The following is a 72,089-nucleotide window of genomic DNA, read 5'->3' as shown; positions in this document are numbered from 1 at the left end:
GAGAAAGACATTTGAGCGGGGGGGGGAAAAGTGTGAAGGCTTTGGCTTTTCAGTGAGTCCTATAAAAGAGCACCTTGTCACGTTTAAAGGTCACATTGAAGATACCAAAACTTTACCTGTGCAATTTTTACACCAGATACTATCATTGACCAGTTTGAATTTCTCTGAGGATAAGGGTGACATCTTGCATAATGAACAGTGACATAAACAATTAGTCACTTTCCCTACTGAACAAGGAAAATATATCAATTCAAAACTAAATTTCAAAAAACAAATATACTGCAGTTGAATACTTTAAAATGTTGAGGTGGCAATGTAATTGCATTCTCATGTTCTACATAACAAATCTGCAACTGCTTGTTATCTGGCTATCTTATGTAAGTTTTAAATTTAGCTGTTTAATTTCCATTTTTCATTTATAGAAGTATGTTTTTTGTGGGTTTTTTCCAAATGGGCCAATTGACGTAATAACAGTACTGAGAATTTTAATACATGGCGGCAGCTTATTGCTATTGCCTAATTCTCCACTTCTGCTCTGTCTTATCTGAATTCTCTCTCTGCTGAATATGTTGCAATTTTCTGCAATGATTACTTTTGCTTTCAAAAAATCCCCCAGGAACATGAAAGTTTGCTGCTATTGTGGCAGAACAGAAATATGGAAAACCTAATTGAGCTGCACAACAAGGTGCCTGTTTGGAATGATGACACACAGTCTTATGTGCTGAATTTCCATGGAAGAGTCACACAGGCATCTGTCAAGAACTTTCAGATTGTTCATGACAATGATCGTAAGTATCTAACCTCAAAATCATACTTGTGAATCTCAGCTGTGATTGACAGTTCCTTGAGTGATATCTGAAGGTGAAATATCCCTTCACCTTTGGCTTCCGTGTGTATGATGAGATAATTTCATAATTACATCCCTCTGCTGCTCTTTCAGAGTGTCACTTTGCTTCAAAATGAGATGAGAATGGTACACTGAGTCCATACTGGGTCGGTGCTGAACTAAAATTAATTTTTATTGCAAAAATATAAACTGCCTTGCTTAGACGGAACTGTCTATTCCCAAGTTAAAACTGGGCAATTAAAAGGGCTGGAGAGATGCCAATCCAACGTTGTTCAATGCGGCCTCTCTTGATATTACTGAGCAGCTACATGCAGAGTATGCAGCGGTCTGGAAGGAGACAAACACCAGTGAGATTTTTTCCCACTGCCATGATGGACTGCTTTTTATTGAAATTACTTCACCTACACTTACAGATTCTCCTAATCAATCCTCTTCAGATTGTATTTCCTTACTGTGTGTTCTCTGTCTTACTCCTGGCGTTGATTTTTTTCTGCCTCCTTCGCTTGTTCTCTGTGCCTCTGTCATACGGCCCATCTCTCTAGAGATCAGCTGCCCTCGGCTCACTTTTCACATTCTTTCTTTGATTCTCACATCCTCTTCTATTGAAGAAGCATTAGACTTAATTAGTAGGAGCTGCATCTTGTATTTTTCCTGTTATGTATGAAATGCATTGAATCAACTACCGTCAGGTGCAGGAACCAGCACCCAGCTCCCTGGATCAATGTAACCACATCTGGGGAGAGAGAAATTTCTCAAGGCTGTGTGTCACTTTTTCTGTCGATGATGTAAGACGCATAATGTGGTTCAGTGAGGTTTATGTTGCTGTGTTTTATAAACAATCAAAAAATGTTTGGCAAAAGTTGCCCTGATGGTGACATCCTGTCTTTTAAATGGTTTGTAAATGGAGGATACCCTGCGGCTGCCGGTATGATGTTTCTCATAACACCAGTGTGTCTGACAGCATAACATGGATGTAATGAAGTCACATGGGTATCAGTAACTCTCTAGAATGTCAGTAACATGTACTGATAAAAAAGTAGTGGAAAGAAATCGAAGGGTGACATCACAGCCAAGGGGGTAAGTGATTGGCTGGTGATTGTCAGTAATTTTTCTTTTTATTTATCAGTAGGTAACCTTTAGCATTGTTGTTGCCAAATTAAGTTAATCTAAGGGTTAAGTTATGGCAGGAGAGCTCTGACATGTGTCATGCTCCTCCTGTGCTATGTGGGAACTCAGGGACGCTTCCAGTATCCCTGATGACTACATGTGCAGAAAGTGCATCCGCCTGCAGCACCTGACGGACCGCATTGCGGCACTAGAGCTGCGGGTAGATTTACTCTGGAGCATTCGCGATGCTGGGGATGTTGTGAATAGCATGTTTAATGAGTTGGCCACACCACGGGTAAAGGGTACACAGCCAGATAGGGGATGGGTGATCAACAGGAAGAGCAGTGGAAGGAAGGTAGTGCAGGGGTCCCCTGCGGTCGTCCCCCTGCAAAACAGATACACCGCTTTCGGTACTGTTGAGGGGGATGACTCATCAGGGGAGAGCAGCAGCAGCCAAGTTCATGGTACCGTGGGTGGCTCTGCTGCACAGGAGGGCAGGAAAAAGAGTGGGAGAGCTATAGTGGTAGGGGATTCTATTGTAAGGGGAATAGATAGACGTTTCTGCGGCCGCAATCGTGACCCCAAGATGGTATGTTGCCTCCCTAGTGCAAGGGTCAAGGATGTCTCGGAGCGGCTGCAGCACATTTTGAAGGGGGAGGGTGAACAGCCAGTTGTCGTGGTGCATATAGGTACCAACGATATAGGTAAAAAACGGGATGAAGTCTTACAAGATGAATTAAGGGAGCTTAGGAGCTAAATTAAAAATGAGGACCTCAAAAGTAGTAATCTCAGAATTGCTACCAGTGCCACGTGCTAGTCAGAGTAGGAATCGCAGGACAGCTCAGATGAATTCGTGGCTTGAGGAGTGGTGCAGAAGGGAGGGATTCAAATTCCTGAGACATTGGAAATGGTTCTGGGGGAGGTGGGACCAGTACAAACCGGACGGTCTGCACCTGGGCAGGACCGGAACCAATATCCTAGGGGAAGTGCTGTTGGGGAGGGGTTAAACTAATATGGCAGGGGGATGGGAGCCTATGCAGGGAGACAGAGCGAAGTAGAATGAGGGCAGAAACAGAAAGAAGAAAAGTAAAAATGGAGGGCAGAGAAACCCAAGGCATAAAGCAAAGAGGGCCACATTACAGCAACATTCTAAAGGGGCAAAGTGTGTTAAAAAGACAAGCCTGAAGGCTCTGTGCCCCAATACGAGGAGTATTCGTAATAAGGTGGACGAATTAACTGCGCAGATAGCAGTTAACGGATATGATGTAATTGGCATCACGGAGACATGGCTCCAGGGTGACCAAGGCTGGGAACTCAACATCCAGGGGTATTCAACATTCAGGAAGGATAGACAGAAAGGAAAAGGAGGTGTGGTGGCGTTGCTGGTTAAAGAGGAAATTAATGCAATAGTAAGGAAGGACATTAGCTTGGATGAGGTGGAATCGGTATGGGTGGAGCTATGGAATACCAAAGGGCAGAAAACACTAGTGGGAGTTGTGTACAGACCACCAAACAGTAGTAGTGAGGTTGTGGACAGCATCAAACAAGAAATTAGGGATGTGTGCAATAAAGGTACAGCAATTATCATAGGCGACTTTAATCTACATATTGATTAGGCTAACCAAACTGGTAGCAATGTGGTGGAGGAGGATTTCCTGGAGTGTATTTGGGATGGTTTTCGAGATCAATATGTCGAGGAACCAACTAGAGGGCTGGCCATCCTAGACTGGGTGATGTGTAATGAGAAAGGACTAATTAACAATCTTGTTGTGCGAGGCCTCTTGGGGAAGAGTGGCCATAAAATGGTAGAATTCTTTTAAGATGGAGAGCGGCACAGTTAATTCAGAGACTAGGGTCCTGAACCTAAGGAAAGGTAACTTCGATGGTATGAGACGTGAATTGGCTAGAATAGACTGGCGAGTGATACTTAAAGGGTTGACGGTGGATAGGCAATGGCAAACATTTAAAGATCACATGGATGAACTTCAACAATTGTACATCCCTGTCTGGAGTTAAAATAAAATGGGGAAGGTGGCTCAACCGTGGCTAACAAGGGAAATTAAGGATAGTATTAAATCCAAGGAAGAGGCATATAAATTGGCCAGAAAAAGCAGCAAACCTGAGGACTGGGAGAATTTTATAATTCAGCAGAGGAGGACAGTATTTAATTAGGAGGAGAAAATAGAGTATGAGAGGAAGCTTGCTGGGAACATAAAAACTGACTGCAAAAGCTTCTGTAGATATGTGAAGAGAAAAGGATTAGTGAAAACAAACGTAGGTCCCTTGCAGTCAGATTCAGGTGAATTTATAATGGGGAACAAAGAAATGGCGGACCAGTTAAACAATTACTTTGGTTTTATCTTCACGAAGGAAGACACAAATAACCTTCCGGAAATACTAGAGGACCGAGGGTCTAATGAGAAGGAGGAATTGAAGGAAATCCTTATTAGGCGGGAAATTGTGTTAGGGAAATTGATGGGATTGAAGGCCGATAACTCCCCGGGGCCTGATAGTCTGCATCCCATAGTACTTAAGGAAGTAGCCCGAGAAATAGTGGATGCATTTGTGATCATTTTCCAACAGTCTATTGACTCTGGATCAGTTCCTATGGACTGGAGGGTAGCTAATGTAACACCAATTTTAAAAAAGGAGGGAGAGAGAAATGGGTAATTATAGACCGGTTAGCCTGACATCAGTAGTGGGGAAAATGTTGGAATCAATTATTAAAGATGAAATAGCAGCACATTTAGAAAGCAATGATGAGATCGGTCCAAGTCAGCATGGATTTATGAAAGGGAAATCCTGCTTGACAAATCTTCTAGAATCTTTTGAGGATGTAACTGGTAGAGTGGATAAGGGAGAACCAGTGGATGTGGTGTATTTGGACTTTCAAAAGGCTTTTTACAAGGTCCCACACAAGAGATTGATGTGCAAAATTAAAGCACATGGTATTGGGGGTAATGTACTGATGTGGATATAGAATTGGTTGGCAGACAGGAAGCAGATAGTCGGGATAAACGAGTCCTTTTCAGAATGGCAGGCAGTGAGTAGTGGGGTACCACAGGGCTCAGTGCTGGGACCCCAGCTATTTACAATATACATCAATGATTTAGCTGAAGGAATTGAGTGTAATATCTCTAAGTTTGCAAATAACACTAATCTGGGTGGCGGTGTGAGCTGTGAGGAGGACGCTAAGTAGCTGCTGGGTTATTTGGACAGATTAGATGACTGGGCAAACGTATGGCAAATGCAGTATGTGGATAAATGTAGACAAAAACACGAAGGCAGAATATTATCTGAATGGTGGCAGATTAGGAAAAGGGGAGGTGCAACGAGACCTGGGTGTCATGGTACATCAGTCATTGAAAGTTGGCATGCAGGTACAGCAGGTGGTGAAGAAGGAAAATGGTATGTTGGCCTTCATAGCTAAGGGATTTGAGTATAGGAGCAGGGAGGTCTTACTGCAGTTGTACAGGGCCTGAGTGAGGCCTCACCTGGAATATTGTGTTCAGTTTTGATCTAATCTGAGGAAGGACGTTCTTGCTATTGAGGGAGTGCAGCGAAGGTTCAGCAGACTGATTCCCGGGATGGCAGGACTGACATATGAGGAGAGACTGGATCGACTGGGCCTGTATTCACTGGAGTTTAGAAGGATGAGAGGGGATCTCATAGAAACATATCAAATTCTGACGGGACTGGACAGGTTAGATGCAGGAAGAATGTTCCCGATGTTGGGGAAGTCCAGAACCAGGGGACATAGTCTAAGGATAAGTGGTAAGCCATTTAGGACTGGGATGAGGAAAAACTTCTTCACTCAGAGAGTTGTTAACCGCTGGAATTCCCTACCGCAGAGAGTTGTTGATGCCAGTTCATTGGATATATTCAAGAGGGAGTTAGATATAGCCCTTACGGCTAAAGGGATCAAGGGGTATGGAGAGAAAGCAGGAAAGGGGTACTGAGGTGAACGATCAGCCATGATCTTATTGAATGGTGGTGCAGACTCGAAGGGCCGAATGGCCTACTCCTGCACCTATTTTCTATGTTTCTATAGGTATGCAGATTTTCACACCTAAACTTAACAGTAGTCTGCAAAATCAATATTGTTGCTTGCCTTTTGCCTGGAGAGAGAACTATGTAATACAAGGATAATGTACTGGTGATTACAGGTCTGCCACTAGTGATGGTAGCAATTTCAGTTGATGAACAGAGGATTGCACAACGAGTGTATTGCTGAATGCTCTGATGGCTCAGTAAAGCTAACGTGCCACTGAGCCAATCAAAACAAAAGGTCTCGCATTCCATTGGCGGTTTGTGTTGACGGTTAATCTCCGTTGAAGTAGCACTGGCGAATCTGCAATTTGTCTTAGTGCCAAGGAGAGGAAAATCAACAAGGGTTCCCATTCCTTTTGCTATCCAGTTACCAGCCACACCCCCCCCCCCCCCCCAATTACCTTAATTACCTCTGGTGGTTTCTTTGGAGGGCCTCGGCACAAACCCTGCGTGCCAGCTTTCTTGCAGTGCCCCTCCGTTTGGGTGCCCCACAGAAGCAGTCAGAAGATTGGGAGGTGGAAAGGCCTAAACACCCTCTCCCAGCTCATCTTCATTGTTAAGTTGAGCCTGCACCTACTGCAAATGTCCTGGGCATTTTGAGAACCTCTGGAAATCCTCGGGCAGTGTTGCGGAGTGGACACCTGATGCAGTAAGTCTCCACTCCCAATTATTCTTTGCTGCACCCAGAAATGGAACGTTTCCCAGGTGCAATGAAGAGGAGAATATACCCAGATGTGTTTTTGCTTCTATTTTTAGACTTCCTTGCTCTTGTACTCCAACACCCTTGCAATAAAGACCAACATGCCATTTGCCGCCTTAATTGTTTGCTGTACCTGTATGCTAACTTTGTTTCCTGTACGAGGACACCTAAATCTCTCTGAACACCAACATTTATTAGTCTCGACATTTAAAAGTTCAGTACAGTTTTCGAGCATTGTAAATTCTATAACATACTAAGATTCTTTGTCTTAGTTTGGGACATTTCTTTCAATCTCTAACTTATTTTTATTCAGACTAACTCACAGACCATTAAGATGCTGTTAGGGTAGTTAGCACATTACTTAACAGTCGCCTTGAAAATTTGTGTGCACTTCTTTGGATAGTTCTGCTTAAGTTGGTCAATTTAGCTCTGCTATTCTAGCTATTGCACTTAGAATTGTAATAGGAAATATAGAAAGGATAGGTGTCTCTCAAACAATAATGTTTTTCCTCCTTTCCTCACCAGCTGACTACATTGTAATGCAGTTTGGACGAGTGGCAGAAGATGTTTTCACAATGGACTACAATTATCCAATGTGTGCACTGCAAGCCTTTGCAATAGGATTGTCCAGTTTCGACAGTAAATTAGCATGTGAATGAGGACAACAGTGGGTGCAGGCCTCCACTTTTTTTTAGAAGAAGACAAAAGGGACATATTTATTGTACTGTGATGGTTTTATTGTAATCATGCAAACAGATCTATTATGGAATTGGTTTGAAACAAAAAAAGAAATCGAAATAAAAATTCTCCAAATGTCAGAAGTAGATTCCCAAGTGGGCGAGCAATCATGGCAAGCTGATCATGCATTTAAATCGACCATATTCTACACTGTTGTACTTGAATAAGATGTTCTGCCAAATTGCAGTGTGGATCAAGTGATCACTGTTCACATTTGCCGACAGAGACAAAAGGGGAACTATCAAAAACTAGGATGCAAATTAAATAATAGGTGGAACAAGAGGTGCCTCTTTAAATTATGTCACAAATGAATGACTGAAATAATGGCAAATTTGAAACCTGTATTTTAATCTACATAATGTTGTATTCTCCATTTTTTTTTTCTCTCGCCTTTCTTGAAGGCAGTGACTCGTGCTATAGGCACAGTTCCAAAGATTGGAGTGGGCTCCAGTGGTCATTTTTCAAGTTGCACCTAGTATAGTGAATGTCAGCAAATTGAGCCAAGCCAAGTCGGTTCTTATCCAATATCCACAGAAAAGCACTTGCAGCAGGGGTGCCGGATAGTCTGCAAGACGAGGAGTCCTGGCTGAAAGCAACCGTAGCACCCCACTGGTGTGTTAGCCGAGATCAGCTAACCTAGGAGGCCAGGGTTTTTTCCCTCTTGCAACTCTGAAGTGTCTTGGAATTTTTTCCACATTAAATGCAAGTTGTTGTTGAACCGAAGACCTTATGTGGCTGTGGCACAGTAGGTGGTGCATTTCCTCACTGAGACATAAACTGGCTACACAGAATATGATGTTTATTCAGATATGTTTTGACCTTGGGCTTTCAAACAGAGGCTATGTTCAATAAGTTTGAGGTTCAAAGAGCCATAACTTCATGAAGGATTATTATTGATTTAAAAGTGTTTAAATATTTAGATAGGAGAAATATATGAATACAATATCCTGTTTATGTAAAGCTTAAAATATTAATTTGAGAGCACCCAGATTGCCAGGTAATCCTAAATATCGTAAATGTAATTTCTATATTTACTGCTGCCTTTTTAATTCATTCCTTATATGTTTTATCTTTCAAAACTGCTGATCGGGGGAATCAGGATGGGGAAATTTTGTGTGGAAACCTGGACTGACATGAAATTCTTCTTCTGGGACAATGTATACTATGGGCAGAGAGAGGCACTCTCTATTCTTATCACAACTTTGTAGTGATTCCACTGGGGCTGTTGTGCACAGAATATCTGCTCATTCCTTGCCTCTGACCAGCAATTCTCAACACACAACACAGGAGCAAGGAAGTATTTAGAGATGTCACCCCATTAAACATACAGCCATCACACAAAATGAAATGAAGCTGATTTCAGTTCGATTCATGTAATTAGATCATGGGTCCTGATGTGCAATACTGTCTGTCTTGTTACCTTCCGCCAGCTGAAAAAAAAATGATTAACATGAACCGCTCAAATAGATAGGAGTGTTTTTCAAGGGCAGAATGTATCTAAATAGTCATGTGACATCAGTGAATTGCCCACTCTGCTCTCTATATAATTTAAGTCCCTCAAAGTATTCCTGCATTTTTGCCTTTTGTGGCAAACTCCAGCTTAAGTGTTCTTGCTGTAACACACTCTGGTTTGTGTGTTGTCTTGTGTAGCATGCTTCAGCCTATGTGTTTTTCTTATGACTTGCTACAACTCATATATTTTCCCTATATGATGAGCTCCAATCTGTGCTTTTGTGTGATATAACCTTCAGCCTGTGTTCCAACGTGACATGCTCCAGTTTATGTTGTTTCTCTGACACACTCCAACTTATGTGTTGTATCTATCTGACACACTGTGACGTGCTCCAGTCTGTGTGTTGTCACTATATGGCACACTCCAGCATGTGTATGCTTAATATTATTTAGGATTTTGTGGCAATTAAAGCGAATGCAGTTCTCTACATCTTATAAATGCAGGATTTTATTTTTTAAATCCTAGTTATTCCTATAAATATTTAAGCTTTGATTCTTAGCCAAATATTAGCTGCAGCAAAATGTCTAAACCTATTTTGCCACAATGATGGATATTTTTTATTGCCTTTATGATGTCTACAGCACACCCATACTTGCACACCTCAATATGCCAGCTGTGATGGTGGTTTACAGTGCTTTGTATCTGTATCATAAAGGAAGCCATCCTGTGATGTTCTGATATACACCGACTGTGGAAAGTGTGATTGATAAATTAAGCAAAAACAAATCAAAACGTCTGTGTTTTTATTTTGGATTTGAAGAGCAATTGATTTTCCACTTGGTGTAAAGTCAAACCCTTCTCATTAACAAGTGCGATTATTGTCATTTAGTCTTGCGTTAATATTTTCAGTCAAGATGCTATAATCTTTTGAACTAGTTCATTAATGATATTGTACAACAATGCTTTTAAATTTGCTTGAGAAGGGATTTTTCAATTGTACAGCACATAAAAAGGGGGAAATATATATTTTATATACATATACACAGAGGGTTAAAATTTAGCGAATTCTACAACAGACGGGTAAGCCACTCCGCCAGGTTTCCGTCCATGTAGCGCAGCTGAAAATCACCCTTGTGATTCCTCACACATCAAATCCCCAGTAATCAGGCAAGCTATCTGGGAAGGAAGAGAGAAGACAATGAGGCCGAAATTCACCCTTGCCCGAAACGGGTTGCACCTTCCGCTCCTGAAGTGTTTTTTCTGCCGCGTTGGATGAGGTCGCCTCTCAGTAAATTCAGCTCTTTGTCTTTTTTTTTCAGGCGGACCGGAAGTCGGTCTTAATGGGGGCAGAAGTGGATGCGGGACAGAGTCATCGCTGCTGTCAATCATCAGCGAAGCGGTGATGATGTCATGATGCGTGTGCGTCACCACACTCTCCCCTTATAGGGGAGAGCCTTCGGCATTTTTAAACTTTGGTCCACTGAGCCACCAGGGAGGGTTTCGGCCGGGCCAGTGGCCTGGCACCCAAGAGGGGGTGACAGGCTGCCTGTTGGGGGGCCCGGCCGAACCCGGGAGCATAAATGTCGGCCCGAACTGGCAGTCGGCCGACAAAAAAAAACATGACGGCCGCGGCAGTGTGCCCTCCCCTTGAAGGGCCACTGCGCTGCCATGGGTCACACTGAAAGCAAGGTGCACTCACAGAAAAAGCTGTCGGAGACACCGCTAGGCGGATCAAAGATTTTTGGAGCTAAATCTCGCCGGCGGTGCGGGAGATCGGCAGTGCACTCTTTGATGACTCACTTAGAACGGGTCGGCAGCAGCGAGGCGGAAGTGGGGACTGCCGGAAAGAGCCCTCGAGGTGAATTTCGTTGGCGACGGCCACTGGACACTGCCGCTTTCTGACGATATGAGGCCTTTTCGGGAGGCTGAATTTCGGCTCCAATGATTCCATGCCTGGCACCCTTGCTAATTCTTTGGTAGCTTGTCAGAGGTCAAGGAGCTAATCTGCTTTGTCGTCTTGGTCAGATAATATTGAATTGTACAGATGGATTAAAGGATAGTAGAGAAAAAAAATAACCTTTTAAAAAGGAAAGAGACAAACAAGAATTTAGAAGTTCACTGTCTTATTTTACGAGTAGCCATTTTAACATCCCTAGACTACATGCCACCAGAGAATTGCACTTAATTGGACACTTCAGCAGAGAAATGTTCAGTCGTAAAATGAAGAACTGCAATAAATTCGTAATAAAAACAGGCATTTGGTTTACGTGCCTCTCAGTTATGGCATTGATTGAAGGTTAAAGCAAGCTGTAAATTTATTGATGTTGTGATGTTTCCCCATCCATCACAATGCTTCATATCAGCATGTTTCAAGCATTTTTGTATGTGTTTCTTAAAATCTGTCAGCTTTGCTTACAGAATATCAATTTACAGGAAATCTAGCAGCTATCCGGGATACATCTCCAAATGGCACAAAGTGCACACATGTATCAGCACAGTGGCAGATAAAAAGGTACTGCTCTTTTTTTTAAAGTAATTTTTAGATGTATTGTGTATGTAGGCACTGTGTTAATGACTCCACAAGGCAGGGGTATGGCACTTGAACTGTACAGACTGTAGTCCTTTATTGCAGCTTCTCGAGTGAGGACACCAAGAGGTGAGCTCCCTTTTATACTGGGTTACCTGCAGAGTACAGATGACCTTTAGGTCTCCAGCAGCAGCACCCTCTGGTGAACAGGTAAGGTATATACAGGGTGAAGGTACATTCAGGTCTAGTGTTACAGTACATCAGTATATCATTGGCATGCATATATAACAACACTCCCCTCTAAGACTTTCCCAAGTCCTTATTGCCAAGACATGGGGAGGTGATCAGTAGTAGGCTGTGGGAGGTTGTGGTGAGGGTTGTGTGGGTGCCAGGTGTGATTTCCCCCCCCACACACAGACCATGTGGGTGTCACTGTTGGAGGATTCCTCAGTGGTGGAGCCAGTGCAATGGTTAAGGTACATACACTGTAGAGTGGTGGTGGACCGGGCCACAGGGCTGTGTGGTTCCTTGTCCTCCATTGGTGGTGGAAGTCTGGTCATCCCAGGGTCTGCCAGGAAAGCTGGAGGGTACTGGCCTTTCGCTCCCGGTGGTGGCCAGGGAGTGTAGGGCCGATCTGGGGCAGGTTGCCAGTGGTGGTGGCTGTGCTGCCCATTGACTGCTGTCACTGCAGTGGGTCTGCTCCCACTGGGTGTGTGAGCCCTTCCTGAGGCATCATATTTGTCCCAAAAGCCCAGGCTACATGGTCAGGTAGCTCGCTGGACCTGGGGGTCTCCCACAGGGGGATACCTCTGGCATTTACATTGTACCTGTAGAATCCGGTGTCCTTTAACAGTCTACTTTCTGCATGCATGACACATTGGCTCCAATCACAAATAGTCGATTCTACACTGTTATCTCTCTTCACATTATCACATTTAGCACTTACAACACTTTCTTGAGTATCACTGTCTCCATACAGGGTTACATGTATCATATTAAAATTTCTAGCATCATCATTGAACAGTACAAACTTGTTGCTAACATCACTTTCACAAGCATTCATTAAATCTTTTTCATTAGTTAATCCGGCTTAACAATTTAACGTTACATTTGCATACCTGCATTCGCTTACTGCACTTTTAACTTTAATGTCCTTGGCATCGCTGTGCCTAGAGTGAAACTGTCCCTTTAATTTCCTTGGGTTACCGGTCTCCTTTAAGGGGGCCTTCCAATCCGGTTCGCCGCTCGGTGTTGCTCCTCCAAAGCTGCCCTTCGTGGTCTGGTCGTGGCCATTTTGATTCTAGGTTCTGAACCTCATGATGCGGCCGCCATCTTCTCGCTCTCCTTGAGGTAACCTTTTTCTTCTCAGGTTCGGCCACAGACGTCGGGAATCCACCTTTTTCACCGATCATCTTTCCTTGGAGTCCTGCCACAGCCCGGAAGTTGAGGTCTGGATGTTCAGGCTGGATGATCTCGCCACGGTGTTTGCGCGGAGATGACTGCACATCAGGCTGGACGGTAGGATTTCTAGGTGCTGCGATGGATCCAAGTTCGGGGCTGCATGGGATGTCGATCGCTGGGGCCTGGAGAACGTCATCGCTCCGACCGATTTGGACCTGCTTCATCCAACTTCTTCCCAGCAGTGTTGGACCATCGGCAGCAACAATCCACAAAGGGAGCTTGTTCTTCGCGTCGTCCTGGGAGACCTGGACGTCCATGCTGCCAACGACTGGGATGGTGCCTTCGGTGTCGGTGAGCAGCTTTGCCTGGATAAGAGACAATTTTGGTTGTTCTGCGGGATTGTTCCAAAGTTTTTCGAAGGTCATCTGGCTCATCAAAGACTGGCTTGCCCCTGTGTCGATCTGCATCAAAACTGGAATTCCGTTGATGTCCACTTCTGTCTTCCAAGGGGAGCTCTCGGTGGAGCAGGTATAAATTCCTTACTCTTCTTCCAGGGGTTGAGCAGCTTCTTCATCAGTGTCGGAGTCCAGGTGATCAGCCAACTCTTCAGCGACGCAGTGAGTAAAGCTTTTTCTGCACCTTCTCTGAAGGTGACCTTTCATGTTGCAGCCTTTGCAGATATAGTCTTTGTAGCGATATTGGTGGGCCCTTTTGTTTCCTCCACAGCGCCAGCACGGGGCTAGCCGGTTGGCCCCATGTGGCGAACTCAGGGTTGCAGGACTTGGGGCAGCATTTCTGTCTTTGAAAGTCGCCTTTCTGTTCACTGCGCTCATCGGTTTAAGAGTCCTGGGTGTGCATCATCATTCGTTTGGAGTCACAGACCGAAATCATGAAGGCCTGGCTCACTTTGATTGCCTTCTGCAGGGTGACTGTGATGTCTGCAGAGAGCAATTTGTGGAGGAGGCCCTCGTGGCCGATTCCAATAACAAAAATGTCCCATAGTGCTTTGGTGAGGTGGTCGCCAAAATCACACAGTGCAGCCAACCTTAAATCTGCAGCATACTTAGCAATTTCTTGACCTTCGGGTCGTTGGTGAGTGTAAAACCGGTGCCTAGCTGTGAGGATGCTCTCTTTGGGTTTCAGTTGCTCTTGTATTAAGGTTACAAGCTCTTCATAGCTCTTGGTTGTTGTCTTCGCTAGGGCTAGCAGGTCCCTGACGAGGCCGTGGATAGTTGGTCCACAACTACTAAGCAGGATGGCCCTGTGCTTGTTCGCCAGTGTGGCCGGTGCGTCCCCATCCAGGTCGTTGGCGATGAAGAAGTGTTCTAACCTTTCCATGAAGGCATCCTAATCTTCCCCATCGGTGAATTGTTGGAAGTTGCTGAGATTAGACATGTGCGTGGAATTCGTAACCTCGTCGGCAGTTATTGTGTATGTAGGCACTGTGTTAATGACTCCACAAGGCAGGGGTATGGCACTTGAACTGTACAGACTGTAGTCCTTTATTGCAGCTCCTCGAGTGAGGACACCAAGAGGTGAGCTCCCTTTTATACTGGGTTACCTGCAGTGTACAGGTGACCCTTAGGTCTCCAGCAGCAGCACCCTCTGGTGTACAGGTAAGGTATATACAGGGTGAAGGTACATTCGGGTCTAGTGTTACAGTACATCAGTACATCATTGACATGCATACATAAGATGAATTCTATTTTGTAATCATTTTAGATTCATATACTTGGACACCAGAAATAGATTGTTTCAGTAACATTTCCTAATGCTTATGCCCTGTCGATCTTTCTTGTGCTTCAGCACATGGCAGTCGCATTGATTCAAGTGATGACAGGAGTAGAAAAGAAAGAAAGACTTGCATTTAAATAGCACCTTTCATGACCACTGGATGTCTCGAAGTGCTTTACAGCCAATGAAGTACTTTTGGAGTGTAGTCACTGTTGTAATGTAGGAGGGAAAAATTAGGATGGCAGATGAGATGTTGGGGAGGGAGGGAGGGCAGGAGGAGAAGGAAGTAGTCGGACACAAAATTCTGATTGGGCCTGATGCCAGAGAGAGTGGAGAATGCAAACGAGACCCAGAATGTTATGAGGAACCTGGTTTCACTGGGATTATCCCATTCCAGTTGTAAATTTTGCTGGATGGGAATGAGCATGACCTCTGCTCTCTCTCCCTCCTCCTCACTCCTGTCTTGGCTACCTCAGGACGTTTTTCCAATTGCATTCTTTGTGGGTCTCAGCAGATCTCTTGCCAGTTGAGACCTGCAAGAATTCAGGAAAGGACTCAGATTTTACACAGGCAAAGCTATTCAATCCAGGAGGTGTTTTATTACCTTATAAATCACAGCTACTTGTTCCTTTGGGACCTGGACATTTTTCCAGTACTTTAAGCAGCGAAGGAGCTTTAGCATAGCAGCTGTGGATATGTGCCTCCAAACCATCCTGACAGGCAATAGTGGCATGCCCTTACCATACAAATTGCCCTGTCTCTCATTTAAAACGAGGATTGTGGTTATATGTTGGCAATCAGTAACTAGTGGGGTGCTGCAGCGATCAGTACTGGGACCCCAACTATTTACAATCTATATTAACGACTTGGTTGAAGGGACCGAGTGTAACGTAGCCAAGTTTGCTGATGATACAAAGATGGGAGGAAAAGCAATGTGTGAGGAGGACACAAAAAACCTGAAAAAGGACATAGACAGGCTAAGTGAGTGGGCAAAAATTTGGCAGATGGAGTATAATGTTGGAAAGTGTGAGATTATGCACTTTGGCAGAAAAAAATCAAAGAGCAAGTTGTTATTTAAATGGAGAAAAATTGCAAAGTACAGCAAGACCTGGGGTCCTGGTGCATGAAACAGAGGGGGTTAGTATGCAGGTACAGCAAGTGATCAGGAAGGCCAATGGAATCTTGGCCTTTATTGCAATGGGAATGGAGTATAAAAGCAGGGAAGTTATACAGCATATTGGTGAGGCCACACCTGGAATACTGCGTACAGTTTTGGCTTCCATATTTAAGAAAGGATATACTTGCTTTGGAGGTAGATCAGAGAATGTTCACTAGGTTGATTCCTGGGATGAGAAATTTGACTTATGAGGAAAGGTTGAGTGGGTTGGGTTTCTACTCATTGGAATTCAGAAGAATGAGAGGTGATCTTATTGAAATGTATAAGATTATGAGGGGGCTTGACAAGGTGGATGCAGAGAGGTGATAGGGGAGACTAGAACTAGGGGGCATAATCTTAGAATAAGGGGCTGCCCATTTAAAACTGAGATGAGGAGGAATTTCTTCTGAGGGTTGTAAATCTGTGGAATTTGCTGCCTCAGAGAGCTGTGGAAGCTGGGTCATTGAATATATTTAAGACAGCGATAGACTGTTTCTTAACCGATAAGGGAATAAGGGGTTATGGGGAGCGGGCAGGGAAGTGGACCTGAGTCCATGATCTAATCAGCCATGATCGTATTAAATGGCGGAGCAGGCTTGAGGGGCCATATGGCTTACTCGTGCTTCTATTTCTCATGTTATGTTTGGGTGGCAGCAAGATCTCCTCTACCTCAGTGGAGCAGACCCATTGGAGTTTTGGCCCCATCCTGTCCTGAGGTGAACTGGGGGACAGTAAGCTGGGCTGTCAGGCAATCGGGAATTCATAGTCAAAGCAGCATGGTTCCCATCACACTACCGACATCTTCAATGCTATGACTGTTTCTAGGCTAAAGCCTGCAGTCAGCCTCTTGTATGGTATTTATCTATTTTTGGTCAGTATGTAGCCTGCAGGCATTGTGTTAATTTTTCCTCACAGAAGGGTAAAAGATCCCATGGCACCATTTCGAAGATGAGCAGAGGCGTGCTCTCTGGTGTCCTGGCCACTATTTATCCCTCAACCAATATCACTGAAATAGATTATTTGGTCATTATCACATTGCTGTTTATGGGACCTTACTGTGTGCAATATGGCTGCTGTGTTTCTGACATTACAACAGTGGATACACTTCTAAAAAACTTAATTGGCTGTAAAGTGCATATGGACATCCAGAGGTCGTGAAAGGGGTCATCTTTCTGCCTTTCTCCTATGAGAGGTGCCTGTCACCAATGGCATTGGAGATTGAAAGATTGGTGTGTAGGGACTGTGACAAGTAAACTCTACCTGATACCACTTCATAACATAACTTGTTACATTACTGGTGATGACTGCCTGAAATTTTACTGAATTCTTTATGTAAATACAACCAATCTTGCTAAGTGTTTACATGTGAAACCACGTGATTTTTGGTTTAAAAACATAAGAAATGGGAGCAGGAGTAGGCCATTTGGCCCCTCGAGCCTGCTCCGCCATTCAATGAGATCATGGCTGATCTTCTACCTCAACGCCACATGCCTGCACTATCCCCATATCCCTTGATTCCCTTAATATCCAACAATCTATCAATCTCTGTCTTGAACATACTCAATGACTGAGCTTCCACAGCCCTCTGGGGTAGAGAATTCCAAAGATTCACAACCCTCTAAGTGAAGAAATTACTCCTCACCTCTGTCCTAAATGGCCGACCCCTTATTCTGAGTCTGTGACCTCTGGTTCTAGAATCTCCAGCCAGGGGAAACATTCTCCCTGCATCCAACCTGTCAAGCCCTGTAAGAATTTTGTATGTTTCAATGAGATCACCACTCATTCTTCTAAACTCAAGAGAATATAGGCCTAGATTACTCAATCTCTCCTTATAGGGCAATCCCCTCATCCCAGGAATCAGTCTGGTGAACATTTGTTGCATTCCCTCTATGGAAAGTATATCCTTGCTTGGGTAAGGAGACCAAAACTGTACACAATACTCCATGTGTGGTCTCACCAAGGCCCTATATAATTGCAGTAAGACGTCTTTACTCTTGTACTAAATATACTGATTTAGAAAACTATCTTATATACATTCCATGAATTTGTCCTCTAAATTATTACTGCAAATTTGGTTTGCTCAGTCTATATGTTGATTGAAGTACCCCATGATTACTGTACAGTGTTACCATTATTACATGCATTTCTAATTTCCTGATTTATACTCGTGTCCTACATTACAACTACTGTTTGGGGGCCTATAAACAACTCCCACCAACCAATCCAAACTGATTCTACTTCTTGATTTTTGGAGCTAAGATCCTTTCTCTCTACTGTCTTTAATTCTATCCTTTATTATCAGGGCTACCCCTCGTCCTTTTCCATTCTGCCTGACTCTTCTAAAAGTAAAGTCTCCTGGAATATTTAGTTCCCAACCTTGGCCACTTTGCTACCATGTCTCCGTAATGCTATTAGATCAAACCTATTAATTTCTATCTATGCTATAATTCAGATATAGTGCCTTTAGCTTTGATTTGTTTCTGTTCTTCCCTGAAGTCACCTTAGTCACTGATGCCTTATTACCGTTGTTACTTTCTCTGCCCCTTCCTGACCCTCTCTGCTTATTTTTAACAAAAACGTACTCTGCTCTAGAGCCTTGACATTTCTCTTGCTGCTTTTAAATGTACTCTTTCCTGAAACTTCCCCTCCCCCCCCCCCCCCCCCACCTCACTTCATTAGTTTAAACCTTGTCTACTGCCCTAGTTGTTTGGTTCACGCGAACACTGGTCTCAGCCCAGATTAAGTGGAGCCCATCCCAACGGAACAGTTCCCTCTTTCCCCAGTACTGGTGCCAGTACCCCATGAACTGAAACCTTTCCTCCCACACTTTGAGCCACGCATTTAAACCTCTAATCTGTTTGTCCCTATGTAAATTTGCGCGTGGCTCAGGTAATAATCCAGAAATTATTACCTTTGAGAAGCTGCTTTTTAAAATTTGGATCCGAGCTCTTCAAACTCCCTCAACAGAACCTCATTCCTGGTTCTACCTATATCATTGGTTCCTCCGTGGACCACGACAACTAGATTCTTCCCCTTCCACTCTAAGTTCTTCTCCAGCCGTGAGGAGATATCCTTAATCCTGGCACCAGGTAGGTAACACAACCTCTAAAACTCCCTGTCATGGCTGCAGAGAACAGCATCGATCCCCCTGACTATACTGTGTCCTACCACTGCCACATTCCTTTTTATTCCCCGCACTTGAATGGTCTCCTATACCACAATGCTGTGGTCAGTTTGCACATCCTCCCTGACGTCCTTTTCCTCATCCATAAAGGCAGCAAGTACTTCACACCTGTTGGACAAGGGTTGAGGCTCCTCCGTCATTACGTCCTGGATCCCCATACCTGCCTCACTTGCAGTCACACCCTCCTGTCCCTGACCAGTGACTAACTCTAAGGTACTATTTAACCTAAGGGATGTGACTGCTTCCTGGAACAAAGTATTCAGGTAACTCTCCCCCTCCCTGATGCCCCGCAATGTCTGCATCTTGTACTCCAGCTCAACACTCAGACGAATTTCCTTGAGCTGCAGACACTTACTGCAGATGTGTTTGTTTGGGATCGCGATGCTCTCCACAAATTCCCACATGCTGCAGTTACGGTACACCACCTGCCATGTCTATCTAAACTTTTCCTTATTTGATTTGTTAATAAATTATTTTTTAATCATTATTTTAGTTTTATTACTTAATTGATTTATCTTGTTTACTAATTCAAGAAAATAAAGTTCTAGCAATTTAAAGTTATAGCAATTTACCTTTTCTTAGCTAGTTTAGAGACTAAAAAAAACTACAGTACTCACCAACCAATCACCTACCTGCAGTCCCTGTGACATCTCTCCTTGCTTTTGCTATTCTTTTAGAACTTGAATATATCGCCACTCCTCTTAACGCCACTCTGGTCTGCTCTGCACGAGGCCTTCTCTCCTGCTATACCTGTACCGCCGCTCCTCTTATCGCCATTCTGGTCCGCTCTCCTCGAGGCCTTCTCTCCAGCTATATCTGTACTGCTGCTCCTCCTCTTACCGCCACTCAGGTTGCCTTACACTTTTTTTCCCTTTCAGTTTTGTGCCTATGATTAAGGAAAATATTATATGGGCTGAATTTGCATCAGTGCAACTAATGTTATACTGCTAAGTGTAGGGTCAAGATTCCAGCACAGCTCCTGTATGATATCTTTTTCCTTTGGATTCTGCTGGTAGCCTTTATTTGTGGAGTGGGCAGAAGAAATTGAGAATGATGCTTTGTGGATATAAACACATTTTCCTGTGCTATCAGGATCTCTGAATGAGAGAGAATTATTTGGAAAAAATGGGGGCTCGTGTTGAAGTGCTTTATCAAGAGATATTGGACTTTTGACTGACAACTGATTATTTCATCTAGACTTTTGGCCATATTTACATTTGACTGTTTTCAAAGATTTCATTTCCAGTAGCTACTTTAATGCATTTTGACAGCCCATTTCTGATCATGTGTTTGCTTTCACTTTAGTGCTGATCTAGTTCCTTTGAAATTAATCCTGTAAGATATTTTATCTGGCAATTCCTTATTTTTTTATTCTTAACTCAATTCTGTGGGAGTGGAATACATTTTTATGGATGAAATGTCACCTGATTGTGAAATGTATATGCTTTGATCATAGAAACATAGAAACATAGAAAATAGGTGCAGAAGCAGGCCATTCAGCCCTTCTAGCCTGCACCGCCATTCAATGAGTTCATGGCTGAACATGAAACTTTAGTACCCCCTTCCTGCTTTCTCGCCATACCCCTTGATCCCCCAAGTAGTAAGGACTTCATCTAACTCTCTTTTGAATATATTTAGTGAATTGGCCTCAACTACTTTCTGTGGTACAGAATTCCACAGGTTCACCACTCTCTGGGTGAAGAAGTTTCTTCTCCTCTCGGTCCTAAATGGCTTACCCCTTATCCTTAGACTGTGACCCCTGGTTCTGGATTTCCCCAACATTGGGAACATTCTTCCTGCATCCAACCTGTCCAAACCCGTCAGAATTTTAAACGTTTCTATGAGGTCCCCTCTCACTCTTCTGAACTCCAGTGAATACAAGCCCAGTTGATCCAGTCTTTCTTGATATGTCAGTCCCATCATCCCGGGAATCAGTCTGGTGAATCATCGCTGCACTCCCTCAATAGCAAGAATGTCCTTCCTCAAGTTAGGAGACCAAAACTGTACACAATACTCCAGGTGTGGCCTCACCAAGGCCCTGTACAACTGTAGCAACACCTCCCTGCCCCTGTACTCAAATCCCCGCGCTATGAAGGCCATTATGTCATTTGCTTTCTTAACCGCCTGCTGTACCTGCATGCCAACAACCTTCAATGACTGATGTACCATGACACCCAGGTCTCGTTGCACCTCCCCTTTTCCTAATCTGTCACCATTCAGATAATAGTCTGTCTCTCTGTTTTTACCACCAAAGTGGATAACCTCACATTTATCCACATTATACTTCATCTGCCATGCATTTGCCCACTCACCTAACCTATCCAAGTCACTCTTCAGCCTCATAGCATCCTCCTCGCAGCTCACACTGCCACCCAACTTAGTGTCATCCGCAAATTTGGCGATACTACATTTAATCCCTTCGTCTAAATCATTAATGTACAATGTAAACAGCTGGGGCCCCAGCACAGAACCTTGCGGTACCCCACTAGTCACTGCCTGCCATTCTGAAAAGTACCCATTTACTCCTACTCTTTGCTTCCTGTCTGACAACCAGTTCTCAATCCACGTCAGCACACTACCCCCAATTCCATGTGCTTTAACTTTGCACATTAATCTCTTGTGTGGGACCTTGTCGAAAGCCTTCTGAAAGTCCAAATACACCACATCAACTGGTTCTCCTTTGTCCACTTTACTGGAAACCTCCTCAAAAAATTCCAGAAGATTTGTCAAGCATGATTTCCCTTTCACAAATCCATGCTGACTTGGACCTATCATGTCACCATTTTCCAAATGCGCTGCTATGACATTCTTAATAATTGATTCCATCATTTTACCCACTACTGAGGTCAGGCTGACCGGTCTATAATTCCCTGCTTTTTCTCTCCCTCCTTTTTTAAAAAGTGGGGTTACATTGGCTACCCTCCACTCGATAGGAACTGATCCAGAGTCAATGGAATGTTGGAAAATGACTGTCGATGCATCCGCTATTTCCAAGGCCACCTCCTTAAGTACTCTGGGATGCAGTCCATCAGGCCCTGGGGATTTATCGGCCTTCAATCCCATCAATTTCCCCAACACAATTTCCCGACTAATAAAGATTTCCCTCAGTTCCTCCTCCTTACTAGACCCTCTGACCACTTTTATATCCGGAAGGTTGTTTGTGTCCTCCTTAGTGAATACTGAACCAAAGTACTTGTTCAATTGGTCTGCCATTTCTTTGTTCCCCGTTATGACTTCCCCTGATTCTGACTGCAGGGGACCTACGTTTGTCTTTACTAACCTTTTTCTCTTTACATACCTATAGAAACTTTTGCAATCCGCCTTAATGTTCCCTGCAAGCTTCTTCTCGTACTCCATTTTCCCTGCCCTAATCAAACCCTTTGTCCTCCTGCTGAGTTCTAAATTTCTCCCAGTCCCCGGGTTCGCTGCTATTTCTGGCCAATTTGTATGCCACTTCCTTGGCTTTAATACTATCCCTGATTTCCCTAGATAGCCACGGTTGAGCCACCTTCCCTTTTTTATCATTTCCCCCCCCCCCCCCCCCCCCCCCCCCCAAAAACAATAGTGGCACAGCCTGAAATATAGTTCCAATGGTGTTTTGTTCAAACTTAAGTGTGGTTTTATAGGAGCAGCAGCTAAAAATACTCTCTGGTCCTCTTTAAAAATTATTTCACCCTACCTCAGCTGTACAATCACAGTATAATATCACAAACTATCGAATGTCTGCAGTGGAGACTGCCTGACGCAATTTCCCTGGTCCATCTCCTGCTTTGTTTTCATTGAATCAGAATTTTACAACACACAGGACAGGCAATCCAGCCCACTCTGCCGGTGCCAGCCTTCTGGAAGAACTATGCATATAGTCTTATTCCTTGCATTGTCTCTCTTTTCTCAGAGATTTGACTCTTACATACAAGTTTTGACTGAACTTAAACTTTTGAATTCTCTCTCAACAGTTCTTGGCTTTCTAAACTTGTTACATAAGCTATTCTGAACTCCCTGGTTTCTCCCAAATTTTTGGATTTCTCTTTGCTTCTCGTAACCTCTCATAGTTTCCATGAAAAACCCAATCTTTTATAAACTTATTTTTATGCAGGACCCCTTTTCCCCACCTATTTGTTTGGTTCACTTTTTAATTGTCACTTATTTTTGTCAGACACCCGTCAGGAATATTCGATGCTCATGTTTTAATCAGCCAACTAATGTCAATCTGATCATACGATTTTTCATAGTGATTGTGATTTAATACTTTTCCTACTATCTTCTCCTCTTGATTTCTGGTTCCCGTCACCATATACATTTATAAAATCTAAGTGGCAAAGTATTCATTTAGTATTTACACCATTCCTTCATCCACCATAGGAAGATTTTCTTTTGCATTTCTCATACCTATCTATTAATTCTTTTACTTTTTATGCATTTGTAAAATCCTTTACTATTTCCATTTCTGTTATCTAATCATTTTTCTTATATATACCCTTACAATCCCTATTTTATTTGCTTCCTTTCTATATTTTCTACATTCTGCTTGATTTTTCTATTGTATTTGTCATATGCTCCTTTTACGACTCAATTTAATTTACATTTTTCTTTTCATCCAAAGAACTCCAGCTTTAGCTGCACCACCACCAAATGGAAAAATGTTTAGTCTGCATCCTACTTGTCGCTTGTCTGTACATTTCACATTGCCTGTGCATTGCCCTACCTGCCAATTCCATTTTTATCTAATTAAAATTGGCTTTTTTCCTGGTCAAGTTCATTCAACTTGATCACTCTTCACTTTGATTACCCTTTTAAAAAATGTTTTATATTGATCCTAATTATGTTATGGTTGCTATTTCCTAGCCATTTGCCCAGTTCATTTCCTAGAACTGCTTCTTTCCTTGTTGGACTAAAAACAGACTGATCTAGAAGGTAATCCTTTCCTTTCCTTTGTCACTTGTATTACCTTTACTCCAGTCTATCTTTGGCTAATTAAAATCACCCATTATTATGGCCCTGTTGTTCCTGCACTTTTCTCTAATTTGTCTGTATATCCATCCCTCTCCTTACTCCTTTCAACAGCTCAGCAGTGCAAAGGTAGAGAAGCCCATCGGTGGTACAATAGGAACCCCACTGGAACTCCTGAAGTTCCAACAAGAAGCCTTAAAAGGGCTGACGCACCTTGAAAACTATTGGAGATGTTCCACTGCATGCCTTAGCGGAGACCAGGGTCTTCAACAGATAATTGTTAGGAGTGGAATAGAAAAAAAGGAGGCCACTACAAGTTCATCTCCCTCCATGTGGCCACTTCCCAGGGCCCCTTGCCATATTCCCTCGTGGCAGCCCTGGAAAGTAACACTGGCGGAAAGAAAAATAATCCACTGGCCCTGCTCCCACTGCTATTTACGTACAGTAGGTGGGGAAGGCGTGGGCAACAGCATTCCCGGCGAGGGAAGGGAAATCATACTCTGGGATCTGATGCGGTGGTAAATCTCAATCCCCATCCCATTTCCCTGTTGTTTCCATCGTGACCCTCCCTGATTTCAGGTGGGATTGGGGATCGTGGAGGAAAATCCTCCTCTCTTTTTCCCCCCCTGCCCCCCCCCCCCCCCCCCCCAATCATGTTTGTTTGCAAATAATAAGCAAAAAACATGCATATGCTGGAAAACAGAAATAATACATACTGGAAACACTTGCCCAGGTCAGTCAGCATCCGTGGAGAGAACAGACAAGTTTAATGTTTTGGGTGTAGCCTTTCTTCAGAACTGGAAAAATGGATAATGAACAAGTATTTCAACATGACCAGATACAAGGGGTGGGAATGGATAATCAAGAGAGAGGAACTATCAATGGAATGACCTTGACCTGCTAAAATAAAAGCAGGACATACCGAGGGTGCCTGAATGTTTATATCAGGCGATGGGAAGCATTAAATACATGAGAAACACAGAACAAGTGGGTAGCTGAGGCAATGGGAGGTAAATAAGTCTAAAATTGAAACCCTAGCAACTAGTAAAAGCCTGAGGAAAAGACAAAAAGCAAGGCTGCATCAAGGGTGTAAACTCCTGTGAGCTATCGGAGCCAGATATCTGGTCAGCTATCGTAACAATCTACTAGTTTTTTTTCTGTACACTCCCAATACACAGCAATAGCCAAAGGTGGTCCCACTGGTGAGGCTCTCACTTTAATATTTCCCAGCCAGAGTATTTTAAACCGTCACTGCCATACAGCTTAAAGTCTCTTATTAACTCTGGGTTCTGAAACAAATTTTCCATTTACAAAATTTGTTTCTCACATACACTGTCAAAATAATTTTATGTATATTTCTGATGCATTAATATCAAAGAACTAGAGAATAAATTCAATATCAATTAGTTTTTGTTTAACTGCACTGTAGACAAAATGTGGAATTGTCTTAATTTGTTTTTCCTGTTTAATTTTGGTGATACTGAAATTGTGGAAGGGTTGAGCTGCCCTGAATTTATGACAATTGATATTACTCTATTGTACCCTCACTGTGTATCATGTTGGTGACTGCATACTGACACTGGAAACCTTGTCTTCTGAAAAGGTAAAACAATGTAGAATAAGTCACATTCTGTGGCAGTTTCTGGGATGCAAACGTGCCCACAAACAAACTATATTCTCAACAAACATTCATGCATTGTACATATAGCGCGTGTGCATTGTCGATACACATACTATATATTCATAGTACTTGCATCCTGTAAACAAACAGTATTCACAGTGTATACCTATATTACCTACACATAGATTGTACCACTCTATACACATGTGTATCGCTCACAAAGTCAACTCTAGTATACCTATAATATGCATTGGTTAAAGAGGAACTGTTCCCTCACATCTAGTACTTTTAAACTTATGGGTGCCACAGTGACTGATCCTGTAGATGTAGAATACACACTGGTTAAAAAGGAACAAAACACTCCAATGTGTTACTGTAAAGTTTATGTGCATCCGTGTTGGCTCCTATGCAGCTACACAAGTTTAAAAACACAGCACAATTAATTTTATTTTATTACTAAAGTAAACATACATTAAAAGGAGTAGGTGATTAATGAATGTTCCGACCGGACAGGTGGGTCAAGGCCATTCTGCTCACGAGGGCTTGATGCAGCTGATTAATTATTATTTTATCCATTCTCACTTCAAACACAATTCAGTTGTTATGCAACTGCTTCTAATTGGGGGAATATCTTTGAAATTATTCTACGTCTCTCTTTCTGAGAAAATCTTTTTTCCTAAGCTAGAAAGCTGTTTCGATAAGAGTTTGGAAAGCATAAGATCAACTCTTTAAGTGCTGCTTGGGGAAACAGAGTCTGTTGTTGGCTCCTTTCAGTGAGTTCCAGTTTGCCTAGCATTTCTAAGTGAATAATTCATATCCTAATTTCTGGTATTGTCTCCCAAAAATGTTGTTGTCTCGCATTCTTCATGGCTCAGTGGAAAAAGGCTACTTCTGGTGCAGTGCCAAGCTGAGCAGGAAGGTCCGGTTTGATCCCTGTTTTGTGCTAATTTAGCTAATCATAACTGAAGTTGCAGCTGGGACACCAAAGTTGGCCAACACAACCCTGAACCAGGGAGCGAACAAATCAGTCAGGGTTCCCACTCGTAACTGCTATTTAATGCTACCTGCCGAAAAGTCTATGGGCCCAAGTTTCCACATGATTTGCGCCTGATTTTTAGGAGCAACTGGTGGAGAACGGACTATCTTAGAAATCGCAATTCTCCACATTTTTTTTTCTGCAGTTCTAGTCAGGTAGAACAGTTCTACTTTAGAACAGAATTTTTTCTTCAAAAGGGGGCGTGTCCGGCCACTGACGCCTGATTTGAAAGTTTCCACAGTGAAAACGTACTCCAAACTAAAGTAGAATGGAGCAAGTGAAGATTTTTGTAGAACTGAAAAAACCTGTTCTACACATTAAAAAATCAGGCGCAGGTTACAAATTAGGCGTCCAGAACGAGGGGGGGGGGGGGGGAAGGGGGGAAGGGAAGTCATTAAATTCTACAATCAATCCTTATTTATACTTCTACAAATATTATACAAATAAATCCAACCTGAATAAACATTTATAAGCAAAGAAAAGATTAAATAAACCATCTTCCTACCTGTGTGAAAGTGCTTCAGCCATCGTTCGAAGGAAACCGCCGTTTGTTGCCGCGCAGGGGAGGGAGGGGAAGGAGACAGCGGCTTGTTGCCGCGCAAGGGAGGGAGGGGAAGGAGACAGCGGCTTGTTGCCGTGGAGGGGAGGGAGGGGAAGGAGACAGCGGCTTGTTGCCGCACAGGGGAGGGAGGGGAAGGAGACAGCGGCTTGTTGCCGTGGAGGGAGGGGAAGGAGACAGCGGCTTGTTGCCGCACAGGGGAGGGAGGGGAAGGAGACAGCGGCTTGTTGCCGTGGAGGGGAGGGAGGGGAAGGAGACAGCGGCTTGTTGCCGTGGAGGGGAGGGAGGGGAAGGAGACAGCGGCTTGTTGCCGTGGAGGGAGGGGAAGGAGACAGCGGCTTGTTGCCGCACAGGGGAGGGAGGGGAAGGAGACAGCGGCTTGTTGCCGTGGAGGGGAGGGAGGGGAAGGAGACAGCGGCTTGTTGCCGCGGAGGGGAGGGAGGGGAAGGAGACAGTGAGAAGGGAAGCCTCAGTGCTGATGTGCTGATGGCAATGTGGTTTTATTAAAAAATGTTCAAAAATTAAACAGCTACAAAGAACTACAAAAATGGCCGAGTGCCAATGTTTTTTTTCACACTGAGCATGCGCGAACGCTCCAACGCGCACGCGCAGCGTTGCCGGCAGGAAAAAAACTAATTTAAATAGTACCCGCCCCCTCCCATTTACAAAATCGGCGTGAGTGTAGGCTCCGCCCCCCTGGGCGCCGCGCCAAACAGACAAGAAGCTGCAAAGCGCTCGAGAATAGCGCTTTTTTTTCTGGTGCCGTTTTAGGCGCGAAAAACGGGCGCCCAGCTCGGAGGGGCGCCCGTTTTTTATCCTGTGGAAACTTGGGCCCTATGTGTGGATATGAGGAGAGAACAGGATTGGGCTTGCTAAAGTATCTCCCACAAACTGATATAGTCCCCACCTCTTATACCATCTACGGACAGCAGCTGGTATCTGGCAAATGGTACTAACCATTTGTCATTACCATAGGTAACAAGGACCGAAAAACTGCAAGGCTGAAAAGGGGAGGGGAGGGAGCCGGTGAGTGAGGGGAAACAGATCTCAATGAAATCACTGAAAATGAACATCAAAATGAGCATCCTATATAATTATCTAGCCTCTATCCTATATATCTTTTTTAACTGTCTACCCTCTTTAGCTCATTAACATCTCATTCAAATACAATTCATTATGATAGCAGCATGGCATATTGACTGGGACACAATTTGTTTTAAATGGCTGATTCGATTTAACAATTTTAAAAACACACTTCACGAAGATAAATAAGTCCTGTCTGCTGGGGTAGTTATTTTTTTTAAAAGTTACATGAAAAATGCTGGAAATACAGAATAGGTCAGTCAGCATCTGTAAAAAGAAAATTTTTGATATTTCAAATATGTACCTACCAAAATATCAGTAACCTTTGCTTCTTACAGATGTGACTGGCATATTGTGTATTTCTAGTATTGGTGTTTTTTCTCATTTTTATTTTGTAATCCCTGCTATTTAGAATCAGTTATTGTTCAATGATGAACTGTATGGGAACGGGCAGTACAGTGGGTCAGCCTTCCACCCAAGTGACCTGGATCCAAATCTCCACTCCATATCAGCTGTAGGGAGTAAAACATGCAGTGAATGTTGGATGGCTTCACTGACGCAGCAGGTTGGTTGTTAAGTCATATGTGTAGTACAGCATTAATGGAGTTTTGCTATGCATTTAACTTATGTTGTATCTGGCCTTAAAGTGCTTGTGTGCATTTAACAGAGTGGATCAGGTAGATAAGGTGGCTAAGACGGCATATAGAATACTTGCCTTTATTAGTCGAGGCATGGAATACAAGAGCAAGGAGGTTATGCTTGAACTGTATAAAACATTGGTTAAGCAGTAGCTGGAGTACTGTGTGCAGTTCTGGTCACCACATTACAGGAAAAATGTGATTGCACTGGAAAGGATGCAGAGGAGATTTATAAGAATGTTGCCTGGACTGGAGAATTTTGACTGAGGAAAGTTTGGAGATGCTGGGTCTATTTTCTTTGGAATAGAACAAGTTGAGGGGAGACCTGGTTGAGAGTATAAAATTATGAGGGGCTTGGATAGAGTAGATAGGAAGGACCCGTTTCCCTTGGCAGAGGGGTCAACAACCAGGGGGCATAGATTTAAAGTAAAATTGGGGGGCGATATAGAGGAGATATGAGGGGAAATTTCTTTACCCAGAGGGTGGTGGGGGTCTTGAACTCACTGCCTGAAAGGGTGGTAGAGGCAGAAAGTCTCACCACATTTAAAAAATACTTGGATGTGCACAAAGTGCCGTAACCTACAGGGCTATGGACCAAGTGCTGGAAAGTGGGATTAGGCTGGATAGCTCTTGGTCAGCCGGCGTGGACACGATGGGCCAAAATGGCCTCCTTCCGTGCTGTAAATTTCTATGATTCTATGAAAACTGATCTGGGAATGTGCGAAGAAACAGTGTTGCAGGAACTTTATCCTGTGTGAGACCTGTCCTGGGAGTGCTGAAAAGGACAGTGTTAGTGAGCTGTGCCCCATATCAAGCTCTACTGTGCCCGACCTAAGATTGCTTGATGGGACTTTACTGTTTGGAGATCGGTCCCGTTTTTTTTTATCCTAGGAGACTCCAGCCCAGAGATTCTGGGGAAGCCTTTTGGGGCATATCTGAGGCAGGCTTAATTTCTGCTGTCATGTGAATGTGGTCCTGACCCCAGTCCACATCCCAGGTCAGGGACATTTGCATATTTTATGAAAGGCTGCCAGGCCATTTTGCTGCTCATTGGGGTGCCTGCCTCAGGTAGGGTGTGAGGGGTGTCATTTTGCTGGGGCCCAATGTATCCATCCAAGTGAGACCAGAAGGCATGGGAATTACAGTAAAAGAGAATTTTAAGATGTATACTCTGATTCATTTTAAGCTCCTCCCCACCCCCCAGCCCCCCCCCTCCCCCCCAAACGTCTTGAATAATCTGTTCGTCAGGGATGCACAGGTGTCTCTTTCTCCCAGCGTTGTCAGAGCACAAATAATGGGAAATGTGTCATGACATATTTTTGTATTTGCATGTCGTCATAACACACCCACTAATATGGAGTCAGGCATATTCTGCACCTGTACCCACTTCAGAAATTTTGATGGGCAGAAAAAGGGGCGGAACTCAACATAACTGGTCCTGGCCAAATTCCATCCCTGCTGAGTTGGCAACTTGTTCACACTCCAGGTCTCCCTAAATGTCAGGATTCCTATATTTTAATATTTTTATTTCTAATTTATAGCTCAGCAATATTGTAATCACGTCAATACTGGGAAAGTATCTGCTGTCCTCGTGCCTGAAATGGTATGGTGTGAATAAACAACAGTCCAATGGACAATAGTTAATTACTACTACAGTTCTACATTTGGTCCAACAGTTGTCAGGTTCACCAAGGTGATGGAAACAATTAGGATTGGATTTTCCGGTGGTATTTCAGTGCTATTTATTTTTACTACCGAAATACCGCTATGACTGAAGGCCGCTATTTTTGTCAAATATGACCGGCGCTAGGGCTAACTGTATTTTGATCTTATTTCTGATCGTGCAACACAAACTAAAATAGGTGGTATTTCTGCGCATGCGCAATGCGATTTTTTTTTTTCTCCCAGCTGAGTTCTTTCCTGCAATTCTGGTCAGCAGAGAGAGTTGGAGATTGAGAGAGAGAGAGGACATTACTGTGAGACACCCTGCAGATTAAACACGGGACTTTGTTGATCATTTATATGTCTGCATTTCTCGACTTTGCTTTTTATTTTGCATCCAAATCCTGGCTTGAAATTAATCACTTTTTTACTCCTCTTTCCTCTCCCCCTCTCTCGTTGCAAACAAAACGGGGAGTGTGGGAAAGGTTGCTGCCAAGCAAAAAGTGCCAAAGGGAGTTTCCCCAGTCCCAAGCAGGATATCATTGGGGTGGTGTCCAGTTCCCAGAAGAAACTTCTTAATGTTGAAAATGGGAGCATGGGCTGTGTAGCCCCCCCAGATCCCTACCATCCCTGCCAGTTATTTCACCCAGATCGCAGGAGCAATGTACTCTGTTCAGAAGGTTTTGATGACAAATCTGGAGATTCGAAACCATTATGGACCTGAAGTTAGAACAATAAGGACTAACCCAGAATGCCTGCTGGAAAGTATAATTTATAATTTATTTATTCATTTTGAAATAAACTTGAATTTTGTACTTGTGTACTGGGCTAACTTGGTTTCTGCAAGTCTCAGGTTATTACATCCTCATCCAGGGACATTATCTTCACTCCTTTAAACATTTTTTTAAAAATATGGTATTTAAAAATTACCCTCACTTTTTATATGTGTGTGGGGGTGGTGTCAAAGCAGGTTTCACTTTCTTGCTGTGTAACTGGATCTATTGTAATATCGAGGTGGGTCAGATGGCTGCTTGCTGCAACTCTTTGCTGTCTTAATTTAGCATTTTTTTAATGCAAAAAAAAATCATTTCTTGAAGATGATCAAACTGTCACTGTCTGAAATGTTGCTGAGTGATGTTCTAAATTCAAAGGACTTACTAAATATTTATATTTTAACCTTGGGGGTCAGTGTTTTTGGGGATTCTGCACTATGTTTTCCTTATATATGAAATAAAAATTAATGAAAGTGAAACTAACCAGGCTTTGGCACTTCATTGTCACAAAACCTTTGGCCTCATCAGTGAATATTTTTATTTGATGGGGGGGGGGCGCTAACAATAGAATATTTATTGCCAACTCTTTACAGAACAGACAACTTGTGGTTCAAAAGTAAGATTGGAACAAGACACCAGAATCCTGAGCACAGGAATTTCAAGTAAAGAAATGCACAGAAAATATAATGCGACTAATTTCAAAACCTGGCATGGGTTCATCACCAGGCTCCTCGTCCTCATTCCCCCTCCCTCCTCCTCCTCCTCCTCCTCCCCCCCACCCCCTCAGGTGTCCTCCAATTTTCTTAAATATCCTTAAAATGTCTTCCAATTTTCTCAAATAATCCAATTAAAGCCTCAAATCACCTTAAAATCTAACAGTGAACTCACATAAGATGTCTGTGTAAAACTCAGCCTTCTCTCATGTGGAATGAACTGTAGCTCCATTTTCAAAAATGGCGTCCATAGCACTGGGTTCCGATCAGATCAGACTGCACTTTTCTCAGTGATATTTTAGGCCAGGGGTAAAAATGGTGGTATTGATAAATTTACCAACGGTGGTCATTTTCGGTGGTATTTTTGTGTTGCACATTTAATGACGTCATAAAAGTAGCCAAAAAATAAGATCGGGGTATTTTTTACCATCGGTGGTATTTCGGTGCTAAATTATGAAATCGGCAGTATTTCGGTGGTAATCTACGATGAATGTTACTATTGGTGGTATTTTCAGTGGTAAATGATCGAAAAAATGACGAAAATCCAGCCCATAGAATTTATTACCTGCCCATCATATGCATCTGTCCATGGCCTTTGCAATGATCTCATCAGAAATATGTGAGCAAGACTTTCACTATCTGGCTATGGGGTCAGCCATGGTTCAGTGGTAGCACTTTCACATCTGAGTCAGAAACTTGTGGGTCCAGAGACTTGAACACATTATCCAGGCTGATGCTTCCATGCAGTACTGAGGGAGTGCTGCGCTGTCGGAGCCCCCTTCTTTCAGATGAGACATTAAACCAAGGCCCCGCCTGGCCTTTTAGGTGGATGTAAATGATCCCATGGCACTATTTGAAGAAGAGTAGGGAGGTTCTCCTGATGTCCTGACCAACATTTATCCTTCAGTCAACACCAATCGAACAGATTATCTGCCTATTTATCTCTTTGTGGCATCTTGTGATCAAATTGGCTGTCACATTTCTCTACATTACCAACAGTTATTACATTTCAAAAGTATTTCATCGGCTGTGAAGTGCTTTTGGACATTCTGAGGAAGTGGAAGATGCTATATAAATGCAAATTATTTCTTTTGTTATATCCTGAAGGACTGAGGATTGCTTGGCTGGTATATGTCAAGTAGCCTCTGTGCCTTCAAAACCTACTTGTAATTGACGTCTTTATTTAATTCTGAAGGATGCCTTTTTGATGTCCCTTTGTCACAGCACAGGCATCAAAACAAAGGAAGAAGTATGATTATTAATGGCAGCAATGGTTCTTTAGTATAATTCACTTAACCAAGCAGCGACTGTTTCGGTGTCATTAGAGTTCTTTCTAAAGGTCCAATCTCACAAAACTTCTCAATCTCTGATGTGCAGCCCAAACTAAGAATGTTAATCCGTAGATCGACTATTCTCTTCCATCTTTTACTTTTGACTGAACTTATTGTAATTTGTAGCCTAAGATATACGAAGTATTACTTGTCCATCAGTGCAAGAGTATATGGTGGTAATCCATACTATTTGGTGTGTATCTTATCAGTACAAAGGTTCATTATTCATCCTGTGCCCCAATGTCCTGGATTACTTCACATATAAAGTCATATTTCAATTCATCGGTGTAAAGTCCTGACCCTGCAGTACAGACTTACACGAGGCACATGCTGAATTTAAGGTCACTCTGGACCTGCGCCTTTATTTCGAGTGCCACACTTGCCTGAGACCTGCCTTTATATACCTGTGTGGAACAGGTATGCAGTGTCTCCTGCAAGTGCACCCCTGGTGGTAAAGTATGCTTGTGGTTACAGGTCATATCTAGTTACAGTCATGTATAGCATGGTAAGATACAGTTATATACAGTAATGTGAGATACATGGCATCACCCTGCCCCAAGGTCTTATTGTCTTTATAGATTTAGTCTCTCAGGTGATCTACGCTCTCGCGTGAAGCGTCTTAGTTGTGGTTCAGTTGTTTGCCTTGGTGCCTGTTTTTCTTTCGGTGTGATTGCTAGTATCTCGCCTGGGCTGTCTGTTTCGTTCAGTATGATTGCTGGTATCTCGCCTGGGCTGTCTGTTGAGACTGCCCTTTCCTCAGGTTATTCCCTCTGTCTGTCCAGCAGGTGTGGTGTGAGTTCCACATTGTAGTCTGCCTCTGGTTCTGCAGTGTTGTTGGTGAATCTACTTTTTACTTGGTCTACATGCCTCCGGCAGGTTTGGCCATTGTCCATTTGTAGGTTTGGCCATTGTCCATTTGTACAACCAGTAGCCTGTTTCCTTCCTTGCCTGTTACTGTCCCTGCAAGCCATTTGGGACCCCTGCCATAGTTTAGCACAAACACTTTGTCCCCTATCTTATTCCACCTCCCCCTCGAATTTCGGTCATGGTACTCAGTTAGCTTACGGCGCTTTGCCTCAACAATTTCATACATGTCTGGGAGGATTAACGAGAGCCTGGTCTTTAAGGTCCGTTTCATCAATAGTTGCGTGGGGGGATCCCCAGTCAACGAATGCAGACGAGATCTGTATGCCAGCAGCAGTCACGACAGGCGGCTCTGGATTTTTAGCATGCCTTGTTTAATGATTTGCACTGCTTGCTCCGCCTGGCCATTGGAGGCCGGCTTGAACGGTGCCGTCTTAACGTGATTTATGCCGTGGTCAACTATAAAATCTTGAAATTCTGCGCTGGTGAAGCACGGACCATTATCACTGACCAATATGTCAGGAATTCTGTGCGTTGCAAACATGGTTCTAAGGCTCTCCACAGTGGTGGAGGTGGTGCTCGAGTTTAAAATGGTGCACTCGATCCACTTTGAAAATGCATCGACGACTACGAGGAACATTTTGCCCATGAATGGGCCCGCATAGTCTACATGCACCCGTGACCACGGTTTGGTGGGCCAGGGCCAGGGACTTAGGGGGGCCTCCCTGGGGGCATTACTGAGTTGGGTACAAATGGTGCACCGCCGGATGCAGAGCTCCAAGTCCGCGTCAATGCCAGGCCACCAGATGTGGGATCTGGCTATGGCCTTCATAAGGACGATCCCTGGGTGCTCGCGGTGGAGCTCCCGGACAAACGCCTCTCTGCCTCGCAAGGGCATAACTACTCGGCTGCCCCACATCAGGCAGTCTGCCTGTAGTGATAGTTCATGCATGCGCCTATAGAAAGATTTGATCTCCTCGGGGCAGGCATCGCAGGCCTCTGCCCAGTCACCAGTTAAAACACATCTTTTGACTAAGGATAATGTGGGGTCGCTGGTCGTCCAGGCTCTGATTTGGCGAACCGTCATGGGCGAACTTGTGGATTCAAAGGCATTGATTGCCATGACCATCTCACAGTCCTGATCGTCGGACTCTTCCGTGGTCGCCAGGGGTAGCCTGCTAAGCGCGTCGGCACAGTTGTCTGTGCCTGGTCTGTGCCTTATTGTGTAGTCGTAAGACGCCAGCATGAGTGCCCACCCCTGAATGCGCGCCGAGGTGTTGGCGTTTATTGCCTTGCGCTCGGATAGCAGGGACGTGAGGGGTTTGTGGTCGGTTTCTAACGCGAACTTGGCCCCGAAAAGGTATTGGTGCATCTTTTTGATGCCATACACACACGCGAGCGCCTCCTTCTCAACCATACCGTACCCGCGCTCCACCCGCGAAAGTGACCTGGAGGCATCAGCAATGGGTTGTAATTTACCCGCATCATTGACATACTGTAAAACGCACCCGACCCCATACGCTGAAGCATCACTTGTAAGAACTAGCTTTTTACCTGGGTCAAAAAAGGCTAAAACACTGTTGGAACATAGAAGGTTACGTGCCTTATTGAAGGCGCGTTCTTGGGCGTCCCCCCCAAAACCAATCGCACCCCTTTCTGAGTAGCACGTGGAGAGCAGCGTGCTCAAGTTCTGCATAAAGTTCCCAAAGTAATTGAGTAGTCCGAGAAAGGCGTGCAGTTTTGAGACATTCCGGGGCCTGGGTGCCAGATGAATTGCTTCGGTTTTTGATTCTGTTGGGCGGATTCCATCAGCAGCAATCCTTCTACCCAAAAATTCAACCTCGGGCGCGCGAAACAGACACTTGGATTTCTTAACTCTTTGGCCTACCCGATCCGTGATGAGTATGTCATCTTGAAACACAACCGTCCCCGGGATGGATTTGATCAGACTCTCCATGTTGCACCAGAATATAGCAGCTGCCGACCTGGTGACGAATAGGCATCGATTGTACATAAAAAGGCCTCGATGTGTGTTGATGGTGGTGAGTAGCTTAGACTCTTCGGTCAGTTCTTGCGTCATATACGCAGATGTGAGATCTAGTTTCGAGAAAAGTTTTCCTCCAGCCAATGTGGCAAATAGGTCCTCCGCTCTGGGCAGCGGGTATTGGTCCTGTAGGGAGACTCTGTTTATGGTAGACTTGTAATCCCCACAGATTGGTACGGATCCATCAGGCTTCATGACTGGGACGATGGGACTTGCCCAGTCACTAAATTCCATGGGTGAGATAATGCCTTCCCGCAGAAGCTGGTCCAGTTCGTGTTCAATCTTTTCCCTCATCACATAAGGCACAGCTCTAGTCTGGCATTCTGTGTGATGTAGATTTTAACTTTAGCCCCTTTGAAGGTGCCCACACCTGGCTGAAAGAGATGTTCAAAACGACTTAGAACTGTTGAGCAGGAGGTCTGTTCCTCTGACGACATGGCGCGAACATCATCCCATTTCCAATTTAGTTTTGCCAGCCAGCTTCTCCCCAACAGTGCTGGGAGATCTCCGGGGACAATCCACAGTGGAAGTCGGCTCACCGTCCCTTTGTGTGTGACTGAGAGCATGGCAGGCTGCCAAGGACTGGGATGATTTCTTTGGTATAGGTCCTTAGTTTGGTGTCGATTCTTGTGAGTTTTGGTCTGTTGCTTTTGTGTGGCCACAGCTGTTCAAATTGTTGGATGCTCATGAGAGATTGACAAGCTCCCGTGTCCAGTTCCATGTTGACGGGTATCCCGTTGAGTAGGACCCTCATCATTATTGGAGACATCTTGTTGTAAGAACAGTGTCCATTGATCGTGTTAACCCGCTGTACCTCGGTGTCCCGGGCACTGTCCCCACCGTCTTCTGGTCCGCTTTCCGACCCTTCTGATTCGTATACCAGCCGAGCTGCTGTTTTTCTGCACATGCGAGCCAGATGCCCTGTATAGTTGCAGTTTCTGCAAACAGCATGCTGAAATTGACACCCCCTTATTGAGTGCCTTCCCCCTCATCTCCAGCACAGACAGCTTCCATTGTTTCCGAAGGATGAGCTACGTCTGGCTGATCTCTCTTGAGCTTCTCTCAGTCTGTAGTTGATTGCTCGCATTGTGGGTTGATGAGGTGTGAATGGCTGTTCATGTGGCCCTTGATGGCTTCTGGCGCCACTGCCTGCTGTTGAAGGCCTGCTCTCCTGCCTTTGTCTGTGTGTTGGGGTAGCGGTTTGTTTCATTTTGTGAACCCCTTGTTCTGATGTTTCATTCGTTGTCGTACCCGCAGTGTATAGATCAACCTCGTTTCTTCTTCTCCTGCCAAGAATGTCTGTGCGACCAGTGCTGCTGCCTCTAGGGTCAAGTTCTTGGTCTCTATAAGCTTTTGGAATATGCCTGCGTGGCCTTATTCCTTCAATAAAAAAATCTCTCAGTACTTCTCTCCTTAGTTCATCGGAGAACTCACATAAACTAGCCAGCCTCCGAAGTTCCGCCACAAAGTCGGGTATGCTCTGGCCCACACAGCGTCTGTAGTTGTAGAGCCTGTGTCTGGCCATGTGTAGGCTGCTCACTGGCTTCAGGTGGTCTCTCACCAGTGTGCTCAACTCAAACGACTTGCTTGCTGGTTTCTCTGGTGCCAGCAGGTCCTCCATTAGGCGTATGTTTACGAGCCACAGCTGGTCAAGAGATGGGCTTTTCTCTTGTCTGCCTTATCATCGCCCAACCAGCCTTTGGTTACAAAGCTTTGCTGGAGCCTTTCTATAAAGTACTCCCAATTATCTCCAGCATTGTATTTCTCATCTGAGCTGTTCGTAGCAATTCTGTGGATTCTGTGATCCCGTAACTCGTCACCACTGTAAAGTCCTGACCCTGCAATACAGACTTACACGAGGCACATGCTGAAGTCAAGGTCACTCTGGACCTGCACCTTTATTACACAGCTCTCGAGTGCCACACATGCCTGAGACCTGCCTTTATATACCTGTGTGGAACAGGTATGTAGTGTCTCCTGCAAGTGCACCCTTGGTGGTAAAGTATGCTTGTGGTTATAGGTCATATCTAGTTACAGTCATGTATAGCATGGTAAGATAAAGTTACATACAGTAGTGTGAGATACATGACAATCGGCAGTGTGGATTTGCCCGTGGGAGTGAACCTTTGCACTGGCATGAGAAAATGTATCTGGACCAAGCTTGAACTATAACAGGACATTATAGAGAAAGCTTTATTGTGCATCCTATATCTAATCTGGAAATTCTTGTTACTGGGATTGGTTGCTGAAAACTTGAAAGTGTTGCATTCTCCAGCATTGGCACCCCTCATTTCGATGAGCATCAGTTGACTGAACTTTCAAGCAAAATCATGTAAACTATCAATGGTTGAAAGAATTAATGCCTATTACTGGGCTGTACAGATGGTAAAATAAGTAACTGAAGACAGTTTTACCTGTTACTGGCAAGATCAGACTTGGATATGGATTCCTGCTCTCTCAAAAAAAGAAACACCTGCTATTCTATTTTTTTTTCCCAGAGCTATTTTTAAAAGATTGTGTTAATGTTGACTTTCTCACAGCACCTGCAGTTAATAGGAATTTTAAACTCAGACGTACAGAACTGATTAGTGTGTTTAAAAAGGCAGCTGATAGGAATATATGTCTGGATATAAAAGCTGAGAATATGTGCTGCTGCTCCTGTGGTCAGCTGTTGAAGTCAGCCCTTTGATCAGCAACAATGCGGACTCTTGGTCTTCTTCTTCTTGTCATCGCTGGAATCCATGGAGGGCCTCCAGGTAAATGGAGAGGAAATGCTTTACCACCCCAGTGTGACATTTTTATAACCAAATCGACCAACCTTGTGGCTGCTCTGTGAAGTTGTCACTTATGTATAAATTAATGCTGGATTATAGACTAGTTTGTGGGCTCGCATGTCATGGAAAGTGGATGAGGCTCCCTAAACTTATTGTACATAGGATACTTCAAGCCAATTGAGACAGGAGACGATTCTCTTGTCTGTTTGGGCTGGATTAAAACCCAGACTCCACAAGTTATCCTGTGTATAATGCTCCAGTCAATATGTAACACAATCTCTGGTCTGTATGTTGTCTGCAATGATGCACACTTAATTCAACCACCTGACGAAGATGCAGGGATACTTTACTTCAAGGCGAAAATAACTCAAAAGCATAGAGTATGCACCCTCACCCAAGGAGGGGATAGCGCTGGAAAACTAATGCTTGCTTTTTACTAAGAGCAGCCTATAGTCTGTGATCTAGTCCCTGTAATATTCATTGAAGAGGATAATGGCACACTAAAGGGTTACACAGGCTGGGAGAAAGGTGAGATTTTTTAGCATGATTACCAGATTTGCAAGTGATTCCAGCTCATTGTAACACATACTCAATGATATCTTTTCCAGTACAAACACCCAATAAGATCCGACTTCCTAGTATATGTTCCAAATAATATGTGAATATTGTACGTTAGTACATGCTGGTATTGTACCTTGTGTAACATGGCATTACACTTTACTGTACATGTCTGACGGTGGTTCTTCTGAGTCTAAACAATGATTAGGGTTTATGCAACTCTGAGTGGAGAATCCCAGGAAAGCCCAGTCTTGTCATCACCTAACATCTCCACATATGGACACCAGGAGCCACAGGATAGTGATCAAATGCAGGATCTCTGGGTGTTTTTTTTCCTCCCTCCCTAAACCAGAACTGCCGAGTCCATTTGTCGTTCCCCCAAGATCAGCTAATTCAGTACTGGGTCTGGGACCTTGCTGGTCAAATGTCTCGGTACCAAACCACGTGGGTGCTTTATGTCTGAGACAGCAGGGGAAGGTTGAGAGTTATTTTGGGGAGTAATTGCTGAAATCTTTATTTTTGATTAAACTATTTGAATATGTAAATTGTTACATGTTCTTTACTATGTGCAAGATGTTAATATTTTCAGTATTTTAGAAAGATAGGCTTTGTGCTTTGTGAATCATGGGAGATTGAGAATTATTCTGACAACAATAGTGCAGATGCTTTTCCTACTCTGCATTATGTTTTAAGATATTGATCCCTCTGGGTGAGCAGCAGACTGCCGAGTCTCTGCCAATGCCATTCTCAGCTGGCCATTGGCGGGAGTGCCAGTGTAGCCTTGACATGGCTCTCCAAACTTTCCATTGCTACTCGACACCTCCTTCCATTGACAGACAAGCTCAGGGTACCGGAGGCAATGTTAGGCCCGTGCAATTTCACGGGGAGCCTGAGCCTGTCAATATGATGCATTCCAAGTGGGTCATGTTGCTTACATCCTGGTTCCAAGCTGGCAGGGACTAAGTTTTCAGCGCACTGTTTCCCTCCACTCTTCTCGCCACTCCTTCATACATTACAATCACGAACATGGAATAAGATTCACTTTTTGCAAGTGTGAGGAGAGTTAAGGATAGGGAGTGACTCCCAAGCTGCTGGGAAATTCTCCCTCCCTCTCTCCCTCCCTCCTTCCATCCATCCCTTCTATCCCTCCTCCCACCTCCCTTCCATTCTTCCTAAGCTCATTTCACATAGGACATTTAAAGCCAAGTGAGACAGAAGACATTTGAAGAAGACTCATGAAAAGTTCTGACGAAGGGTCATCAACCTGAAACATTTAACTCTGTTTCTCTCTCCACCGATGCTGCCTGACCTGCTGAGTATTTTCAGCATTTTCTGTTTTTATTTTGAGACTGGAGATGATTCTCTTACCTGTCTGGGTTAGATTAAAACCCAGGTCCCACAAGTTTTCCTGTGTAAAACGCTCCAGCCTCTGTGTAACACAGTCTCTGGTCTGTATGTTGTCTGCGATGTTGCACACTTAATTCAGCCACCTGACAAAGATGCAGTTTTTGCATGATCTGGGTAAACTTTAATATAGGGAGAAAATAATTCAAAAAGAGTATGCATCCTCACAAAGGAGGGGATAGCACTGGAAACCTAATGTTTGTTTTGTACTAAGAGCAGCCTATCGTCTGTGATCTATTCCCTGTATTCATTGAAGAGGATAATGGCACACTAAAGGGTTACACAGGCTGGGAGGGAGGTGAGTTTTTATAGCTGGACTGTATTTCTGTTATGTTTTTGGTACGACCTCACAAACACACACAGGCTTTAAGATGGCTGATAACTTCAGGAACCAGTCAGGTGACCTGACCTGTTTATTCTTGTAAGCAGCAATGGCTGCAATGCTACAGTAGGCCACTGGGTGAAACTATATATATTATACTTCTCCCTCCTTAATAAAGAAGTAATTACAACAAACAATCATCATACATAACTTGCATGGTTATACATAACAAAAGATAGGGACTTATTTTGCCGTATTTACAAATCAAGCTTAACAACTTGGTTTCTGTTTCAAAGAGGATACCTTCGCTATCGAACAGAACCTTCCAAACATGGTGTTGAACTTAGACTCATTCGAAGCTGATCCTGAGGAAAGTTTTCCTCCAAGGGATGCCTTTGATTTACATTTGAACTCTCTATAACTTCAGACTGTTTGGCTGCCTGACTCGGACTCAGATTTAAATTCTGACTTTCTCTTGGACTTGTTTCCAGTACATTTGATGTAGGATATGCTACTAGTACTGTACTTGTATCAAAACTATCTGATGAGTCAGAAATAATCGAATCATTCCAACCTTCAACTCCTTCCACGTCTGTAGGTAAAATATGATCAATGTGAACAAACCTAACCTGTCCATGATCAAACATCTTGACCAAATATGTGCGAGGACCACATATCTTCACCACTCTTCCTGGTAACCACTTTAACCATTTATGGTGATGGTTCTTCACTCTCGCCTTCTGATTTAATTTTACACTTCTCTCTTTTACTCTACTTCTATCATGATTCTCTTAATTGTTTCTCTTCTACGGACTGTGCCAAGTTTGGTTTTAACAACGAGAATCTGGTTTGTGGCTGTCGTTTGAGAAACAACTCTGCTGGTGTTCTACCAGTAGTTGTATGAGGAGTTTTACGATACGTAATTAGAAAATTAGCCAATTTGTGGTCCAATGACATCTGTTGTATCTTTGGATTTGGATCCAACATTTGTTTGATGAGGGCACATTTTACAATTTGTACTGTGCGCTCTGCTGCACCATTCGAGGCAGGGTGGTACGGTGGAACCTTGGCATGTTTCACACCATTTTTGCTCGTGAACTGTGCAAATTCTTCTGAACAAAATTGTGGTCTATTATCAGAAACAATTTCTTCTGGGAGACCAAATAAAGAAAATAATCTTCGCAAAATGTCTGATGTTTTACTTGTTATTTTACGCATTGGAAACACTTCGACCCACTTCAAATGGCTATCGATCACAATGAACAATTGTTGTCCTTCTAGCTCAGCAAAATCACTATGTAACCGTTGCCACACCCTGGGAGGCCATTTCCATGGCTGTAGTGGTACTGATGGTGGTTTCTTGCTTACTGATTGACATGTCGTACATTGACTCATGATGTACTCTATGGGCTGGATTTTTCTTTTAAATCGCCCCCACCCGATCCTTAGCGGTCGCGTCTTTTTCAACCACCGGAATGCTGCTGGTGCACGCTCCCGCGGTTTTCGGGTGCTCCATGTCGGCGGTGTGGGAGCGAAGTGTAGCGGGCGGTGTGCAGCAGAGGAGGCCTATCGACTCGGGAATCTTCAGCTACCAAGTTGTGCAGTTGTGCGCGCGGCTGTCAAGCCCCCCCCCCACACCGAGAGGCACCAATGAGAGGCCAGAGACTGCCAGCCTGAGATCGCTGTGGTGTGAGGGGGGGGGCGGGTGGGGTGGGGGGAAAAGATTGAGATCGCTGTGGCGGGGGACGGGGTGAGGGAGAGAAGAGTGAGATTGCTGTGTTTGGCGGGGGGGGGGGGTGTGAAGAGTGATATTGCTGTGTTTGGGGGGGGAGGGGTGAAGAGTGAGATTGCTGTGTGGGGGGGGGGTGAAGAGTGAGATTGCTGTGTGGGGGTTGGGGAAAGAGGTTGAGATCGCTGCAGAGGGGGAAGAGAGTGAAATCACTATGGGGGGGGGTGAGATCACTAGGGGTGAGAGAGATTGGGGGTGGGGGGGAGAGAGAGACGGGGGGGTGAGTGAGACTAATGTGAGTAAGAGAGACTTAAGGGGCAAATAAGGCTTTATTAGACCATTTATATTATTGCCTAACACTAGAAAATACTACAATCCATTTAAAAATACATCAAACTGGAGAACTAATAAAGATCTGTGTAATATCAAACAAACCTGTCAGCTCTGTGTCCATACTGCCCACTTAAGAACCAGTAAGACTTGCTTTTTCAGGGCGATATTAAGGTCTGGTGGTAAACGGATCTTAATGATAAAACTTCCATTTTGGGCGGTAATATTTGGGCGGACAGTAATGACGGTGCAATTTACCGCCAGGCGGTAAATGGGCGATTTGAGAGGAAACTCTAGCCCTATATCTTTATCTAGACCTGACCACCATAAGTAACTGTATGCAAAACTCTTGGTCAAGCACATTCCCAGTTGCTGGTCATGAAGATTTCCTAATAATTTGGACCTGAATTTGTTTGGTATAACCACTCTTACATCCCATATGATACAATCTTTATCGACTGATAATTCATTCCTACGAATGCAGAATGGATAAATATCTTTGTCTGTTACCTGATTTGGCCAGCCATTTGCGATGTAATCATACACCTTTGACATCACTGGGTCACGTTTGGTTGCTCTGCCAATCTCTTCAGCTGTGACTGGCAGTTCATCAATGTATGAAAAATAGAACACCTCTTCCCTATCGGGTGTAACTTGTGATGGGGTTGGTAATCTAGACATAGCATCAGCATTACTGTGATCAGCTGATCATCTGTATTCAATATCATATGTATATGCTGACAAAATCAAAACCCATCTCTGCATTTGGGCTGCAGCTAATTTTGGAACTGGGGACTTTGGATGGAGGATTGCTGGCGGGCTTATGGTCCGTAACAATGGTAAACTTACGACCATACAAGTATTTGTGGAACTTCTTGATCCCAAAATTTAATACCAAAGCTTCCCTTTCGATTTGCGCACAATTACGCACACTGGCAATGAGTGCGTGAAGCAAAAGCAATTGGTCTCTCCTCCCCACTATAATGTACATGAGAGATCACTGCCCCAACTCCACACGGAGAATCGTCACATGCTAGCTTGATCTCCTTAGCTACGTCATAGTGAACTAACATGGTGCTCTCTACCAATTGGCTTTTACACTCCTTGAATGCTGTGTCGCATTCTTCTGACCACTTCCAATGGACCTGTTTTTTCAATAGTTCATTCAGTGGATGTAACACTAAATTTGGTAGAAACTTCCCATAATAGTTCAAAAGAACCAAAAATGATTGAAGTTCAGTGACATTCTTGGGAGTGGGTGCATTTCTGATTGCATCCAGCTTTCCCATGATTGGATGTAAACCATCTTTGTCTACTCTGTACCCTAAGTGCTTCACGGAGTTTTGAAATAACTCACTCTTGTGAGCAGACACTCGTACTCTGTGCTTCTCTAGCCGTTTGAGGACTTTATTCAATAAGTTATGAATTTGTCTATTTGGTGCTGAAATTAGTATGTCATCAAAATAACACACTACCACTTTAGTACCTTACAAAATCTGGTTTATCACCCCTTGGAATATGGCAGGGGCAGAAGACACTCCAAATGGTAGCCTATTAAATTGATATAGGCCTAGATGAGTATTTATAGTCAAGCATCTAGTTCAAGTTGTAAGTAGGCATTTGTAAGATCCAACTTTGAGAAGATCTGAACACCTGTTGGTGTTGTGAGCAAATCTTCCACATTTGGCAATGTATTGGGGAGATTATCCTCTAGAACTTGGTCTACGGTTACTTTATAATCACCACACAATCTTACCTTACCATCGGACTTGGGTACAACAACAATGGGTGTAGCAAAATTACATAGATCTATCTTAGAAATATAGTTCTCAGTCTCCAGTCTTTTGAGTTCTTGCTCAACTTTCTCCTTGAGTGCATATGGTACGAGACGTGGCTTGCAGTAAACCAATTTAGCATCCTTCTGTACCCTGACACTCGCCTTGAAGCCTTGGATCGGATTGCCTGTTTCGCAGAACACCTTTGGATAATTCTTGATGACATCATCCTTTGATGCAAATCTCATTTCAAAATGAAAAATCTTATTCTAATCCAGCTTCAGTGATCCCAACCAATTTCTTCCTAGTAGGGCAGGCTTGTCTCCTGCCACTACTAAGAGAGGCAAGCTCTGAAATTGATCCTTGTCTTTCACTGGTACGGTGATACGACCTAGCACAGGAATGTTCTCTCCCGAGTAGCCTCGCAGCTATATCTTAGATTTCTCCAATGGGAAATCTCGAATTTGTCGATGTATAGCGACTCCGGTACTATGCTCACGGATGCTCCAGTGTCGATTTCCATCGGTATCTTGGTACTGTACACAACGCCGGCTGTAGTGCCACAGTAGTCCACGGGTGGAGCTATATATATTATACCTCCCTTTATCCATCCCTTCCTTCCTCTCCCTCCCTTCCTGCCCTCTCTCTCCCTCCCTTCCTGCCCTCTCTCTCCCTCCCTTCCTGCCCTCTCTCTCCCTCCCTCTCTTCCCTCTCCCTCCCTCTCTTCCCTCTCCCTCCCTCCCTCCCTCTCTGCCCGCTCCCTCCCTCTCTGCCCTCTCCCTCCCTCTCTGCCCTCTTCCCTCCCTCTCTTCCTCTCTCTCTCCCTCACTCCCTCCCCGCCCTCTTCCTCCCTCCCTTCCTATCCCCTCTTCCTCCCTTCTTTCCCTTCCTTCCATCTCCTTCCTTCCCTTCCTCCCATCTCCCTCCTTCCCTTCCTCCCCTCTCCCTCCCTCCCATCACCCTCCCACACTCCATTCGTCCCATCTCCCGCCCTCCCTCCCGTCCATCTCCTTCCCTCCATTCCTCCCTTCCATCTCCTTCCCTCCATTCCTCCCATCTCCCTCCCTCCATTCCTCCTCCCGCCCATCTCCCTCCCTCCATTCTCTCTCCCTCCCTCCCACCCTCCATTCCTCCCATCTTCCTCCATTCCTCCCATCTCCCTCCCTCCATTCCTCCCATCTCCCTCCATTCCTCCCATCTCCCTCCCACCCTCCATTCCTCCCATGCTTTTAGGTCATCTAAGGAATGTCTAAAAATTAATCACACCAAAAAAATACAGGCTAGTTAGAACTCAACTCTTAATAGTGAAACTAACAAGTGCTGGAATTTATACAGTGGCCCAGTCAGTATTTGAAGAGACAAATTAATGTTTTGAGTGGAGACGCTTCGAGTGAATAATCTTTTTCAGATGCTGGTGCAGATTTGGCACCAGATTAAGTAGGTAGTATTTAGAATCATTGCCTTGTTAGGGACCACAAATAGAATCTTAGCATGGAGTCCCCTCAAGGTAACCATCTCCCCTGCATGGTACTGAACCTGCAGCTCACTCTTTGTGCTCGTAATCAGTGTCCCAGAGTACTGCTCCATCTGTACTCTTATTATATTGTATACCTGGTGAATTAGAAAATTGGACACGTTTAATAATTGTGCTCTATTTCAGATAAACGCTGGGTGAATGAATTCGATGACAAACTGCTTTATACTTGTAGCACATTTAATACAATTAATTCAGTTAGCAGGTAAGCGACTAAAGATCACTGCACAATAATCTGGTAGAACCCTGTTAGATTCTATAAGGATAAGTTACAAAGATGGTCATCAACCTTCCTGCTAATCTTGCCAATCTCCTCCACGTCCAACTCACCCCTCCCAGTGCTGACCCTGTGGACTCTGGCAGTGGATCAGCTATCACTTCCCCTCTCCGCATCCCCCTCCAGAATGTCTGTTCATGGGCTTATTGTGGATGATTGCATCAACATCATGCCCTTAACAGAAACGTGGCTGACGGGTGATGACACCTTCCCTCTAAAGGAAGTCTCCCCGCCTGGCTACACCTTCCATCATTTACACCACTCAGGCCGTCACAGTGGCGGTGTGGCTCTTATCACCAAATCACACCTTGGTCTGTCCCCCTACTCCTCCGGCACTTTCTTCTCCTTTGAGCATCTCCCCTTGTTCCTCTCATCTCTCATTTAAAATCCTCATTCTCTATTGCCCACCCAAGTAGCATAAAAACTTTCGCAGAGATATCTTCAATGCTTTCCTCCCTCAGCCTCTGCATCAAGCAACTTCTCATCCTCGGGGATCTCAACTCATCATGTTCTCCCTCCTCTGAGTTCACTGCCCTGCTTTATACTCCCTTAAGCTTTCCCTCCATGTAAACTCCCCAACCAATATTCACGATCACGTCCTTGGCCTTGCCATCTCACGTGACCTTGCTACTCCCATCGTGTCAATTGCAGATAAGGCCATCTCTGACCACTTCCTTGTATCAATCTCTACCCATATCCTCCTTCCCCTTCCCAACCATACTTCCTTCTGTGTCTGCCTCTGGAAAAACCTCTCTCCCAATTCACTTACACATGCACTTTCAAAATCCCAACTGTCTAGCTTTTGGCCCTCCATTCACCATGGCATTTCTGCAGCTACCGATCTACTCCACCATACCCTCACCACTACCCTAATCCCCATTAAAACCATTACTCTCTCTCACGCTGGCCATTCCCCCAGTATGGCCCTCACTTCCGCTCCCTTAAGTCTAAGAGATGCAGACTTGGATGGCGAACAACTGGTTTAGCCATTCATTGTCAGATCTTGCTGGACCGCATCAAGCATTATCAGGTCCGGCTTGCATCTTCCAAAACTGCTCACTATTCCAGGATCATTCTGGAATGCAAAGATAACCACAGGCTTCTTTTCTCTACTGCAAACCGTCTTCTTAAACCCCTATCCCCTGTCTCCACCACACTCACTTCCAATAACAAGTGCAAGGAACTCATGGATTTCTTTGTCACTAAAATTGAGACCATCCAATCAGTTGCCTCTGCTACTTCCCTCCCTTTCCCCCTAGCCCACCTGGTCAAACTTCCTCTAAGGTTTCTCCCCCCCCCCCCCCCCCCCCCCGCACTAGCCCTGAACTTGCATTTTTCTCCAGTTTCTCTCCGATCTCCCCTCATACCCTCTCCGAGTTCATCTTCTCCATGAAGACCCACTTCCTGCTCCCTCGACCCTATTCCCACTAAACCGCTGGCCACCCAGCTTCCTTTCCTGGCCCACATTTTAGCTGATATTGTTAATAGTTCTCTCAGCTCAGGTACTGCCATCCTCTCCTTCAAATCTACTGTCATCACCCTTCTCCTCAAAAAAAAACAACCCTTGACTCTTCCATCAATGCAAACTACTGCCCCATCTCCAAACTCCTTTTCCTCTCCAAAGTCCTTGAACATTTTGTTGCCTCCTAAATCTGTGCTCGTCTTTCCTGGAACTCCATGTTTGAATCCTTCCAATCAGGTTTCTGCCCTGCCACAGTACCGAAACGGCGCTTATCAAAATCACAAATAACATAATTTGTGACTGTGATAAAGGTGAACTGTTCCTCCTTGTCCTTGTCGACCTGTCTGCAGCCTTTGACATGGTTGACCGCTCCATCCTTGGTGCCATTTGACCTGGAAATAAGCTTCCGACCACATATCCGCGCCATCACAAACATCGCTTATTTCCAATTCCGGAACATTGCCCGACTTGTTGCCTGCCTCAGCACATCCGCTGCTGAAACCCTCATCCATGCCTTTGTTACCTCTAGACTTGACTATTCCAATGCCGTGCCTTCAGCTGCCAAGGCCCTATGCTGTAGAATTCCCTTCCTTACTTCTCCACCTCTCTACCCCCCTTTCCTCCTTTAAGACTACTGTTCTGTTAAGTTGTGTGGCCGTACATCAATCTGCAGGTCCCGCACAGGCCGTTCAATGGCGTTCTAATGGAAAAAAAACCACGCATACGCAGGGTCCACGCACCCGGAAAAAAAAAAGCAGGAACATTGTTTAAGACGATCCTTAAAATATCTCCTTATATGGCTCAGTGTCAAATTTTGTTTTGTAACACTCCTGTGAAGCACTTTGGGATGTTTTACTACATTAAAGACCCTAGATATACAAGTTGTTGTTGTAACATTTATAATTTGTGGATTTCCTCTTTGGGCTGACCTGTGATATTCAGCATTACCTACTGAGAGAGTGGCCAGATCACCTTCACCCACTATCCCACCACTCTCTTGTTTTGGATGCAGAGATGCGCAGGTTGACTGTGATATGGAATCATGAACATTGGATTAATGCTGCCTTAGCTCATTTTAGTTAGTATCTTTCTAGCTAGCAGAGGGAGGAGGCTATCGTCCTCTGAGTTGATAGTTTCATTTTAGTAAAAAGCCTGCTGGCGAATTCACAGACCCACCCAACTTCCATCTCTTGCAATTGTCCTGAAAATGTTTTTTGTGCTTTTTGTTCTAGTCAGCATCACAGTTACTATGAGGATCGTCTGTGGGATTTCAAATGTAAGCCGACATTCAGTGAGCTGCCATCTTGTGTATGGACCAACTACGTGAACAACTTTGATGAAGAGTTCACCTTCACCTGTCCATTTAACTCCATTATTAGTGGTGTGGAGTCTTATCATCTCAACAAACATGAGGACAGGAGGTATTTTGGAAACTAATAGCATTGTTCCTTTCCAAGGCTAATATCTGGGCAATTTTCAAAATAATTGGGTATTAAATCCTCCGTTTGCTAGTGTAAACAAAAATAGTCAGTGTTAATAAAACTGGTTTGGCAGTGGTGTGAAATCACAATTATACTGCAGGTTCTGTGTTGTATATCAACATTACAAATGTAATCATTTAGTGATACAGGTTGAACCTCTCTTATCCGGAACCCTTGGGACCTGGCCTGTTCTAGATACGGGATTTTTCCAGACGAGGGGTGGTCACATTAAACTGGATGGTACAGGTACTGAGCAAGGGGATATCGGGGCTGGCTGGCTTGGAGCTGGGAGTGCAGCAGAGAGATCATGGGGGTGGGGGTGGATCGCGGGGTCAGGCCAGCGATTGCGAGAGTCAGCAGCAAGGAAGAACTTCAATTTGTTCATGTCGGAGTTCTGCGCATGTGTCACCCAGTGGCCGGGATTGGTTCTGGATAAGGAAGGTTCAACCTGTACTGCAAACTATGTGTAAACCTAGATTAAAGTACACCATATATTGCTGAGCATAATAGAGAGGATGATTATTAAGAAAAATAATCTCAGCTCAGGATTTTGACGATAACATATCACACTTAAGCTATTACATAGAATTACATAGAACTTACAGCAGAGAAACAGGCCATTCGGCCCAACTGGCCAACTGGCCCATACCCGTGTTTAGGTTCCACATGAGCCTCCTCCCACTCCTCTTCTCTCTTTATCAGCATACCCTTCTATTCCTTTCTCCCTCATGTATCTTCCTCTTAAATGCATCCATGCTATTCATCTCAACTACTCCATGTGGTAGCAAGTTCCACATTCTAACCACTCTTTGGGTAAAGAAGTTCTGCCTCAATTCGCTATTGGATTTATTGGTGACTCTTCGATCTCCCCCACAAGTGGAAACATCTTCTGTACCTCTACTCTATCAAACGCTTTGATCACCTTAAAGACCTCTATCGGGCAACCCCTCAGTCTTCTCTTTTCTTGGAATTCATATTATGCAAGGTCCTCGATTCAACTGCTTCCTCGTAATCACCTGGGGCATTCATCCATTAATCTTCACCACTTTATTTCACTCTTGCACTACTTTCCTTATGAGGTACTGTTACCTAAATTTAAGTAGAATTTACAAACTCATCACTGAATGATTTTATAGTATCAGTGCACATCAACACGGAACATCCAATCAGATGTTTATGTATTATATTTTGAAGAAGTTCATTGACATGCCATTAACTGCTTTTGCTGGGAGTCTGTTCCACAGATCCAATACTCTGAGTGGAGAAAAAAGTTCCTTATAATTACTTGTACTTCATGGGGTTTGTGGCTGCTTAACAAATCAAAGCCATTTATATAATAAAATATTGAATGGACCTTCATCTCTGTGAAGATGGGGTGCTGCTTGCCTCGTTTTTGTGGCCTTGGTAAAATTTACCATCAAGGGATATAACTGCACATTCAACCAGAACTTGGTTGATGGTTGGCCACGCAGCTTTCTGGTAATTTAGTTCAATCTGCTCTGAACACACGGGATTGGAATTTCTAATGTAATACTGCCCAGGTGGTTTCTGGGCGAGGCCGCAAAATGGGGTGGGGCCATGTACAGGGATGGATTAAGAGTGCCTCGGGCCCCGGGCAGTACCCCAGCCATGGGCCCTCTACTCCCATTCACATCCTGCAGTAAATTACATTAATGAGCTAAGTTACAGGGCACTATACTGAATATGCACCAGGTCAAGGTCAGGGCAGGTCGACATCTCAGATTATGTTCTCATTGATATTATGATGACACTCATTTAATATTGAATATAAACAATCAAACCAATACCTTGATAAAACCCTATATAAATAGTAAACAACAACGATTTAAGAAAAAACAATTCTTACATTTTGAAACTAAATTGATAGACAACAATTTAGAACACAACAGCGCAGTTTTTTTGGAAGACCATCATTTGTCATTTAACTCCATTTTCTCCACAGAGGCAACTACAAGTATAACATTACATTAGTTTTTTCCTAGATTTTTGTCGGCTAAACTTGTCAATGATTTTCGAGAAGTCAAGTCCTCTCAATACTTTGCTCTCGATGTTCATGATTGAAAGACTATTGGCTCGATCTTGTCCCATTCGGTTCCTGATCTCATCTTTGATGTGTTTTAGTTCGAGAAGGACCGCTCACCACTGCAATTTGATACCATCATCGACAGATATATCCGAAGAGCTATTTCAATGTTAGAAAAGGTTTGGGTGAGGGCATGTATATGGAAGAATTAGTACATTCTCAGCTCTGCTGACTTAGTTTGTTTGACACAAATTGAGGGTTGAAGCTCTGTTGAGGATGAATTCACTTTCAATCATAGGTTTCAGATTTTTGGGATAGGAGCAGGCAAGATTTGCTGTGGCTTGCTTGATCTCATGAGTGGAGAGTGGCTAGCTTGGACAGGAATCCAAACTTACAGTTGATTTCCTTGTTTGCTTCAAGGTGGCGTTTCAAGGTACTGATTAGTTGATCAATGATGACGAGGAACACTTCCTTGTTTTGAATTTCTCCTTGGGTGAAAGCACAATGTTTTCAACATCTCCATCGTCATAGCGGCGGTTGCGTACTTGAACGCGTCTCCGAGTTGAATTGTACTCATGGCCGCACAGTTTAATCCCTAGGTCTTCGAAGTCTTCAAACTCTGTCCGCTGGGTCTTGACAAAATCGACACTGGACTTGAATAAGGACACCATGACATTCAGATTCAAGCTGGCCTCTTGAAGTGAGAGATTGGTCAGGTGAAAGTGCTTCAAGACTGTGTTCCAAATAACAATGAGAATAGCTGAATCCAGTTCGCCCAGTTTGTCAAGGATCAACTAAGCTTCATTTTGGCATTCAACTTTCTGTTCCATGGCAGTTGCCAGAGATTCCAACACTTTGCATATGAGAGCGTAACCTTTGAGCAGGTCTGACACTGCTTCATACCTAGCTGACCATCGAGTAGCAGAAAGTTGTTTGACAACAGACAGCCCTAAAGGTTTTAGTTTTTCATAAAGCAATCACCAGCAATATGTCGATGCAGAGAGAAAAGTGTACAACTTTTGTACAATGTCATAAAATCTGATGATCACCGAGCTGCGTTCGGCACTGTTTTTCCCCCACAAGGTTGAGAGTGCGCTGCGCATGGTATAAACGTCCCATATGGGCTTTGCTCTTTGATAGTTTGGACATCAATGTATTTCTCACTCATATTTGAAGCATTATCATAAGATTGTTCACGACAATGTTGTATGTCGATCCCGTTATTATCCCGTAAGGCCAGTATTATTTCTGCTACTTCTTGTCCAGTATGACTGATTATCAGCAAGAGCTTTCGGAACCTTTCCTCAAGACCAGTCAGTAGAACATAGCGGACGACAAATATCAGCTGATCTGACTGTGTGACATCTGGTGTTGAATCAAGAGATATTGAATAGAACTTTGTTGATTTCAATTCCTGGATAATCGTCTCAAGTACTTTGCCACCCATCAGACTAATCAGTTCTTCACAAGTGATGGAAGACAAATATGAAGTATGCCTCTTGACTTTGTTGGTGAACCGCTTGGTGTGTTCAGCAAGAAATTAACATAAGAACAAAAGAAATAAGAGCAGGAGAAGGCCATTTGGTCCATCGAGCCTGCTCTGCCATTAATAAGACCATGGCTGATCTGATCATAGACTCAGCTCCACTTCCCTGCCTGCTTCCCAAAACTCCCTTATCGCTCAAAAATCTGTCTATCTCCGCCTTAAATATATTCAATGAACCAGCCTCCGCTGCTCTCTGGGTCAGCGAATTCCACAGATTTACAACCCTCTGAGAAGAAATTCCTCCTCATCTCAGTTTTAAATGGGCAGCCCCTTATTCTGAGACTATGTCCCCTAGTTTTAGTTTCCCCTATGAGTGGAAATATCCTCTCTGCATCTACCTTGTTAAGCCCCTCATTATCTTATATGTTTCGATAAGATTACCCCTCATTCTTCTGAACTCCAATGTGTATAGGCCCAACCTACTCAACCTATCTTCATAAGTCAACCCCCTCATCTACGGAATCAACCTAGCGAATCTTCTCTGAACAGCCTCCATTACAAGTATATCCTTCCTTAAATACGGAGACCAAAACTGTATGCAGTACTCCAGGTGTGGCCTCACCAATACCCTGTACAGTTGTAGCAAGATTTCTCTGCTTTTATACTCCCCCCCCCTTGCAATAAAGGCCAACATTTCACTTGCCTTCCTGATTACTTGATGTACCTGCATACTAACTTTTTGTGTTTCATGCACAAGGACCCCCAGATCCCTCTATACTGCAGCACTTGCCATTTTTCTCCATTTAAATTGTAATTTGCTTTGCTATTTTCTCTGCCAAAGTAGATAACACCACATTTTCCCACATTATAATGCATCGTAGTTTGCGAGAACCTCCAACATATCTAGATAATTACCATTACTTGGAGACCCAACGATTTTGTCTCTACCTCGCAATGAAAGACCTCGTTCACAGAGAAATGTTATCATACAGACAGCCCGCTCTAGCACCTTGCACCAGTACTGCTGTTCATTTTCAAACTGGGAGACAATATGACCATCCACACAACCAGTGCCTGCTTGTCTAGTGCACATTACTACCGTGGCTTCTCTATACTGTGGCTGTTTTTGTGAGATGAAATCCTCTCATCTCCACATGCTTCCAGTCATTAAACACATGAGTAAAGTGGCTACTTGTTCATGCTGTGACCTTGCAAGCAAAGCAGTACACTCTACTGTTTGAAGGTGAATAACAGAGCTACGTTCGCTCCACACGTTCCCCTGTCAGCGGGTGCACATGTGTGAAGAAGGACTTTGAGCAGCATCGATGACATCCTTCCTTGGCATGAATCACATGGAGTTTTGGAAGTCTTTATCACAGTTTCAGCAGTCCTCATTACCTTTTGCAATCCAATGGCTTTGTGTGTCTTCTGAGATATTGTCTCCCCACAGCCCAATGTCACTCGTAAATTGCGTCTCTTTCAGCTCAGTATGCATCAGTTGGTTTTCATCATCTTCAGCATTTTGGACTTGGAGCTCCAACTTGGCCAACTCCGGGTCCGGTGCCACTTGTGGTTTCGTTGTTGAAGTTGACAGCACAGCATCCTCTTGGTCTTCATCTTCATGATCTTGAGTTTTTAGTTGGAAAAAAGTCTAGTTTACGTAGTTTAGCTACTTCTTGTCTCTTTTGCTCCTCGCGTAGCTGGTGCTCTTTCCTTTTTTTTGCCCCCGATTTGTGTGTAAAATGCATCTCTAGAAAAAGGGCATCTAGAGTCTGTTTACATCAAGTCGAGAATAACATGCGCCTGAGCCCTCGCGACTTCCCCCGCTCTTGCTCCATCACTTATGTCAATACTATTTACCTTTATCCTTAATCTGACCCTGTATGGGGCCCCACCCTAGGCTTGGTCCCTGGGCGACTGCCCCATCTGCCCCCCCCCAGCAAGACCAATTCTTTTAAAACAATCTGGAATAAGTTTATTAACCACACACACATGCACGTAGCCTTTTGGACAAAACAACAGTCTACTTGTATCCTATGGACTCTACTTAATTACAACAGGTGAGGTAATGAGTTACAGATTTTAACAGACTTGTACTTCCCTCTGAGTCAAGAAAAGCTTGTGATCTTCCTTGCTTCTTGGTCTGATCTTGTAGAGGGAGGCTTCCTGCTTTGCCATGTGGTCATCAAGAGAGAGCGAGCAGACTTTGGGTTCCTTTTTTATATCTTTTAAGTCCATTGTCTCGTAAGTCGGTAAAGTCCCCGGATTGGGTCTTAGTTTCATGGCAGCTCTTTAATTGGCTTTCCTTGGGCTCAATCTTCCCCAGTGATCTGCGCCGTTTTTTTGGCGCACGCCGCTTTTTTTTGGCCTAAATTAAAATATCCAAGTTTCCACAAAATTGTGCGCCAGCATAACTCAGTTAGTTACAACTTTTTTAGGTTTGTTTTTTGTTGCGTAACCTGATATCTGCGCCAGTTTTTCACATTTATGCAAGTTTAGCCAATTTACATTTTTCCTAGGAAGGCGTATGTGACCACTCCCAAAAAACCTTCTGGGCACTTACAATAAACCAGCGCACATTAAAAAATCAGCGCAGAAAGATGCCATTGTTCTTAGGCGAAGTTTTGGAGGGAGTCAAGAACAAATTAAATATGCATCATGAAGCTTAATTTTTTCAAACTTAAAACGCAGAAAATGGAAGTTTAATGCAATTCTTCAATTTTGGATTTTTTTCAAAGTGCCACGCCACCACTGAATGTCTCCAACCGGGCTTGAGGGTCGGAGCGTCAGCTGGCAGAATCGGTCCCTCACCCAGACACTGGCTCGGCTTCAAAAGAAGCCGGGGGTGGGGAATGTTTGCTGAGCGCCTGTGTCTGGGTGAGGGAGCGATTCTGCCGGCCGGCCCTCGAGCCCATTGAGGAGATGTTCGGTCAGTGGTGGGGTGGTAGGTTGAAAAAAATCTAAAATTAAAGAATTGCATTAGACTTCGTTGCCCTAAATGTCCTCATTGAATGCATAGCTTCCTGTTCTAAGCAAGCCTATTGCACATGCGCAGACCTGGGTGTGGTCCATACTAGGGCATCGACCTTGGGGAGAGAGAGAACAAAGAAGCTTGTCCTGCTGTTTGAGCTTCTTGCAAAGCTAGAATTTAATCATAGGGGCAATACTGACAACGCCATACCATGTGCAAGCTTTCTGCATGATGGTACTGCGGAGGAGACAATCGATTCAACATCATCGCATAAGGAACCTCAGAGCACATAAGATGATGGGCAGGAGGCCTTACCCACGTTGGGTATATCAAGATAGGTGTTCATACCCGCACCTGAGTGATGCAGACTGTGTGAGAAGGCTGCGTTTCCGCAAAGAAGTTGTAACCGAGATCTGAGAGTTAGTAAAAGCAGACCTGCACCCTAGAAGCATCAGGAGGACTGCTTTATCAGTTGAAGTGAAGGTTACAGCTGCACTTTCATTCTATGCATCTGGATCATTCCATGCCAGAACTGGGGAATATGTGCTCCATTTCTCAACATGCTACACATATCTGCATTCGGCAGGTGACTGCTGCACTATATGCCCGCAGGAATGACTACATAAAGTTCCCCATGACTGCCCAGGCAATGTGTGAAAAGGCTGTGTGCTTCTCCAGTACTGCTGGCTTCCCAAAGGTACAGGGCTGTATTGATTGTACCCACATCGCTTTGCGAACACCTTTGAAGGATTCAGAGATGAACAGGAACAGAAAAGGCTTCCACTCCGTTAATGTGCAGTTCGTGTGTGATGACAAAATTTTTGAGCGATAAGGGAGTAAATGTTTATGGAGAGCGGGCAGGGAAGTGGAGCTGAGTCCATGATCAGATCAGCCATGATCTTATTAAATGGCGGAGCAGGCTTGAGGGGCCAAATGGCCTACTCTTGCTTCTATTTCTTATGTTCTTATGACATGCATCGCATCAGGTCAGTTGATGCAAGATATCCTGCGAACATCCATGATGCGTTCATCCTTCGCGAGAGCACTGTTTCTGCCATGTTTCAGCAGCAGTCAGAAGGGCAGAGCTGGCTACTGGGAGACAAAGGGTAAGGCCTCACCACCTGGCTCATGACACCCCTACGCATAACCCGGATGGAAGCTGACTGGGAATACAACATGTTGCACATTGCGACACGCAGCATAATAGAGAGGACCATTGGCATCTTGAAACAGCATTTCCAATGCCTGGACCATTCTGGAGACTACTTGCAATACTCCCCTGAGATTTCGGTCAGTTCACTGTGTGCTGCATGCTGCATAACTTAGCCATCATGAGGCAACAACAGCTGCTAGTAGAAGACCCACCTAGGGTGAGAGTGGCTGATGATAATGAGGAAGATGCAGATGACGAGGAGGAGGAGTACGAGGACCTGAAGCACGACGGCGGAGGAGGGTGAGCCGTCGTGGCCCTTTAACGATTGCTTGAGCCTTGTGCCAGCAGCTCATCCGTCAACGCTTTGCTGCCTGAAGGCTCAGCAGCAACTATTCCACATGGACCATGTTTACTGTTTGGACCTGTTCCGTAATGTTGTGTTGTGCTAATGGAACAAATAATATAAATGATTATTGTTTACTTCAAAAAGTTGTGTTAATAATTGATTCAGTTATAATTTAACATATATTTTATTCAAAAGTTTAACACTTGTTTGTTCTTAACTTAACTTTAATAAAAATATTCTTGTATCAAACGTTAAAGTTTTCAGTTAAGATCACTTACAAACTTTTAAACTTGTAAATTTACATAACTTACAAAAAACTTTTCATTTGAGAACAGTTACAACAGAAACAACAATAATAGCAACAACAGCAAAGACAGGCTGCACCCATCTCTCCTCCACCTTATACTAAGACCGCCCACTGCACTTGGTCTTGTTAACTCCACCCCTGCCCACAGGCGGTGGTGCATCATTTCTCGGGTTGGTACCAAGCTTATTCTTTCGAACATCTCGGGTAATGCACTTCTTGATTGGGGGGGGGGGTGCAGGCGGTAATGTGGAGGGCCCAGCTTTGGCCTCTTCAGAGGAGGGTCTAGGGTTTGGAGTGGCAGTTGGTTCTGTTAATGGGCGCCGGGTCTGGGTGTGTTCCCTTATTGCAGCAGCTAACTCTGACATTCCCGCCCTCATGTGCCCGGACAGTGTTCCCATTTCTCGTGAGAGTGTTGTTAGTTTTCTTGACAGTCCTGATACCTCATCACCCACCCTGGTGTCCAGGAGTGATCGCGTAAGGTCAATGCTCTTCGCACTCATTGCCATCATCTGAACCACATCTGTTAGATCCTGCACCTCAGGAGAGCGCTCTCCTTCCCCTCCTCACCCTGGGTGTGGCTCGCTGGGACCCGCAGCCTCGGACGGTGGGGCCCTGGGTGTGCCTTGCTGCATCCCACTGGGACCCGCGGCCTCAGACAGTGGGGCCTTGGGTGTGCCTCACTGCACCCCACTGGGACCCGCAGCCTCGGACGGTGGAGCCCTGGGTGTGCCTTGCTACACCCGACTGGAATCCCCAGCCTCGGTCTGTGAAAAACCATAGAATAGCCCAACACTTGGACCACTCAGGAAAGGGCCCCTGCACCTCCTCCAGAGTGAGGATAACAGTAGGGGCTTCATCCATCACCTCCCCCTCACCCCCATGCTCTTGGTCTGGAAGGTGGGATTGGAAGATGTTCTCCTCTTCAGGCTCGTCTGCATCTGAATCTTCTGCATCAGCTTCAGCCCCGTCAGGGTTGGCCTCAAGTTCTGCAAAATATAACAGAACAGACAAAAGGTTAGTGGCAAGGTGGCATAAGTAGGCTCACAGCGCAGGCAGCAGGCTCATTTGTATGACCACGATGAATGGTCGTACTTTGCATCAACCAAAGCATAGCTGACGGGGACATCCCCATGAACCGAATATGGCTAGTCCGCGCAGTACTTGATTTTTAGCAAAGCCAGAATGTGTAATTTGCAGGACCTCAAGTGTGGGCCCAGCTTGTGCAGTGGTGGTTGCTTTTCTCCAGGCAGGACCCATCAAAGCAGCGACCCTCTCTTCCAGGCCTCCTCCTGTTCGAGTTCTTTCCCTTTTGTGTGCTACCTTCCTCTACAAAGATGAAAATATAACTTTTTAGAGAGGGTGTCTTTCTGCTGGGTGGGGCATATACAGATGGTCACATTTACAATTGCAATTCCATTGAATAAATGAAAATATTACGTACACTAACTACTTGACCAAGGTCCTGCCACTTCTATTTGCACTGGGCTCCAGACTTCGGGGTGGTCACCATTGCACAGTAATCTCCTGCAAATTGGTTCCAGCATTTCTGCATTTGTTTTGGTGAAACTTTTACATGACCTCTGCTGGTATCCAACTCGTGCCATCTGGCCTCAATTACAGTAACCAGTGCCTCCACTTCATCCTGTAAGAAATTCTTGCTCCTTGCGTCGTGTTGCATCTTGTATTGCAGCTCTAATTTTTCCAATGAGAATTAAAGTTTTCACACACAACTGGCTCTTTAAAAATGGCCGAATGTAGACTAGGAGCTGTACTGGGCAAGCACACCCATAACAATCACGTCAAAAATGTCCTTTTTTTCGCGCATGTGCAGAAGAGGGGGCATCGTTTTTTCGGTGCAGACATTAGACTACACCCCCCAAAGCTAAAGGGCAGGCTGCGTGGCACCAAATTCAAAAAATAGAATGGGAAAACTTGCTAGTTATATTTTTGGGGTAGTTGAGGCCAAAAAAAATGGGCCTAACTGTTATAATACACCAAAAAACAACATTGGGGAAAATTGAGCCCCATATCTATCTGCCTGTCTGCAGAAGCTGGTGCCATTTCTTGATCAAATTGATCATTTTCCTATTAACACCTTTTAATAGTTCTGCTAGTTTGGTGAGTTTCGAATGGGTTTGTTTACCCTGAACATCATGCTGTCTTTTGTTAAGTTTCGTGCCGTTTCCTTAAGTTCCGCTCATCCAGAGGAGACTTCAATTTGATATTTTTTCTCTGCTAAGAGCCGTTTTGTAACCATTTTGTCTTTGTGAGTTTATACATACATACCAAATTTATCTCTATTACATACATTCCATATCAATAGTCTCGAGTCCATCACACATCATAATTCTATTATTAACATACACTTTTATTCTTACACCCTTAATCCGTCCTTGGTCGTGTAATGGTGCATTCTGCCCCGAACAAAATGCACAACTTTCTCCTAGAAGAGATAAGTAACTATTCAAGTGTAATTTCCTTCATCTTTTTCTCTCTCTAAGGAAGGTGCTATCGTTTCCCACTTGCTGCTGAGTGAACGATCCAGGACTCCAACTTGTGCACATACCTGTTGGGGACTAAGTGACACTTTTTCCCCCTTTTCCCCCTTTTCCCCCATTCCCACACCCCCGGTGTTTTTCGCCAAATATATGCACTCTCACTGTTTTAGATTTTATCATCAACTTTTTTCATGTTGTTACTAGATCTAGAATTACGACTTGGACCCAATATTGTGTCTGAAATGATTGCCACATTCATTGTTTCACTGTTTTATCTTTCTCAGGTGGAAATTTTACTGCTGCCGTGTTAACAATGTCTGCAACCGAAATTGTTTCTGGACTGACTATCTGAACCTTTTTGACGACTTCTTCAGCTGGCAAGCTCCTGACTCCACCTACCTTGTGGGGGCTTCCAGCTACCATGACAACTATCGAGAGTAAGTAACTTGCTGCTTATTAAAAAATGTTATTGAATTCTCTCTCTGTACATTTGGTGAACCAACAACGGCTGGAGTCAAATGATGTCAGGACACATGTCTCCAGAGTTTGGCCTTACTGGTTGCTGGGAGCACAGAGAGATTTGGAGAAATTGTATTGTGGTACCAACAGACCAGTCACAGATGTCCTATAGTTTAACCCATGCTCCATTCACTCTCACTCAACAAGTGATCACTAACTCTCTGCTTGAATGTTTGTGAAAAAGAGACCGATTTATAGGCCATGACTTGGATGTGGCGGGTTCTACAGAGAGCAGGAGTACAGTGTACATTTCTGCAGTGTTGTAGGTGATGGGCTCTTGTATGAATTTGGCATTGTTTCTCTCAAGTTATTAAATCAAATATCTCCTCTACATGTTTTCTCAGTGAATGATTTTTGAAGTGTCTGTGTATCCATAGACCCCCATGGTACAGATACCTGTGGGTCAGGTGTTACCTGTAGCTGCACTCTCTTGGCTTGCATCCTTTACTCAAAGTACAGGAACAATAGAATCTCCAGAGGGAAATCCACTATTTGGCTATGAAGAATGCCCTTTAAACTCCTAATAAGTTTCACATTGCACCTTTAAATGCTCAGAAACTGCTCGTTCCCAATGTCTTCCCAATGATGCACTGCCATACAGACTCAGCAATGCCATCGCTACAATGGTGGTGATTTTCAGGGGGTGTTAGTGGGAGAAAAAGCAGTGGGTTGCAGAGGGAGGGAGGAGGTGGTGGTGTGCGGGGGGCGTGCACTGGCCAAGCCCCTGCTGTGATGGGACATAATTCTGACACGTGGATCAGGGTCACTGGAGGGAAACTGTGGCAACCACCTTTTAGGAATGAAAATTTTGGTTTACTTGCAAGACCAGCTCTACACTGCCTAATAATCCAGGCCAAGGGGAGCAGCATAATGGGGCTTCACTGCACTTCTGAGCTATCAATATTGATCCCTTTCTGTCCTCTTTTTTTCAATTACAGGGACCGTCGGTGGAAGTACCAATATTGCAAACAACAGAATTGTTAATTTGATAGAAAGGTTCACCAGTATCTGAACATTCTTCTCACTGAAATATATTCCAACTTAATTTGAAAATGTAATAAAAATTCAAATGAAATAAAATTGAAGACTGCAGAAATATTGGACTCTTCTGAATAATTTTCATTTTTGGGAAGTTATGCTAAGTAAGATAAGACATATCAATGAGTAGGAAATGGAACATATTTCTATGTTTTACACACAGCATCAGCATAAGGCACTGTCCACTCAGAGACAGTAGAAGTGAGATATGTCAGTAAGGTCCCATCTATGCTGCCCAACATTGTGCCTTAACAACAGCCTCAGAAATACTGTCTTGTGCATCAGTGTGATATTCCTGTTTCTCACATCAGTCATCCTCCGACTTTCTCCCAAGTGAGAGTGACAACTTACTTCAAAGGGTAAATCTTCAAGACCGTAACGATAGCCCGACACTTTGCCAATGGAGGTCACAAAGTGTTCGCGTTTGTGAGGCTGGATTTGGGACTTCTGTAAATATTTAAACAATCCATTTCAGGTCCAGCCCTTGTTTTGAGAATTTAGGCGAGGATACACCCACAGTATTAGCCTGGTCGCAACAGACCTGTCCGCAGGTGAGACCTGCTTTGGCCGCCTTCAAGCTGGGTCGTTGGCATCCTTGTGATACATAAAAGTTGCACAAAGCGCGCAAGGCATCATGTACATAATTTATGATGCCCTGAACTTTGGGAAACCCTACAATTAAGACAAAACCAAAAGCCTTCTCCTGTTTATGATTGTCCAAATTCCTTGGGGCACCATCCCGGTGGTTATGCCTACCCCTGCAGCCTGTTTTCGGGGTGGGATTTTTCCCAAGACCCCTTTAAGCCTGATCATGTTATCCTTGGTTCCCTGTGGTGAATCTGCTTTTATAAATAAATAAATAAATGGAGGGCTCTCTCTGGAGTTCCAAGCTGCTTCCTTGGTCTTTCACCATTCACCATTATGGGGGTTGAAGTGTTGAGTCCTTAACTCTTAAACATAATCACATGAGGCACGTGCTGCAGACACAGTCACTCTGTGACCTTCACCTTTATTACCTGGACCAAGGAGTGCTGGCCCTGCGAGGGACCTTCCCTTATGTACCTGAATCTCCAGGTAAGGAGTGTCTCCCACAAGTACACCCCTTGTGGTCAAGGTGTGCATTTCTAGTAAGTATGTACAGTATGTAGTGGTTACATGAGGGTTACAATTGTATAAGGGTTACAGTAGTATGCTACATGACATGGAGTATTTCAACTCACATGGTGTACCAACTTAGCCACTGGAGTGAGAACTCCCAACGAGCGATTTCCTACCCCTAATTCCACTTTTGATCACATTTTCTTTTTAGGAGACAGAGGAAAGTTCTGGCCCACACAAAGCAAGTTAGAAGCTCCCAAAAATGACCAGAGACTTGTTCCAATTCAATTTTCAGAGGCCATTTTCTGCAGTTATGGTGGGAGACCTGTGAAACACTGGAGAAAATTTGGAACTTTGATACAAAAATTGGCCATGTGGATGATCGTGAGGAAGAAAGCTGTAGACTCCAGGAAGATATCAATGGACAGGTCAGGTGGGCACAAAAGTGACAAATGGAATACAATCCAGAGAAGTGCCAGGTAATGAATTTGTCAGGAGCTAATAAGGCAAGGGAATACACAATAAATGGTAGGATACTGTGAAGTGTAGAGGAACAGAGGGACCCTGGAGTGCATGTCCACAGATCCCTAAAGGTAGTAGTACAGGTAGATAAGGTGGTTAAGAAGGCAAACATGATACTTTCCTTTATTAGTCGAGGCATAGAATATAAGAGCTGGGAGGTTATGCTTGAACTGTATAAAACACTACTTAGGCCACAGCTAGAGTACTGCATACAGTTCTGGTCACCACATTACAGGAAAGATGTGATTGCACTAGAGAAGGAATGGAGGAGATTTACAAGGATTGTGCCAGGTCTGGAGAATTTTAGCTATGTGGAAAGATTAGATAGGCTGGGGTTTTTTCCTTTGGAGCAGAGGAGGCTGAGGGGAACTTAATTGAGATGTATAAGATTATGAGGAGCCGAGCAAGAGTGGATAGGAAGGACCTAGTTCCCTTAGCAGAAAGGTCAACAACCAAGGGGCATAGATTTAATGTAACTAGTAAAAGGATTAGAGGGGAGTGGAGGAGAAATGTGTTCACCCAGAGGGTGGTGGGGGTCTGGAACTCCCTGCCTGAAAGAGCGGTAGAGTCAGAAACCCTTAGCACATTTAAAAAGTACTTGAGTATAATATAGAGCTCCACCTAGTGGACTAATGTGGTAAAGCAGCTACTCGTGTAGATGCAATAAAAGCATCATGTGACAAGGTCACCTGACAAGTTCCTGTAGAGCCATCTTGTATGCGTGTGTTTGTGATGTCGTAAGGAATATATCACAGGATATGCACTTGAAGTTCCGTAACCAACAAGGCTATGGACCAAGAGTTGGAAAGTGGGATTAGGCTGGATAGCTCTTTTTTGGCCAGTACAAACACAGTGGGCTGAATGGCCTCCTTCTGTGCTGTAAATTTCTATGATTGTATGAAATAATAAGTCAGTCACCTGCTTGATACCTGTATGGACTTCAGATTGACTGATACTTATGTCCCTTGTGGCGGTGCAGTGTTGGTGGAGATCATTTTGCAGCATGAGACACAAGTCTGTCACTGCCTTCCCGGTGAAGCATATCTTCCACACACATTGCTTTTCTATTAAGTGAAGACTGTGTCTACACACTCAATTGGGAGGGCAAGAGTGGGTAAGTGCAGTTCACTTCCCACGTTCTGTACCTTGACCTGCATCCCTGCTTTCCACCATTCTCCTCTTGTTGCCAAATAAGTTGTGATTCTCAAACTGAAATCTGTAGTGCAAAGGGCTACTAAGGCAGCAAAATTAGTTAAACCAAAATCTCTTCTGCAAACCTCCTTCATGAAGAGGGGTGAAAATTACCTCACTACCACCCAATTTTTAAGTATTATTGGGGTGGAAGTGAAATCAAGGCCCAAGGCCCACTCGATGCAATTCTGGAGCTGGTTTCGATTTAGGCGGCTAGTGCTTCTGCCCAAAACAGGCAGTAGCCTCATTAATAGTGATCCTAATTCTGACCCCTGGGGGACACCACAGAATACATTCATCTATTCTGAAAAACAGCCATTCACCGTTACGTTTTCAGGGAAAATTTGGGTACTGTCCCGGTGGTGTACCACTCACGAGGCAAGCGCAAAAGTCTCATCTCTCGCAAGAAATTGGAGTTCCTGCCACCGAAAGGAAGTGCAGCGCAAAATAAAGCACTCCACTTCCTTTCTGGGCGATAGCGGGGAGCAGCGCTACGCACCGGGCCACGTAGCACTGCCGCGTAAGAGGAGCTCTTCCCTTAAAGGGAAGGGTCCAAGCTCCAAATTCTGAAGCAACAAGAGGGTCCTACCTGGAACACCAGGGAGCAGGAGTGCCGTGTCAACAGGATGGGATAAGAATTGATAAAGACGAGGTATAGGTGCAGCGCCTAAAATTCGGGACAGAGGCCGTTCCGCATTCCGGGCTTTTCTGAACTTTCGATATGCTTTCTGACATCACGAATCCAGAAATACCCGAGCCCAGGTTTGGGTATTTCCGGATTTCGGAAAGTCAGAAAGGGAGGGGGAGTGGTGGAGGGGTGGGGGTCAATTCCTGCCGAGCAGCTGTTTGGGCCGTCCGGCCCCGCCCAGGGAGTTGTAGTTGGGCGGGGCCCCGCCAATGAGGTGTTCGGGCGGGCCCCACCAATGAGGTGTTCGGGCGGGCCCCGCCAAGGAGGTCGTCAGGCAGGCTGGCGAGGACGCCCTGAGGTAAGGGCAGTGAAGCGAGCGAGCGGCCACGAGATGAGGCCTAGGTCGGCAGGGTTGCCGGGTCCGGATTCTGGAACATTTTACGAATTCCGGACGACCCTTCCACCGATCGGTCTGGATTCCAGAACATTCCAGATTCCAGAACTCCGGATTCTCGCCGATGCACCCTAGGATGCTGAGGGAAGTGAAGGAAGAAATCACAGAGGTACTAGCCATAATCTTCCAATCCTCCTTAGAAACGGGTGTGATGCCAGAGGACTGGAGAATTACAAATGTTACACCCTTGTTCAAAAAAGGGTGTAAAGATAAACCCAGCAACTATAGTCCGGTCAGTTTAACATCAGTAGTGGAGAAGCTTTTAGAAACAATAATCAGGGATGAAAATTAACAGTCACTTGGACAAGTGTGGATTAATTAAGGAAAGCCAGCATGATATGTTAAAAGCAAATCGTGTTTAACCAACTTGATTGAGTTTTTTGATGAGGTAGCAGAAAGGATTGATGAGGGCAATGCGGTTGAAGTAGTGTACATAGATTTCCAAAAGGTGTTTGACAAAGTGCCACATAATAGGCTTGCCAGCGAAGTTGAAGCCCATGGAATAAAAGGGACAGTGGCAGCATGGATACGAAACTGGCTAAGTGACAGGAAACAGAGAGTAGTGGTGAACGGTTGTTTTTTGGACTGGAGGAAGGAATAGTGGTGTTCCCCAGGGGTTGGTTCTAGGACCACTGCTTTTCTTGATCGATATTAATGGCTTGGATGTGGGTGTACAGGGCACAGTTTCAAAATTTGCAGATGACAAAACTTGGAAGTATAGTGAACAGTGAAGAGGATAGTGATAGACTTCAAGAGGACATAGACAGGCTGATGGAATGGGCGGTCACATGGCAGATGAAATTTAATGCAGAAAAATGTGAAGTGAGACATTTTGATATAAAGAATGAGGAGAGGAAATATAAACTGAAAGATGCAATCCTACAGGGGTGCATGATCAGAGAGATCGAGGGGTATATGTGCACAAATCGTTGAAGTTGGTAGGGCAGGTTGAGAAAGCAGTTACAGAAACTTACAGGATCCTGAGCTTCATAAATAGAAATATAGAGTACAAAAGCATGGAGATTATGATGAACCTGTATAAAATATTGGTTTGGTCTCAACTGCATATTGTGTCATGGTACATCAGTCATTGAAAGTTGGCATGCAGGTACAGCAGGCGGTGACGAAGGCAAATGGCATGTTGGCCTTCGAAGCGAGAGGATTTGAGTATAGGAGCAGGGAGGTCTTACTGCAGTTGTACAGGGCCTTGGTGAGGCCACACCTTGAATATTGTGTACAGTTTTGGTCTCCTAATCTGAGGAAGGACATTCTTGCTATTGAGGGAGTGCAGCGAAGGTTCACCAGACTGATTCCCAGGATGGCAGGACTGACATATGAAGAAAGACTGGATCGACTAGGCTTATATTCACTGCAATTTAGAAGAATGAGAGGGGATCTCATAGAGACATAAAACATTCTGATGGGATTGGACAGGCTAGATGCAAGAAGAATGTTCCCGATGTTGGGGAAGTCCAGAACCAGAGGTCACAGTCTAATGATAAGGGATAAGCCATTTAGGAGATCAACCTTTCCATAGGTGCATGCATGAGCTGTCACTACAAGCAGACTGCCTGATGTGGGGCAACTGAGTAGTTATGCCTCTGCGAGAAAGAGAGGCATTTGTCCGGGAGATCCCACGTCTGGTGGCCTGGCATTGAAGTGGACTTGGAGCTCTGCATCGGACGGTGCACCATTTGTGCCCAACTCAATAATGCCGCCAGGGAGGCCCCCCTGAGCCCCTGGCCCACCAAACCGTGGTCGCGAGTGCACGTAGACTTTGCGGTCCCATTCATGGGCAAAATGTTCCTCGTAGTTGTAGATGCATTTTCAAAGTGGATCGAATGCACCATTTTAAACTCGAGCACCACCTCCACCACTGTGGAGAGCCTTGGAACTATATTTGCAATGCATGGAATTCCTGACATATTGATCAGTGATAATGGTCCGTGCTTCACCAGCGCAGAATTCCAAGATTTATGAGTGATCACGGCATAAATCACGTTAAGACGGCACCGTTCAATTCGGTCTTCAACGGCCAGGCGGAGCGAGCAGTGCAAATCATTAAACAAGGCATGCTCAAAATCTAAGGTCCCACGCTGCAGGGCCGCCTGTCGCTGTCCGTGATAAACATGTCTTCTTGAAATACAACCATCCCCGGGATGGACTTGAGCAGACTCTCCATGTTGCGCTGGAATATAGCAGCTGCCGACCTGATGCCAAATGGGCATCGATTGTACATGAAAAGGCCTCGATGTGTGTTGATGGTGAGTAGCTTAGACTCTTCGGTCAGTTCTTGCGTCATATACGCAGATGTGAGATCTAGTTTCGAGAAAGGTTTTCCTCCAGCCAATGTGGCAAATAAGTCCTCCGCTCTGGGCGGCGGGTATTGGTCCTATAGGGAGACTCTGTTTATGGTAGATTTGTAATCCCCACAGATTCGTACGGATCCATCAGGCTTCATGACTGGGACGATGGGACTTCCCCAGTCGCTAAATTCCACGGGTGAGATAATGGCTTCCCGCAGAAGCCTGTCCAGTTCATGTTCAATCTTTTCCCTCATCACATAGGGCACAGCTCTAGCCTTGTGATGGACCGGTCTGGCATCCTGTGTGATGCAGATTTTGACTTTAGCCCCTTTGAAGGTGCCCACACCTGGCTGAAAGAGATGTTCAAATCGACTTAGAACTGTTGAGCAGGAGGTCTGTTCCTCTGACGACATGGCGTGAACATCATCCCATTTCCAATTTAGTTTTGCCAGCCAGCTTCTTCCCAGCAGTGCTGGGAGATCTCCGGGGACAATCCACAGGGGAAGTCGGTTCACTGTCCCTTTGTGTGTGACTGAGAGCATGGCGCTGCCAAGGACTGGGACGATTTCTTTGGTATAGGTCCTTAGTTTGGTGCCGACCCTTGTGAGTTTTGGTCGGTCGCTTTTGTGCGGCCACAGCTGTTCGAATTGTTGAGCACTCATGAGAGATTGACTCGCTCCCGTATCCAGCTCCATGTTGACGGGTATCCCGTTGAGTAGGACCCTCATCATTATTGGAGGCGTCTTGTAAGAGCAGTGGCCATTGATCGTGTTGACCCGCTGTACCTCGGTGTCCCGGGTACTGTCCCCACCGTCTTTTGGTCCGCTTTCCAACCCTTCCGATTCGTATACCAGCCGAGCTGCCGTTTTTCTGCACATGCGGGCCAGATGTCCTGTATAGTTGCAGTTTCCCCCACATCTCCAGCACAGACCGCTTCCATTGTTTCCGAAGGATGAGCTGTGTCTGGCTGATCTCTCTTGAGCTTCTCTCAGTTTGTAGTTGATTGCTCGCATTGTGGGTTGTGAACGGCCGTTCATGTGGCCCTTGATGGCTTCTGGCGCCACTGCCTGCTGTTGAGGGCCTGCTCTCCTGCCTTTGTCTGTGTGTGGGGGTTAGCGGCTTGTTTCACGCTGTGAACCCCTTGTTCCGATGTTTCGTTAGTTGTCGTACCCGCAGTGTAGATCAACCTCGTTTCTTCTCCTGCCAAGAATGTCTTTGCTACCAGTGCTGCTGCCTCTAGGGTCAAGTTCTTGGTCTCTATGAGATTTCGGAATATGCCTGCATGGCCTATACCTTCAATAAAAAAGTCTTTCAGTACTTCTCTCCTTAGTTCATCGGAGAACTCACAGAAGCTCGCCAACCTCCGAAGCTCCACCACGAAGTCGGGTATGCTCTGGCCCACACAGCGTCTGTAGTTGTAGAACCTGTGTCTGGCCATGTGTAGGCTGCTCGCTGGCTTCAGGTGATCTCTTACCAGTGTGCTCAACTCTTCAAACGACTTGCTTGCTGGTTTCTTGGGTGCCAGCAGGTCCTTCATTAAGGCGTATGTTTTCGAGCCACAGCTGGTCAAGAGATGGGCTCTTCTCTTGTCTGCCTTATCATCGCCTAACCAGTCTTTGGTTACAAAGCTTTGCTGGAGCCTTTCTATAAAGTCCTCGCAATTATCTCCAGCATTGTATTTTTCATCTGAACTGTTGGTCGCCATTCTGTGGATTCTGTAATCCCATAACTCGTCGCCACTGTAAAGTCCTGTCCCTGCAGTACAGATTCACACGAGGCACATACTGAAGTCATGGTCACTCAGGACCTGCACCTTTATTACACAGCTCTCGAATGCCACACTTGCCTGAGACCTGTCTTTATATACCTGTGTGAAACAGGTATCCAGTGTCTCCTGTAAGTGCACCCCGTGGTAAGGTATGCTTGTGGTTACAGGTCATATCTAGTTACAGTCATGTATAGCATGGTAAGATAGTTATGTACAGTAGTGTGAGATACATGAGTTACCATTAACCGCCTCCCAATCAGTACCGCCAGTGGAATGCGCTGAGGACGCAGTGGTGGCAGTGCTGATTACCACAAAAGTGGTGTTTGGATGCTAATAAGGTCATGGTTGCAGGGTGGCCAAGACTGGGAATTAAACATACAGGGGTATCTGACGATTCAGAAAGATAGACAAGAAGGGAAAGGAGGTGGGGTAGCTCTGATAATAAAGGATGATATCAGGGCAGTTGTGAGGGATGATATTGGCTCCAATGAACAAAATGTTGAATCATTGTGGGTGGAGATTAGAGATAGTAAGGAGAAAAAGTCACTGGTCGGCGTAGTTTATAGGCCTCCAAATAATAACTTCATGGTGGGGCGGGCAATAATCAAGGGAATAATGGAGGCATGTGAAAAAGGAACGGCAGTAGTCATGGGGGATTTTAACCTACATATCGATTGGTCAAATCAAATCGCACGGGGTAGCCTGGAGGAGGAATTCATAGAATGCATACGGGATTGTTTCTTAGAACAGTATGTAACAGAACCTACAAGGGAGCAAGTCATCTTAGATCTGGTCCTGTGTCAAGAGACAGGAAAAATAAACGATTTCCTAGTAAAAGATCCTCTCAGAATGAGTGATCACAGTATGGTTGAATTTGTAATACAGAGTGAGGGTGAGGAAGTTGTGTCAGAAACGAGCGTACTATGCTTAAACAAAGGGGACTACAGTGGGATGAGGGCAGAGTTGGCTAAAGTAGACTGGAAACAAAGACTAAACTGTGGCACAATTGAGGAACAGTGGAGGACTTTTAAGGAGCTCTTTCATAGTGCGCAACAAAAATATATTCCAGTGAAAAAGAAGGGCGGCAAGAGAAGGGATAACCAGCCGTAGATAACTAAGGAAATAAAGGAGAGTATCAAATCAAAGACCAATGCGTAGAAGGTGGCCAAGATTAGTGGGAAACTAGAGGATTGGGAAAATTTTAAGCAACAACAAATAATGACTAAAAAAGCAATAAAGAAAGGGAAGATAGATTACGAAGGTAAACTTGCGCAAAACATAAAAAAAGATAGTAAAAGCTTTTACAGATATATAAAATGGAAAAGAGTGAATAAAGTAAATGTTGGTCCCTTAGAAGATGAGAAGGGGGATTTAATAATGGGAAATGTGGAAATGGCTGAGACCTTAAACAATTATTTTGCTTCGGTCTTCACAGTGGAAGACACAGAAATCATGCCAGAAATTGCTGGTCACAGGAATGTGGGAAGGGAGGACCTGGAGACAATCACTATCACTAGTGGGGTAGTGCTGGACAGGCTAATGGGACTCAAGGTAGACAAGTCCCTGGTCCTGATGAAATGCATCCCAGAGTATTAAAAGAGATGGCAGAAGTTATAGCAGATGCATTCGTTATAATCTCCCAAAATTCTCTGGACTCTGGGGAAGTACCAGCGGATTGGAAAGCAGCTAATGTAACGCCTCTGTTTAAAAAAGGGGGCAGGCAAAAGGCAGGTAACTATAGGCCGGTTAGTTTAACATCTGTAGTGGGGAAAATGCTTGAAGCTATCATGAAGGAAGAAATAGCGGGACATCTCGATAGGAATAGTGCAATCAAGCAGACGCAGCATGGATTCATGAAGGGGAAATCATGTTTAACTAATTTACTGGAATTCTTTGAGGATATAACGAGCATGGTGGATAGAGGTGTACCGATGGATGTGGTG

At 44.5% G+C, this 72,089-nt stretch overlaps 2 protein-coding genes across 5 annotated transcripts in view; both read left to right on the top strand.

The window, feature by feature from the left end:
• The window catches only part of LOC139280770 (tubby-related protein 3-like), a 161,277-nt gene extending 151,610 nt beyond the window's left edge, over positions 1-9,667 (top strand). For all 4 annotated transcript variants that reach the window (XM_070900455.1, XM_070900454.1, XM_070900453.1 and 1 more), the window contains 2 exons: positions 617-788; positions 7,230-9,667. In XM_070900455.1, the coding sequence (XP_070756556.1) occupies positions 617-788; positions 7,230-7,363 (306 nt within the window). In that variant the 3' untranslated portion in view covers positions 7,364-9,667. The remainder of the gene's footprint in view (positions 1-616; positions 789-7,229) is intronic.
• A 29,184-nt stretch (positions 9,668-38,851) lies between these two features.
• Positions 38,852-62,155, top strand: LOC139280772 (hemagglutinin/amebocyte aggregation factor-like). Its single transcript, XM_070900456.1, has 5 exons — positions 38,852-38,927; positions 46,724-46,802; positions 49,569-49,757; positions 60,907-61,059; positions 62,080-62,155. Exons 1-5 carry the CDS (start codon positions 38,870-38,872, stop codon positions 62,123-62,125), a joined length of 525 nt encoding a protein of 174 aa, XP_070756557.1. The 5' UTR covers positions 38,852-38,869; the 3' UTR covers positions 62,126-62,155.
• Positions 62,156-72,089: the final 9,934 nt, after the last annotated feature.

The sequence above is a fragment of the Pristiophorus japonicus genome, chromosome 15, assembly GCF_044704955.1.
Source record: "Pristiophorus japonicus isolate sPriJap1 chromosome 15, sPriJap1.hap1, whole genome shotgun sequence".
Lineage (NCBI taxonomy): Eukaryota > Metazoa > Chordata > Chondrichthyes > Pristiophoridae > Pristiophorus > Pristiophorus japonicus.
Note: the sequence above shows the minus strand (reverse complement) of the source record. Positions and strands in the feature narration are given on the sequence as shown.

Excerpts from the sequence above, each read along its gene's own strand:
- LOC139280772 (XM_070900456.1), top strand. The coding sequence starts at position 38,870 with ATGCGGACTCTTGGTCTTCTTCTTCTTGTCATCGCTGGAATCCATGGA. Across the intron at positions 49,758-60,906 it reads AACAAACATGAGGACAGGAG|GTGGAAATTTTACTGCTGCC; the intron begins GTATTTTGGAAA and ends TATCTTTCTCAG. Across the intron at positions 61,060-62,079 it reads TACCATGACAACTATCGAGA|GGACCGTCGGTGGAAGTACC; the intron begins GTAAGTAACTTG and ends TTTCAATTACAG.